Source organism: Callithrix jacchus, chromosome 5, assembly GCF_049354715.1.
Source record: "Callithrix jacchus isolate 240 chromosome 5, calJac240_pri, whole genome shotgun sequence".
Taxonomy (NCBI): Eukaryota; Metazoa; Chordata; class Mammalia; order Primates; family Cebidae; genus Callithrix; species Callithrix jacchus.
Window position 1 is genome coordinate 153,653,651 of NC_133506.1, and position 72,089 is coordinate 153,725,739.

Below are 72,089 nucleotides of genomic sequence, written 5' to 3' on the forward strand. Positions count from 1 at the left end.
CAGGTAGGAGAGGTGGTCACAGAATCACACTGGTTACCATTGATGGGATGATCAGACCCTGAAGCAATAGAGGCCACCATAGGCCAGAGCCACAATGACCATAATAACTAGAAGATCAGAGGGTCTGCCTAGGGAGCACCAATTGCAGGAAGTTGTGAAGATGCTTAAAGAAACATGGTATCCCTAGAGGCAAAGAAGATAGGAGGCCATTATGAAATTTGCTTTACATCTGCAATCAGAAGAGGAAATAATGAAGAGGTGGAAGACTGAGGATTGTCATCCTAATAGAAAATCAAGGTCATTTCCATAGGTTTTTGAAGCCAAACTATTTTCTAATTCTGGAACCCACTGATTTAGGAGAAGGCTGGGTCCCTATGGAGGACACTGCAATACTGCAGTGAGGATGTACTTCAATAATTCCTGCTGTTCTTTCCCAAACGCAGTGTAGGAGAGGTGGTCACAGAATCAGACTTGTCAGGGCTCCCTAGAGGGACAAAGCTAATAGGATAGACGTACATATAAGGAGAGTTTATTAAGGAGTATTGAGTCACACGATCACAAAGTGAGGTCCCACAATAGGCTGTCTGCAACCTGAGGAGCAAGGAAGTCAGCCTGAGTCCTCAAACCTCAAAAGTAGGAAAGCCAACAGTGCAGCCTCCAGTCTGCAGTTGAAGGTCCAAGAGTAGAACGTGGAGCTCGATGTTCGGCGGCAGGAAGCATCCAGCGTGAGAGAAAGACGTAGGCTGGAGACTAAGCCAGTCTAGTCCTTCCACATTCTTCTGGCTCTTTCTAGTCTGGCCATGCTGGCAGCTGATCAGATTGTGCCACCCGAACTGAGGGTGAGTCTGCCTTTCCCAGTCCACTGACCCAAATATGAATGTCCTTTGGTAACGCCCTCAAAGACACACCCAGGAACAATTCTTCACAACCTATGATCCGATCAAGTTGGCAGTCAATATTAACCATTGCAGGCATGTAACGAACATTTGTTTTGAGAATTGTGTATGTGGAAATTTTATATGTGGGAATTACCCGGATATTTTAAGGCTTACTGAACAAAGGGTAAAAATGGACATTGTTAACCTAGAGATGCAAAGTGTCATTATGTCTCCTTGTTAAAAAGAATGCATATGCTGGCAGGGTAAAAAGAGAAACTCTGGCTAAAGTCCACGTGCAATGGGACTATGAGGTCCATAAACCCACTGACAGTGATTTCCCCAATCCCCAAATATACAATTGGTATGATATACTTGGCAGAGAACAATGCCGATATTGGGTGTCTTGGTCCTGTGGGGTACGATCTATCATTCTGGTGAAAGTAAAATGGAAGCCTCTGAAACTGCTCCTTGCTCTAGTCAAAATAGCAAATAAAAATCACTATTGCATTCCATGGTGAATGGTGGAGATCGGTATTCCCGTTAAAATCTAAGAGATGCAAGGGTGGTGGTCTCTGTCATATCTCCATTTAAATCACCTTGTCTACCCTTCTACAGAAACGACATGGATCTGAGAATTGCAAGCTCGGTCAACTAGCAGTCCTGATTGCAGCTGCCATTCTAGATGATATTGTTGCTAGAGTAAAATAATAAAAATGGAATGTGATAAGGTGCCATTGACTTAGTGAATATATTCTTCAGCTCATGTGTTCACTAGGGAATGTACATAGGCTAAAAGGCCTTCTCCTTCAGAAACAAGTGCTTCCTCACATTGAGCCATGAGACTTTTGCCATCATGCTGATGACGCAGAAAAAGCAAGAGAAGACTTGAGACCGTGGAAGGACATATGAACTCAAGACGGTGGAAAATAAATTCTAAGGAGATTCATGAACATATTATTTTAGCAAAGCTGGTATGGGTCCAAAGTAAAAGTCAAAGTGCTACACCTTGTTTTCCCTACTATAAAAAAAGGACATCTGAAAGAACGGCTCAGGTTTTTGAGACAACACATTTCATACCAAGAAATATTGGTCAGGCCCAGATACCAGGTGACACCTTAGGCTGTCTCCTAAGGGACTTTGACTCTGGGACTCAGAGCAGCTTTGACTGGGACTCAGAGCAGGAAAAGACTATACAGCAGATCCAGACTTTGCAGACTGTGCGGCCAATTGTGCCTTGTGATCCAACAGACACTTTAGTATTGGAGGTGTCAGTGGTAGAAGAAGATAAATTGTGGAGTTTTTGGAAAGTTTCCATAGGAACATCACAGTCAGTGTGGGCCACTGGGGTTCTGAAAGCAATGCTATGCCATCTGAAGTCCACTGCAGGCATCATATGCTTTTCTAGAAATAGCTCCTGGTGTGTTACTGGGCTGTGGTGATGATGTTCTGCTTGAACATAGCACACTGAGTCACAATGCACCTAGAAATACCCATTTTTGAGCTGCGTTATGATTTACCAAATCATAAAGATCTATCAAGTTATAAAGTTGGATGTGCTGAGCAGCATTTCATTATAAGATGGAAAAGGTACTTATGGGTGAGCCTGAGAAGGACCAGGAGGTATGAGTAAGCTTCATGGACCGGTAACCCAAACCTTCCCCGGTCTCAAATTATGGTTGCTGTAAATGTATCTTCTTCAGCTTGTTCCAATGGCAGAATAAGGCATCCTTTACAATTAACAGTAGAGGAGAAAACCAACAACGTTTGGCTTATGGATGGATGCAAGCCAAAAATAGATGGTGGTTGCATTACAGCCGCTCTCTGTAATGGTTCTTAAAGCTAGAGGAAGGGGAGGCTTCTCTTGCAAATGGAAGAACAGTGAGCAGTGCATCTGGTCATAAACACTATGAAGGAAGTGGCCTGAAGTTATAAACATTATTTTATCTGTCATGTCTTCTGTGGCCATAAGATCTCATTCCTTGAGCAAATATTGAGAAGTGGAATTACTAGAACATAGGGAATATTAATGTGTTGTGTCAATAGATATTGCCAAAGTATTTTCCAAAGTACCCATGTATACACACTCCCAAAGCAATGTGTGAAAGTGTCTCTTGCTCTACATTCTTCTCAAAATACGGCATCACAAATCTTTTAAATGTTAGCCATTGTGGTGATGTACATTGGTATTTCATTGTGATTTTAATTGGATTTCCCTGATGGCTACTGAGGTTGAATGATATCATACCTCATTTAGTGTTTTTGAATAATATTTGTTCAAAATTGTATTTCTTTTGTCAGATTTGCTATTGAGGTTATGCTGCCTTATAAACTAGGCTGAAAAATATTTTCTCTTTTTCTATTATTTGGAAGATTTATGTTATATTGGTATCATTTCTTCTTTAACTGTTTAAAAACCAACTCCATGAAGCCTAGAGTTGAAATTTTTTTTTTCTGGATTGGTAGAGGTGAGGGTTTTAAATTAAATATCCAATTTATTTGATAAGTATGGGACTGTTCAAATGTCCTCTTGTTTTGTTGGTTCAGTTTTTATTTGATTTTTTTAAATTAATTTGCTTACTTCATTTTAAATTTCAGATATACTGGTGTAAAATTACATATAATATACTTTTATTGTTTTTTCAATGAATGTAATATCTCTAATACAATGTCCTCTTTTTCAGTCATATTATTGATAAATTATGCCTGCTTTTCTTAATCAGCCTTGCTAGAGGATTCCCTGTTTGATTAGTTTTTTCCAAGAATTTGCATTTGGTTATATTTATTTTTTTCTATTGTATTTTTTCACTGTTTTATTCATGTGTATCCTTATTCATTTATGCTTATTCTGATTCTTCTTCCTTATTTTAAAATGTATTTTGCCATTTTTTTCTAAATTTTTATGGTAGATACTTCGATCATAAATTTTCAACTTGTCTTCTTTTCTCTCAGATATATTTAAAGCTATTCAACTTTGGATGCATAACACAAATTTTGATACGTGATGTTGTTAGTATTATTTAGATTAAATATTTCTAAGCTCTTGTATGATTTTGTCTTTGGAGCTGAATGGTTTATTCAGAAGTGAATTGTTTAATTTTTAAAATTTGGCTAGTTTTTTTTTTATTTATCGCTTTTTAGATTGGCTTAATTCCTGTGGGTTTTGAGAGCATTCTTGGTATAATTGTAATTTATAGAATTTATTGAGACTTGCCTTATGGCCTAGCTAAGGGTTTATTTTGGTAAATATTCTACATGCATTTTAAAAGAGTATAGATTCTATAGGTGATAAATGCAAACTAAATTGAGATCAGATTTGAGAAATGTGTTCAAACCTTCTCTATCCTTAGTACATTTTTTTTGCTCTTTAAGTTGCTGAGGGCAATGTTAAGATTGTCCACTATAATTTAGAGTATGTCCTTTTTCCTCCAGATGCTGCCAATATTTATTTAATATTTTTTGTATTATGTTAGTAGTAGCATATACTTTTCAAATTATTGTAATTTTCTCTTTCATTAGTATTATCAAATTTGGCTTTATTTCAGGTACAACTTACTAACGGAAAGGTAAAGTTTCAGTTAATAGCACTCTTTAAGTTAATTTTTAACTATTGTAATTTTTTTTTTTTTTTTGAGACAGAGTTTCGCTCTTTTTACCCAGGCTGGAGTGCAATGGCGCGATCTCGGCTCACTGCAACCTTTGCCTCCTGGGTTCAAGCAATTCTCCTGCCTCAGCCACCCGAGTAGCTGGGACTACAGGCGCGCGCCACCATGCCCAGCTAATTTTTTGTATTTTTAGTAGAGACGGGGTTTCACCATGTTGACCAGGATGGTCTTGATCTCTTGACCTCGTGATCCACCTGCCTTGGCCTCCTAAAGTGCTGGAATTATAGGCGTGAGCCACCATGCCAGGCCAACTATTCTATTTTTAATTGACAAATAATTGTACATATTTATGGGATGTATTCTGATGTTTTGATATATATATAAATTACGTAGTAATCAATTCAAGGTATAGTATATCCATTATCTCAAACACTTATTGTTTTTGTGTGTGAGGGTATTTCAAATCAATTCCAGCTATTTTGAATTGTACATGAATTAGCTGTATTACTCTATTCTGCAATAGCCACTAGAACTTATTCCATCTATACATAACATAGCATTCTTTGACTCCTCCCTTCTTCCCTTCCCTGCTGCCTTCCCCAGCCTCTAGTAAACACTATTCGACACTCTATGTCTATGAGATCAAATTTTTTAACTCCCTCATATAAGTGAGATCAGCTTATTTCTGTGTCTAGCTTATTTCACTTAATTTCCTCCAGGTTCTTTTATATACAAAAAATGACAGGATTTCATTCTTTTCATGGCTGAATAGTATTTCATTGTGCATCTATGCTGCCCTTTTAAATCCATTCATCTGTTGATGGACATTTAAATTGATTCCATATCTTGGCTATTGTGAATAATGCTGCAATGAAGATAGGAGTCCAGATATCTCTACAACATGCTAATTTCACTTCCTTTGGATACATACCCAGTAGGGGGATTGCTGGATCAAATGATAGGTCAGTTGTTAATTTTTTGTGGAGCCTTCATACTGTTGGCAATAGCGGCTATGCTAATTTACATTCCAACCAACAGTGTATAAAAATTCTTTTTTTTTCCTCAACCTCCTTGCCACCATTTGCTGTTTTTTGTTTACGATAATTTCCATTGTAACTGGAGTGAGGTGCTATCTACACATTGTGGTTTTTATTTGCATTTCCCTGATGATTAGTAATGTTGAGCAGTTTTTCACATACCAGTTGGCCATTTGCATACTTTATTTTGAGAAATGGCTACTCAGGTCTTTCACTCATTTCTAAATCAGGTTGTTTGTTTGATTTTGTTGTTGTTGTTATTGAATTGTTTGAGTTCTTTTAATAGTTTCATAGTTTTGGGTCTTACATTTAAATCTTTATTTTGAGTTTTTTTTTTTAAGTGTTGAGAGACAAAGATTCAGTTTCATTCTTCTGTATCAGTTTTACTCAGCTCAGTTTTTTGAAGATACTGTCCTTTCCCCATTGTATATTTTTGGGGCCCCTATGAAAGATCAGCTGACTTTACATGTATGGATTTATTTCTGGATTCTTTATTCTATTACATTGATCTGCATGTCTGATTTTTGGCCAGTAGCATGCTGTTTAATTATCATAGCTTTGTAGTATATTTTCAATTTAGCGTGATGCCTCCAGATTTGTACATTTTGCTGAAGATTGCTTTGGTTATGTGGGCCTTTTCTAATTTCATATCAATTTTAGAATTTTTTTCCACTTCTATAAAGAATGTCATTGGTGTTTTGATAGAGAATGCATTGCATCTGTAGATTGCTTTGGGAGTATGAGAATTTTAACAACATGAATTCTTCCAATCAATGAACATGGGATATCTTTAAATTTATTTGTGTCCTCTTCAATTTCTTCTATCACTATTTTATAATTTTCACTGCAAAGATTTTTCACTTTCTTAATTAAATATATTTCTAGATATTTTGTTTCTGTAGCTATGATAAATGGATTTTTTAAAAATTTCTTTTTCACATAGTTTTCCATTAATGTATAGAAGTTCCACTAATTTTTGTATGTTCAGTTTGTATCCTGCGAATTTACTAAATTTGTTTTCATTCTTTTTGTGTGTGTGAAGTCTTTAGGGTTTTCCATATACAAGATCATGTTATCTTATCATGATCTTATATACAGAAAACAACAAAGAGACAGGGACAATTTGACTTCCTCCTTTCTAATTTGGATGTTCTTTATGTCTGTTTTTTGTTTTTTATTTTTTGCCTAATTGTTGTGGCTAGAATTTCTAGTAATATTTTGAATAGAAGTGGTAGAAAGTGGTGGAACTGGGCATCCTTGTCTTGTTCCAGATTTTAAAGGAAAAGCTTTCAATTTTCCCCATTCAATATGTTAGCTGTGGGTTTGTCATATATGGTCTTTATTATGTTAATGTATGCTGTTTCTATAACTATTTCGTTGAGAGTTTTTATTAAGAAGGGATGTTGAATTTTATCAAAAGCTTTTTCTCTGTATAGTGAAATGGTCATGTGGTTTTTGTTCTTGGTTCTGTTAATGTGATGTATTATGTTTATTGATTTGCCTATGCTGAACCATCCTTGCATCCTTGGGATAAAACCCACTTGATCATGGTAAATGATTTTTTTTAATGTACTGTTGAATTTGATTTAGGATTATTTTGTCGAAGATTTTTACATCTATGTTTGTCAGGGATATTGGACTGTGGTTTTCATTTTTGTGTGTCCTTGTTTAGTTTTGGTATCAGAGTCATGATGACCTCAAAGAATAAATTTGGTATAAATTCCTTCCCTTTCAATTAGTGGAGTGATTTGAGGAGAACTGGTGTTAGTTTCTTAAAGGTTTGACAGAATTCAGGAATGAAGCCATCAGGTTCTGGGCTTTTCATTGGTAAAGAGACTTTCTCATTAATTATTATTCACCAATTCAAGTTTTCTATTTCTTCATGATTCAATTTTTCCATGATTCAATTAAATCCAAAAATTTATTTATATCTTCTGGGTTTTTTAAATTATAAGCATATAATTATTCATAATAGTCTCTTATAATCTTTTATATTTCTGTGGTATTAACTGCAACATTTCTTTTTCATTTCTGATTGTTTGAGTTTTCTTTTTCTTTAGCTAGTCTAGCTAAAGGCTTGTAGATTTTATTATTTTTAAAACCAACTCTTTATTTCATTGATCTCTTATATTTTTTATCTCTATTTATTTCTGCTCTGATTTTATTGCTTCTTTTCTTTGAATAATTTGAGGATTAGTTTGTTCCTGTTTTCTGTTTGATGTATAATGTTAAGGTGTTTATTTGATATCTTTCTACCTTTTTTGATGGTGTTTATAGATACAGAGTTCTCTGTTAGGACTGTTTTTGCCATACACCATAGATTTTCATATGTTATGTCTTATGTTCCCATTTTCATTTTTCTTCAGAAATTTTTTAAATTGTTTTTGATGTTCTCATTAATTTATTGGTTGTTCAGGAGCTTGTTATTTAATTTTCATATGTTTGTGCAGTTTCCGAAGTTCTTCCTATTGTTGATTTCTAGTTTTATTTCATCGTGGGCTGAAAATAAATAATTTCAATTTTTAAAAATTTGTTAAATTTTTTTTTGTGGACTAACATATAATTTATCCTAGAGAATATTCCATGAGCTGTTGAGAAAAATGATTATTCTGTAGCAATTAGGAGAAATGTTCTGTAAGTTTCTGTTAGGTTCATTTTGTCTAGAGTACAATTTTAACTCTGTTGCTTCTTTGTTGATTTTCTGACTGAATGATTTGTCCATTACTGAGATGAAGTGCTGAAGTCCCCTGCTATTATTGTATTGTATTGTGCCATTCAGGTCTATGAATATTTGCTTTGTATCTTTAGGTTTTTCATTATTGGGTTCACATGTATTTATACTTATTATACACTCTTGCTCTATTATCATTATATAATGGCCTTCCTTTTGCCTTTTTACTAAAAGTGTTTTACTAAAAGTCTGTCTTATCTGATATAAAGACAGGTACTCCTGCTTATTTCTGGTTTCCATTTGCATGGAATATTTTTTCCCATCTCTTCACTTTTAGTTTATGCATGTTATTGTTTCTAAATTTATTATTATGTGATTTTTAATGTTTGTCTTTTAGTCTTCATACTTTATACTATATAAAAAATAGTTTGTGTGCTATGATTACCACTATTCTATTCTAGAGTATTCTGAATTCATCTATACTCTTATTTTTACCAGTAAGTTTTATACCTTCCGCTATTTTTGTGTTACACACTAGCATTCTTTTCTTTTAGTTTGAAGGACATCCTTTAGCATTTCTTGTAATACAGCTCTGGTGGTGATGAATTCTCTCAACTTTTGTGTCTGGGAGTTTTAAATTTTCCTTCATGTCTGAGGTTGATTGTTCTGGTTGTAATATTCTTGTTGGCCGTTTGTTTTTCTTCCTTGAACACATTGAAAAATATAATCCCTTTCTCTCCAGGACTGTAGTTCTTCTCTGCTGTGAAGTCTGCTGCCATGTGTATTGGAACTCCCTTATATGTTATTTGCTTTTTTCATCCCTTTCTTTCAGGACACTCTATTTGTCTTTGACATTTGAGGATTTGATTATAGTGTGTTTGGAGAAGTCTTATTTGAGCTCAATTGGTGGCCTTTGATCTTTCTGTAGCTGGGGTATTTATGACTTTCTCCAGGTTGGGAAAGTTTTATGCTATTATTTTCTTGAATAAGCTATCTACCCCTTTACCATTCTTTATTCCCATTTGAATGTTAATGACATACATTTGCTCTTTTGATGCCACTGCTTAGACCCCATATAATTTTTGTCATTCATTTTTGTTTTTTCCTCTTCTGACTGTGTATTTTCAAATATTTTCTCTCTAAGCTTACTAACTCTTACTTCTCATTGATCAGTTCTACTGTTAACTTTCCCTATTTCAGTTTTCATGTCATTGTGTTTTATTTTAATAATTATTTATTCTTTGTTAAATTTCTCTGATAAATTTCTAAATTGTTTCTCTATGTTCTATTGGTATTTACTGAATTTCTTAAAGTACACATTTTGAATTATTGGTCTAAGATCTCACACCTCCATTTCTTTACGGTCAATCACTGGCAATTTGTTTCGTCTATTTTGTGAGGTCATCGTTTTCTGATTACTCTTCATTTTTATGAACATATGTTGATGTCTCCACATTGAAGAAAGGAGTATTTATTTCGGTATTTACTGTCTGGATTTGTTTATATAGATCTTTTTATAGTGTCTCTGTATAGAACTCTGGTGTAGATTAATTATTGTGTCCCCTTAGTCTGAGATAACTCTCTCCTTTTCAGTACCAGGTGATGCCTCAAGCCTAGGTTCACTGCTAATCTTGTGAGAGCTTTAAGGTTGATGTGGCCCCCAACTCAGATGGGTCTGAGAAAACCTAAAGGAGTGCCTAGACTTTGTGGGAAAGCCAACTAGGGATTTATGATCAAAGCACTTGTGGCTCATACTGCCTGTAGAGCGGTGCTGCCGAATAGCCTCTCTGATTTGATGTCTCCTCTGGCTGACATGAATAACAGGCTTTGAGATCCAAGTGGTGCCCACTTCTAGCCCCATCTCTGCTCTTTGCCTCCAGTTGGTCCCAGGTATTCTAGCTCTGCGGGCCTTTGTAATGCTTTCTGTGGGCTAAGGCAGGAACAATCTTCCAGGAGGATAGAGAAGTTGGAGGTCCATCTTCAATTCACATTTTTTGGTGTAAAACTGGAATCCAAGGGAATTTTCTAATGGGTTAACTTGCAAGCTTGGAGGAGTATCTTTGTTAAGAAAAACAGTTTATCATACTGTCTGCTTGCTGTTTTTCCTCTGGTCTGCAGCCTAAGAGACTGTCACAATCTCAGTTTTGCATTACGGTATCTTCTGAATAATAATCTCCCATTGGATGGTTGTTAATTGGTTTTACATGGGGATGAGTGAAGCCAGTCAGCTCCTACTCTGCCATTTTTCTGATTGATTAGTTTTGCATAATATGTCTTTCTCCATTTTTTCAGTTTTATCCTTTATGTGTCCTTATATTTAAGGTGTGTTTCTTGCAAGCAACATATCAGTATTTTTTTTTAAAATTACTTTTACAATATTTTTCTAATAATTAGAGAAAATAGTTTAGATTTGATATAGTTACTAATATACTTAACTTTAAATTTGACACTATTCATTTTATTTTTGTTGCACATGCTTTTTTTTTCTTAATTAGGCATTCTTTATTTTTCAGTCTCTCTGCTCAATTAGTTTTTCAGTCATATTATTTGTTTTCATTTTTCTTTCATTATTTGATACTCAAATATTTGTACTTAATTTTTAAAGCTTTGTATAAATTTATACTTGTTCATTTTCTTGGACAATACAAAGCACTTAAAACACTTTAACTCCATTTATCTCATTCCATATTTAGCATTATTGCTGTGCCTTTTAATTTTGCTTATATTTAAAGCTTATAATATTCTATTATGTGGTATTATCAATGTTCGTTTAGGTTTATCTACATAATTACATTTTTAATGCTCTTCATTCCATCCTGCAGGCCTGTTCTTCCTTGTGAGGTCACTTAACCTAAATAACCTAAATAGTAAACTCCATTTAATATTTCCAATTGCACTACTTAGAACTGAGTAAATTTGGATCCGCTATTTAGCTTCTTTAAGACTACAAAATAGGGATCAACTGGTACCTCATTTATGAATATGGGTGGTCTGGATGAGATAATACACATACAGTGCTTAGGCAATCACCAGACACATAGTAACCATCCAATAAATGGTAACCAAACCCATAATTGCTTTCATTTTTATTGTTTTTATTATATTAGGTTAATTATATGCATTTGCTTATTTATTACCTACAATTCAAACTAAAAACATAGATAATATGCCCATTTAACATTGCGTTGCTCACTATTTTCATTCAAACTTTTATCCCAAACACTAAATCAATTCAAGTTATACTTTGAGACTATTTAATAAGAAAACAAATTAGCTTATGTCACATTTCTCCTTCCAACTAATTTTAGAAGAGAAAAATCACAAGGTTAAGTTGAAACACAGACATTCTTTGCATAATCAACAAGGTGGTTTCAAATTTGTTGGAAAAGATTTCACTTTGTGGTCCATAGATTTCTGTACTCAAAACAAGATAATACAATATAATAAATACATCCAAGGTAGAGAAAAATTTTTCTGATATTTCAGGTCACTAGTAGCAGTTTAGATTTCTGTATGGTTGATTAGAAAATGTGATTATCATTTAGAATGTCAAAACAACTGTAAATTTGATGTCAAATGTGGCTGTAACAATAATAATTATTATTATTTGCAATCTAAAGTTCAACACTTAGTTACTCCAGTTTAATTCAATTAACCTTTAAAGAGCTAAATGCTATAGGTGTGAGGATTAATTATTGTTTTGTTTTGACAGCTTGAATTTGACTACATATTTGGGTACCAATGCTAAATAATTGTTTGTATTAAGTTTTCAATGTAATAGACTGATACAGAGTTTTAGAAAAATAGTAATTATGCATTCAGTTGCCAAATGTGTCAGACACTTCATTAATTTCTTGGAGGCATAAGGATAAGATATGGCTCTTGTTCTCAAATATCTCAGTGTAGCAGGTGTGCTGGACATTTCATTTTACACATGGAGGTGTGAATTTTAGTGATTATTTATAATCCTCCTTCAAAAAGTATTCATATCTTAACTTATAAAAAATAATGGTGGATTATTTAGCTAAATATGAAACAATCAAAATTTAAATTGAGGATGGGCCTGATACTACTACTTCAGCATAAAAGTTTATGTAGTAATACCTTAAAGCCAAAACAAATGCATCAAACTACAGATTTCCCTTATAGGCATTCAGGAACTTTAGTATGTCCATGTGCAATGGATAGATCTACCATTATTGGAGCCAAAAGGACACAGACAGAGGCCATTGACATTGTTAATATTTTCATACTTAACAGCACTTTCGGCAAACCTTATAATTATCACATTGTGGTATAATTTTATATCCCTATCTCTATCTATCTATCTATCATCTATCAATCTATCTTTGCCCTTGGCTCCTGGTTCAAAGCTTAGAATCTCTTGGAATTCCCCAAGCCATAGAAATGTCTTTCATTATTCATAACAAACTCCTTTCAACTATACGCAAGTTTATGCTGATCAAAGGATCCCAGATAGCTTGAAAATGGGGACTGGTTGCCAAAGAAGCCAATCACATGATTACAAGGTTGGAATTTTCAGACCCCACCCCACTCTACCTGGGGAAGGGAGAGGGGCTAGAGACTGAGTTCAATCACATGGTCAGTGATTTATCAATAATGCCTAAGTCATGAAATCTTGATTAAAAACTCAGTGAGGCTTGAGGGCTTCCTGATTGGTGCACATTTAGATGTACCATACACTGGCTCTACTGGGACAGAAGCTCTTGAATTCTCCTCAAAATCTTGTCCTGTATCTCTTCTTCCTATATTGTATCCTTTAAAACTGCAATTGTAAGTTTATCACTTTCTTCAGTTCTGTGAATTATCCTAGCATATTATCAAATCTGGTGGAGAGGGCGGGGTTGTGGGAAGCCCCCAAATTGTAGTCAGCTGGGTAGGAAGTGCAGGTGGCTTGGCATCACCCAGGACTTGTGGCTGTCATTCTGAAATGGGGGTGATTCTGTGGGACAGAGCCCCATCACCTGCAGGGTCTGTGCTAAATTTGCACAGTTCGTGTCAGAATTAAATTGAATTGTAAAAGAACTGATGCTGGAGTATACACATTAAAAATTTATTTGGGGAGCCAGTGGTGGTGGCTCATGCCTGTAATGGCAGCACTTTGAGAAGCCAAAGTGAGAGCCCAGGAGTTTGAGACCAGCTTAAACAACCCAGTGAGACTGTCTCTGTACAAAGAAATTTAAAACTTAGCCAGCTTTAAGGGAGTCTGAGGTGGGAGGATCACTTGAGCCCAGGAGTTCAAGGCTACACTGAGCTATAATCATCACGCCATTGCCCTACAGCCTGGGGGACAAGGTGAGATGCTGTCTCAAAAATAAAAATAAAACCATGTTGAAGGTCAATTTATGTAAAAAGAGTAAGTTACTTGAATTACTTTAAAGAAAAAACATTAAGTCAACTGTAATGCAAGAACTCAGCAGAGGTCATGAGTGTTAGGACAGTGACTTATGGAGGAATTTCTATTGAGAAAGTTGAAGTAGAAATGACACCAAATCACTTGTAAGGCAGAGGCAGCCGGAACACCATGCTCTAGCCGAAACACCATGCGCTAGCCGGAAGCTGACATTTTACAATTCAGCTTCAGATTTCTTGAAAGTCTTGGTTTAATTTTAAAAGTTTATGCAGATACTTCTTTCACTAACTCTTTATGGGTAATGTGTGCTTTAATATAAAATACAATTTCTCCCAAATGTTCAAATAATATGGATCCTGGAGGTTGATATTTCTCGTTTATTCCATGGCATTTGTCCCCTTGTCCCTTATCACCATCTAAATCCGTGGATATCTTCTTCGCACCCCAACCCAGTCCCTAGGCTCACGGGAAGCATAGATGGAGGGGAGAATACCAGGCTACAGAAAATGGTTCTGAAATACCAATGTGGGCAAGACTTACCTATCCTAAGTGACACTTTTTAAAAATGCACATTTCTGGATGCCGTCCTCCAAATTCTTATAAAAATGTCTGCATTTTATAGTGATAGTGGACCCTGGAAATTTGTATTTGTATTTTATTAAGTTCACAAAACATGCCGGATATAAATAAACTGTGAACTGGACTTTGAGCAAAGCTGTTCTAGGTTTTGGTCTCAGCGTTCAAAAGTGCATGACGCAAGTCAAGCAACTGCCCTCCCTATTCCTCCCTTTCCTTATTGAGAATTGTTTAAGCATTTTTTAAATTAATTAATTAAAAAAACTTAATTATTTAAGTGTACTTGTTCATTTTTTCCAGTCCCCGTTGTAATATTCCTCGATCTGCCGTATTTGATGGGAAATAAATCATAAGAATAGAAAATAAAAAGTCACGTCCTCTGTTCTCTGATCACTAGACACAATCAAGGAAAGATAACCCTGCTTTATTCATAAATAATACTCCAACCTCCTAATAAAATCCTTTTTCTTTGTAAAAACTGTAATTGTTCATACCAGTGCATTATATTTTCTACTTTTGTAGTTATGAGTCATTTAAATTAAATCTAAGATACTGCAAGAGTGTAGCAGGATAATTGGTCTCATGTATTTCATTATTATGACTGTCAGGGCTGTATGCTGAAATTTTCATCAGCATACCAAGAAATGCCTTAAGGAAATATAATTTATTTATTCATTAGCTGAGAAACCTATGAAAATGTTTAATACTAATTACATTTTTATAATTCTCATTACGGCATTTATATTGTTCTGAAGGAGTTGTTTTATTCTTCTCCCCAACAAGCAAACCTATATGCCATTATATCTAGGATAATCACAAAGACACAGGTATTTTTGCATTAAAATCTAAAACTTTGGCCAGAGCAAGGGAAGCATATGAGGAACAGATAGGAGCTGGGGGCATAGCAGCCACATGATGTGTATGTGTGTGTGTCTTTCTAGATAAGTTCTGGCTAGAGGAGCAAGTCAATATGACATGCAGTGTTGGGATCAACTGAAAGCATTAAATACTAGAAGGGTGTGGGAATACAGGGGATAAAAACCAGAGAGAAGAAAGGGAGGAAGGAAGGCCATGAACTGTGTGACCTGATTTGTTCCTCTCTAAGCTTTGTCTAAAGGGGGTGTGCATATTAAGTAATTGACATTCAGGGATTGAGGTCAGTTGGGGCTTCTGGAATTACGAAGAATACTGAATTGCAGTTGTTCCGTATCCACCCTATTTATATCCTTATTCTAATCAACCGGGTTGATTGGCAAAGTCAGCCCTGTGTTTTAGCTTTACTGGGTCATCTAGGCTTTCAAGTAACATAGACAGGACCCAAGGACATCTGAGAATCTAGCTGGGGACATGTTTGAGAGCCACGACGTCACTGCAGTGAGACAGCTCTGCATCCAGGACACGATCCAGATGAGCAGCAACTTGGATTGCCCTCAGGACTTGGAGGGCTTCGTCCCATCCCTAGGAGAGGAGTTGCAGACAAAGTAACCTGCGATGCATCACAGGCACTGACCAAAGCAAGAGAGGAGACATGGCAGCTGGAATGCAGCTATGGAACCGCAAGGGACAAGGGACGTCACTCCAGAAGCCAAGGAACCCCAGGAGAGCACGTGTGAGGACCCTGGTTTTGCTTTTGTCGTGAGATCTTGTAAGTCTCACCATTCCTGACACATACCAAGATGACTTCCTGAAATGAGTCCAGGCGCTAAGCAGAAGATGGACAAATAAGCAATCAGATAAACCATGTCTGTTTTTTCCTTAAAAGACTGAGGCGAACATCTTTTTGAAATTGCAAATCAAATTACATTTTAACCCAAGTACGAATGTCAGTTGTGTATTGTTAGAGCTTGTTTGTTTGTTCCCAGGTAAACAGTAGCAGGAAACCAGATTCATTATAGCAAACGTAACAGGGCTACATACACTCTGTTCGTTCCAGCTAAACTGAAAGTGGAATTTGCCGTCCTTCTTTGTAATTACATCATACGAGAGCTAGGAAAGGATAGATGGTCAAATAGAAGTACTGGGCATTTGCACCTTGCCAAAATGAACTCCCTGAATGAAGGGATTTATTACAATAATAAGAATTGATGGCCAGGAGCGGTGGCTCATGCCTGTAATCCCAGCACTTTGGGAGACCGAGGTGGGTGGATCAATTGAGCTCAGGCGTTTGAGACCAGCCTGGGCAAAATGGTGAAACCCAGTCTCTACTAAAAAGACAAAAGTTAGCTGGGCATGGTGGCATGCACCTGTAATCCCAACTACTCAGGAGGCTGAGGCAGGAGAATCACTGGAACCTGGGAGGTAGAGGCTGCAGTGAGCTGAGATTATGCTACTGCACTGCAGCCTGGGTGACAGAGTGAGATTCTGTCGAAAGAAAAGAAAGAGAGACAAAGAGAGAGGGAGGGAGGGAAAAAAGAAAGAAAGAAGAAATGGCAAGGTTAGATGTTGAATCTGCTCTTGTATATTTATATATAGATATGTATATTTTAAGCAATACATCAAAATGGAGTGAATGTCACTAATTAGCTGATGCTAAGAAGCAAGACCAATAAATAGCTTTTTTTTTTACAGCATACAATCAAATCCAAATCCATGACTAAGTAATGAATAGTCTAGCACTTGACTCACTGGCTCCATTCAGGAAGTGACATTTGATAGCCTTTCTCAGTCATTGGTTATGGATAGGCTCCTGCATCAGATACTTGTTGCTACACTACTCGGAAACAGGATGCTTAAAAAAGCAAACATTTATCTCACATTCTCTGAGGGTGGGGAAACCAAGAGTGGCTTAGCTGGGAGATTCTGGCTGAGAGCCTCTCATGGCATTGCAGAGAAGCTGTAGCCAGTGGGCTGCAGTCATCAGAAGGCTGGGGCAGGCAGATCCGCTTCCAAGATGGCTCACTCGCATGGCTGTTGACAGGAGACCTCAGCTGCTCTTCACGTGAGCTTCTTCACAGAACACCAAAGGGTTTTCATGACATGGCATCTGGCCATGTCACTGAGTGACTGGAGAGAAGGAGAGAGAGAGTCACACTGTATTTGATGACTTCATTTCAAATGACCACTTCTGCAGTATTCCATTGGCCACACAGACCAACATTTATACCTTGTAGGAGGAAAGCGCTCAGGGCATGAATACCAGAAGGTGGAAATCACTGGGAAGCATCTTAACAGCCATCTTCCACAATTTCTTTTGAAGGAAAAATAAAGTCAACAGACCTTTAGTGTTGGTGTAAATTATTTGTACTATTTTATTTTGCAAAAAAAAAAAAAAAAACCCACAAAACTAAATACAAACCTTTTTGATATAAATAAGTTGCACAAAAAATACACTATAGCTTTTTCTTTGTTTGCTAGTTCAGAAGCATCAGGCCTCGTAAAATCCAAAACTTTGTCAATTCTTGGATGCAAATTTTAATCTGATTTCCCTTGATAACTCTACAACTGTCTTGTGTGTTCACATGAAGATAAGTTTCACGTTGCGGGGTTATTGAAACCTGAATTAAGTAGGTATCTGATCCACTTACTGCTAGAATCAACAGAAAATTCTGCACTGCTTTTTTACTGCTGCACTTTTTGCTGATGAATGGTTGCAAGTTTGTCTGTGCAAAAAATGGAATCTGCATAATACATCTGTTCCCAGCGAAAATATGGTACTGGCTGCCACAGCACAAATTCTTTGGATTTCAGCATGCCTATATTCTGTAGGCCCCAAAATGATTCATTTCTCCTACCCCCTTTCCAATTTGAACCTCTGTGTCATTTTCCTTTTCAAATGCTGTGATATCATTTGCCTTTACTTGGCACAAGAGATCATAAAAGAAAATTCAAAGCAGTTACATAAATCACGCAACAACGCTCAATTGTAAGGCCAATCTCTAAGTGACACACAACATGCTTATATTAATTATTGTCACAGAAATTGAAAAATGATCACAACTTCTGATGTACTGAGATAAATGTTATTCCAACATGTAACTCTGTCCTGAGGCCACACTTTAAGCTGACACCCTCAATCAGCTGCAAAAGAATCCATATTCATCTACAGGCACATCAGCATGTTACCCAAAGAGAGAAGGGGGTAAGGAGATCACTGGAGGGCACAGCTCTTGCCTACACTGCTAACACCTGTCTCCATGTGTGCTGCAAGTGTAGGCATCATGCCTAGATCTGAGCCTTCCTCTTCTGATTCTCTCTCATACTTTTCCTGTCTTCTAGATCATGAGACTCTCATTTCTAGCCAGATATCACCACTTCAAAGGCATAACAAAAAGTCCAGAACTGCAGTGGGCATCAGGCAGCAGTTGCTACCATGGAGTTGGCATGGGGTTAGAAAACAACATCCACATGCTGGAGGGGATTTCTGAACCCCTTTGCACTTCACTTTCCTCTCCCTTCCAGAAGATACTCTCTGGGCCTGAGTGCTTCTTAACAACAAATTCTCTGGCTTTGACATTGAGCATGGCTTTCAAAGATGATGGGGAGCCTCTGACCCTAGAAATCTAGACTGTCAGCCAGCAGCTGTTACGTTTCTAAGGGTGTATCCAAAGTTTTTGCCCATATGAACAGATAAAAGAATCCTCACAAAGTAGCTTCTTCCCCCACAGTGCAGAAGGCCCCTTGGTACCAGCTCACAGAAATCCTGCAGGAGGAGGTTGTAGCTTCGGCTTCTCTAGCTCTGTCTGTTGGGCTTAGTGCCGCTGGCTCCGATGCCCATACTGGAGAGGCACCACGTGTGGGGTCTTCTTGATTATCCTCCCTCTTGCCTGCTGCTAGGAGATGAGAGTCCACGTCCTCAATGAAAGAGACAGGCAAGTTAAATCTCTCTCTCAGCTGAGCATGCGCCCACTTTAGGCCTCTGTCAAAGAGTAACTGCAGCTGCCTTTTCTCCATGGAGAAAGCCGCCTGCCTGCGCTGCTCTCTTACTTATCAGGAAGTTGCCTGGGGGTGCTTTTCACCAGGACTGGAGAGAAAGCACTGGGAAGCTGGGAAGCGAGGTGTGCATGTGTGCCTGTGCTGATGCCAACTTCACTCCAGAGCCTTTGCTTTTTAAAAACAAGTAAACTTAATAAATATTTATAGAGCTCTCCATTTCAAATACACAAAATATACATTCTTGTCAATACCACATCACACCTATTCATAGGTTTAAATGAAACATCGATTGGCCATTATTAATACCCATTTTTTTCAGAATAAAGCAATATTTCCATTCACCTTCCCTCTTTCTCTTCCTCTTTCTTCCTCTCCTTTACTCACTTTTTTTCTTTCCCTCTCTCAAAAAAAAGAAAAAAAAAAAAAAGAAATCAATTTATAAACCTCTAGATCCAGGTCGGCAATGTCTCTCTCATTGCTTGATTTCCTTCCTTCACTTCCCTCCCTCCCTCCCTCCCTCCCCCCCCACTTCCTCCCTTCCTTCCTTCCTTCATCCCTTCCTTCCTCCTTCCCTCCCTTCCTGCCTTCCTCCCTTCCTCCCCCCCGCCAAAAAAAAAAAAACCCATGCTTTCAAAACCCTAAAGATAATAATCTTAAAAGGGTGTGGCGGTGGTGGGGAAAGATTGAAGACAGAGAAAATGCTTTGTTAAGAAACCCGTTGGGATAAGATTCTCTGATATTCTCAGGGTCCAGCTCAGGGAGGGGAAGTTCTCAGGAATCCATTTGACTGAGGGTCACGTTCATTCTTTGTTGCTGAAGTGCCGCAGGGGATCCTAAATACAGCATAAGGAGGATGAGAAAAGCCTCCCAGCAGCTGAGCCAGATCTGCCAGCAGTAGGCTTGGGTCCCCTGGGCAAAAATTCCATGCAGCTTAGCAGCAGTCAGACTCACCTTCCATTGCTAATGCAAATATACCCTAAAGATGCCACGAAGGGGATCATTAAAAGTGAGCTGTAAGCTCTCACTTCAGCTGCTGTCATCCAGGCCGGGAGGAGCCCACAGTATCGAGAATCGCATTAGATCCGCAGCCAGGAAGCAGTTTACAGCATGAGGTTGTCAAGGTAACTGGCCAGGCTACCGCTCTGGACTCCTGTGGTCCATAATGACAGGATCTTTAAATGAAAACTGAGCCACAGGAAGGGACATGCAGAGGAGTGGCCTGCAGCCTGAGGTACGACTGCTGGCAGCCTCCACACTCAGGCAAGTGGTGCCCACGCTGGGATTGTGTTGCTGGACTGGATCACACAGCGATCAACAGCAGTGCAACAACCCTCACTGACCACTGTGAGATGGGAACGACTCTCTCTGGTATCATCAACCACCAAGAGTTCCAGAAGAATGCTCCCTTCCCTGTCCTCACCCTGACTCTGAAAGAGGCTGTGAAACTCAGAATCCCTTTTACTCTCTGAGAGCAGCAGGCGCCAGCGAGCTTGTCCATCCTACAACGGAACCCTATTAATTTCCTAGGGCTGTGTCACAAAGCACCACAAACTGGGCCAGGCATGGGGGCTCATGCCTGTAATCCCAGCACTTTGGGAGACTGACACAAGCCATCACTTGAGGTCAGGAGTTGGAGACCTGCCTGGCCAACATGACAAAACCCATCTCTACTAAAAAATACAAAAAAAATTAGCCGGGCATGTAGTCCCAGCTAGTCTAGAGACTGAGGCAGGAGAATCACTTGAACTCCGAAGTCAGAGGTTGTAAGACTCCAGCTCAAAATGAACAAACAACAAACAAACCCCAAAGCACCACAAACGGAGTGTCTTTAAACGACAGAAATTTCGTCTTTCACTGTTGTGGAAGCTAGAAGTCCAAGATGAAGGTATTGGCTAGGCCATGCTCCCTCCAAGCCTCTAGGGGAGGATTCTCCTAGCACCAACAATTCCTTGGTTTGCAGCGGCCTCCAGCTTCATATATCTGTGGCCCCACATGGCATTCTTCTCTGTGTGTGTCCCTGTGGAAATTTCCTTCTTCTTATAAGACCACTACTCATATTAGATCTGCGAAGATTTGATTTCATCTGCAAAGACCCTCTTTCCAAATAAGGTCCCATTTACAGGTTCTGGGGGTTAGGACTTCAAGGCATTTCTTTGGGAGGACAAAATTCGACCCGCAACAGGCCCGGTCTTCATTCTGCACAAAGAAAAGTGCATATAGGACTTGTCCAGGCCTGCAGCAAGACAGGCCCTGAGTGAGCTGAGGACAAGAAGAAAAACAAGTGGAAGCCGTGCTGTGGGAGTAGAAACGCTGGTGAAATGCAGAGCAACCCATGGCCTTGGAAATCAAGTCCACTTGGTGACTCCGAGCCTGCCAACAGCTACCATCACTGCTCCTGTCTCCTTTTCTGTGACTAAAAGAAAGTCTTTGGAACAAGGGGCTCATCAATAAAGCCAACTGGGTGGGGCTGCACTTTCTGTCAAAGGGAGTAGAATGTACCACCCCAACCGGTGCCATAAGAATTATTTTGAGCTAAAGGCAATTGAAAAGAAACAGACACAAGAAAAATTCTCAGCCTTCCTTTTTTTCTACCAGAAAGGGCAGGATGATTCTTAATCACCAGAGACAATGCTGGATCCTTTTCTAGACTGTACGGAGGAATCTGCATAACAAACCTTACATACTCAACCCTTGTCTACCAATAGTTTCTCCTGTATATTTACATTCCCATAATTTGCATCCCCTGGAAGCTCAAAGTCCTTTTCCTTAGTGGCACTGCTTCTCTTAAAAAAAAAAAAAATTATTTTCCTTTTGCAAAGGTGCTATATAAGCTCAAATTCAAACCACCCTTAGAGTTGCTCATCTGTGTGCTAATATGAATGCACAATGCACATGCCCGTAAACTTATGTTTGCTTTTTTCTTCTTGAGCTGTCTTTCATCAGTCTTATTTACAGGGTCCTCACTGAAGAACCGGAAATGCGTAGAAGAAGATTTTTTTTTCTCCTTTACATCATAGTCCTCAGGAAAATATACAGAATAATATCCTGGTTTTCTGTTCAGCATTCCTCTCCAAGACCTCTAGGCTTGGCAAAGATTTCTGAGTTCTGTGAATCCTTCAGCCAGAGCAGCTCTGGAGGAAACGCTCCTGTGGGATGTGCCTGCTTTGCTCTCTCTGAATCGATGCTGTCCCTGGGAGTTTAGCACAGAACTTCCGCATCATCTTAATATCGGGAGCCTGCCAGAATTCTTTGGAAAAGTATTCTTCTTGTTCATTACTCAAAGGAACAAGGTGGAGAATTCCACTCCCAGAAGCATAAAAGACCTAAAGGCTGTGTCTCTCCTCTCGTGCCATTTTTCTCAGGAGTGCAGACGGGAGGCTCCAAAGATTTCTGCCGGAGGCTAATACTGTGCTCTTTGAAACATCACCCTTAGCAATGGGATGAGGACCACTGACTGAAATAGCGATTTTCTTTCTGGAAATAAGGATACGCTTAACTTCAGGTAAGAAGGTATTAATGAACAATGAAATAGGAGAACGTGATTTCCACAGCCAAAGGAAGTAAGTAGATAAAAGTGGAGATTTGATGTCCATCCCAAAGATTTTTTCCATGTTCAGGGATTATTTTTTCCACATCCTGAAGCCAACTTGATCTTAGGAAAATTGTGACTTTCATGCAGTCACTTGCTGGATGCTTTACATAAAGATCTCACTTAGTCTTCACAGACCCCTAAGGAGGTCAGGCAGCATAGCATCAGATAGCCAAGGCTCTGGGTCTGATGGTTCCACTTAAGTCCATTCTCCCACGTTATACCCGTGGATGTGACTCCAGGCAAGTTCTTGGTGCTGTGAAATGGGAGACCCAAATTCCAATTTCATTGCATGGTTGTGAAGATTACAAGAGAGAACCTGGCGGGGCGCGGCGGCTCAAGCCTGTAATCCCAGCTCTTTGGGAGGCCGAGGCGGGTGGATCACGAGGTCAAGAGATCGAGACCATCCTGGTCAACATGGTGAAACTCCGTCTCTACTAAAACTACAAAAAATTAGCTGGGCACGGTGGCGCGTGCCTGTAATCCCAGCTACTCAGGAGGCTGAGGCAGGAGAATTGCCTGAACCCAAAAGGTGGAGGTTGCGGTGAGCCGAGATCGCGCCATCGCACTCCAGCCTGGGTAACAAGAGCGAAACTCCGTCTCAATAAAAAATTTTTTAAAATAAAATAAATAAATAAAAAATAAGAGAAAGGACCTGTTGAAGTGCTCAATAAGCAATGGCTCCTATGATTGCGTACTGTGAGTATGGTATTCGTATTTTCTACAAAGGTTTCTGAGATTCAGAAAGGCTAACTAACATTCTCTGGTCATAAACGTAATTCAACCTGAGATCGTCCGACTGCAAGCTCTGTCTCCCTCAGTGTTGACTATTACGCATGGCTGCCTCCTTGACGATCTGGGCCAATGCTACCTTTGGGGCTTCCTGACCTCCATTTCAGTTCAGGCTCCTGCCTTTCAGTTTCCTCCTGGCAATCCAGTACTCTCACAGGCTGTCCTCAGCCCAAAGCCGAGGGCTCCCCTTTGGAACCCATCCTCCCCAGAGGGCACCTCTGACCAAACCTCTTCTCTCATCAAGATGCTTTCCTCAAGATCCCTTCTGTCAGCGCTGCCCGTGGCTTTCTGATGTGAGAGTGGCCACACAGGTTTGAGAAAATATCAACAGCTGATGGTGGTTTAATTCCTTCCCCTTCAATAATTCAACAACAGCACGAAGGAAAGTATTGCAAACCACCTGGCCAGGCAGCGAGAGGCACTGCTGATGCAACCCAGGCTTCTAAAACATGGTCCTGCTTCTCAGAGAATTCACAGTCTAGAAAGGAAGGAAGATAGGAAAAATGAGCTCTCATGCTCTAAGGAAAGTGGTTTTGAACTGGACTGATGTCTGTGAATGATGTGTGGTGGGAGCACCAAGGTGGAGACATATTGGCTGGGTCTGGATGACTGGGTCAGGTCATCCAGAGACATATGGCAAAGCCTTACAGATAAGAGCAAATGATGATAGAATAAATGTGAACCTGAGTGACCTGAAGGTATGGGCTGCCAGAAGGAGAATGATAGGACATGGCTTTAGACCCATAAGGAGGCCTGATGAGCAGGTCTTTGTGGCCTGCTGAGAAAGCCCTTTGTATTTTCTCCTGTAGGCCAATGTTCCTGAAACTTTAGCCTACTTGAATCAACTGCCGGCTTGAGAAAGCACAGTTTTCTGGGCCTCACCCCCAGAGTTTTTGATTCAGTAAGCTAGGGTGGGACCTGAGCATTTACATTTCTAACATTCCCAGGTGACTCTGAGGCCACTCCTCCTAGGACCACTGTACGAATCTGTTCTCACACTGCCCTGAAGGAATACCCAAGACTGGGTAATTTATAAAGAATGTAGGTTTAACTGACTCTCAGTTCCTCGTGGCTGGGGAGGCCTCAGGAAACTTGCAATCATGGCGGAAGGCACCTCTTCACAGAACCGCGGGAGAGAATGAGTGCCATGCAAAGGGAGAAACCCCTTATAAAACCATCAGAGCTCGTGAGCACTCACTCACTATCACAAAAACAGCATGGGGGAAACCCTCCCCATAATTCAGTCATCTCCACCTGGCCCCACCCTTAGCACACAGGGACTCTTACGACTGACTCAACACCTGCCTCACCCAGATGTTAAAGTTAGCAGGAGGAGGATGAACGGAGATTGACATTATAGAAGGGTTGTAAAACAATAACTGTAATACGAATGCAAGTTATTATTTAAAAAGATCTTCCAATTGCCCCAAAAGAATATAACACATACATTCAAAGAAATTGTTACTAGGACCAGTAATTTTTTTTTCAAGAATACTCTAATAGGCAGTTTTCTTTGTTCCACTGTGTGTTCATAAATAACTCTTCGTATGTGTTAGAGGAATAGGAAGAAATGTGAAAGCTGTTAACAGCGAGGAAAATAAATAGAAATAAATCAAGTGTAAGATTATTCAGTCGAGTGTGTTTAGTTAATGTATAAACGATGATGAGTGACATTAAGTTACACGGCTATTCTGGGAAAGTTCACTTAATATCATCTGAGTAAAGTAATTGGAAAAAGCAAATATTCATCTGTTTTATTAATACATAAATTTGAAAGTCTCCAGGCCTCCTCAAACTGTGGGTTCCACTGAGATCACACTGACATGCATTCATAGATTTGGCTGGCAGACATGGTAACAGGCCCTCTGTATAACTACAGGCAATCTGCAAAGACTTCGCCAATGAGTCTAAGAATCCCTGGGGTATTTTACATCTGTTCATGATTATTTCCAGTTTTTGTTGATGTCCACCACCCACAAGCCTCACAAAAATGTGCCTTCTTAGAGAATATGTCTTTAGCATCTCGAAAACCATTTTTTGCAGGGTTGCAAAATTACATAACCTCTGAAAAGCCTGTAGCTCCCACCTAAATGAAAATCCTACAGTGTCAGATTCTGGAATGGGGGGCTGGCCCCTTTCCTTGGTTCTTGCAGCTGGATCCTGGGGATGGGCTGGCGAATGACCAACAAAAAGCCAACAGCCTTTTCTCTTGCTTCATGTTATTTAGATTAAGGCAACTTTCATAAAATGGCCATTACCAGAAAACATACCTTCATGCCACCATAGAACAATCCTTACTGTTTTACAAACATTATCTCTTGATCTCAGATATCTTGAAAGCTTTATTGGCCTTCTAGTGGTGACTCTGGTAAACGGACTTTTTAAAGAAGACAGGCAAGGTATCAAAAAACAGAAAAGAGGTAAGATAGAGTCTCCAGCTCCATTGAGACTAACCACAACTACACTTGGCTAGTCTAGTGATCTGCACACCCAGCCATTTCCAGAGCAGTCCTGGCCTCCCCCGTAGCCCGCTCTGTGCTCATAGAAAGTTCATCCCTGCTGTGCTAATTTCCTGGTTGCTTTTCTCTGGAAAGGGGACATTTGTGCAATTCTTCATTCAAGCTGTAAAGAATGACTCTCAATCTTTTTGCTTTTGATGGGAAATAACAGATCAGGTCGCCCTGCCTTCCAGAGCAACACAATGGAGGAACATCACAGGTAACAGCCTTTGTGGCTGTGCTCCCAAGAGGAGCTGCTGCCACCACCCCGCTGCTCTGCTGCACACGTTGTGATGCCCTCACCGCATGCTCAAGCACAGGGAGTCTTGGGGGGTTGTGTATACATGGCTGTGGGGTGGTCCACATTCTAATAAATGGGTAGTCTCCTCTCAATTAACTCATTGCAGGTAGCCACAAATGCAAATGCTGTAGAACCTCTCCCCTAAACAGTGACAAGCTTTTCCTCTTTTTGTTAGTTTTCACACACACACAAATGATAAATTTACCTGTAAGTTATGATCCGTGAAATGCGCAAACACTGACCATGTGTTATCAACCCTGCCTGGAAGAGGGTGTGAAATCCAGCCACAAACTGCAGAGCCATATGAGTTGATAGAGTTGAAACAGTTGTTTTGAGCTAATGGGAGGTTTTTCCTTCTACTCTCAAGGAGACACAATGCCACTGGTGTTACTTAACTCCAGATCTAAATTCGAAATCTTGATGTTGTTGCTCGTAAACAATTCTACAATCTTCCATCTTCTAACTTATTTTTTAAAAGATAAAACACGCAAAGGAAATTGCTGAACATTAAATCAATGTCATTATCTTTGATTTCTGTTTCATTTGGTATTTAGAAGCAAACTGACTGGGATTATGGGAGACAGTAGATTTGGGATTAAAACTAACTACAAACAAAACAAAAATTGTGGATAATTTGGAAAGTTTTGCTAAAGTGTGAGGTTGACACGTTTCCTTCTAATTCTTTAAATTCCATGGAAAGAAAGGTTTAATCCATTAATTTCTTTTATATCTTGAACATTTCCTTTTAATATAAATTAAATACAAGGTGATAAATAGTTACTGTGTTCTCTAAATCCATTTGTTTAAAAAACAGGGGTGCCAATAAAAGTTAATTTTTAATGTAATTTCTTTGCTTATAGTTATACAAACGTTCACTAAGACTAATGACTAAGTCCACAAAAACCTTGGGAGGACATTGATGGAATAATGGTGAAACAGTTTGAAAACTGTCAGAAATAAACATCAGCCTCTCAATTTCTGAAAAATGTGAGTTGCTAAGGATTATCCTTGTATTAGTCAAAGTTGTCCAGAGAAAAAGAACTGATATGACATATATATATAGATAGAGAGAGATGTCAGTTGCAGGAACTGTCAGGTCTAAAGTCTAGTGGGCAGGCCCTTAGGCTGGAACTTAGGCAGAGGTAGGCTAGAGACAAAACTCCTTCTTCTTCCCAAAACCTCAGTGTTTGCCCTTAAGGCCTCCAGTTGACTGGATGAAGTCTGCTCATATTGTGAAGGGCAATCTATTTAAAGACTGTAAATATTGATCACATCTGAAAAATATCTTTACAGCAGTATCCAGAATGGCATTTCACCAAACAACCAGACACCGCAACATAGTCAAATTGGCATGTAGAATTAACCATCATGCTCCTTAAAGTAGAAGGTGTGCTGGCTGTGTGCAGTGGCTCACGCCTGTAATCCCAGCACTTTGGGAGGCGGGGGCAGGTGGATCACCTGAGGTCAGGAGTTCAAGACCAGCCTGGCCAACATGGTAAAACCCTGTCTCTACTAAAAATACAAAAATTAGCCAGGCGTGTTGCCGGGCACCTGTAATTCCAGCTACTCGGGAGGCTAAGGCAGGAGAATCGCGTGAACCTGGGTGGTGGAGAATGCAGTGAGCTGAGATCGTGCCATTGCACTCCAGCCTGGGTGACAAGAGTGAAACTCTGTTTCAAAAATAAAAAAGAATGCTAAGAGTAAAGTTGAGAGTTGGAATTCCCTCAACTCTTATTTTCCCACAAGAAACACTACTTATTCTTTAGTCCTCTTAGAAACAGATTTCTGTCTTCAAGAATGTACGTGTATTTTCATAACAGAGTTAACGAAATTAAGCTATAATTAATAATGACTTTAACTTATAATTTCCATTAAATTATAAAAGTTGGTTATAAATTTTAAAGGAAATATCTTATTCACATGCACTTATTAGCCCAGGGAACTTGACATATAAATAAAATAAATTATTTTTTACAAATTAAATGGTGATCTGATAATGGTGGATTATCTCATACTGAATCAACCTCTGCACAGTAATTAATATAAATTCTGTTCAAAACGCAAATCTATTTCAAGGCATCAAGAGCAGCTAAAAACAGACAAGCACTGGGGCTGGGAGGAGGTGGCACATGAAGGAAGGAACTGTAGTGGCTGAGAGCCACATTTGTACCACTTCTCTCTTAGGACCTTTCTTTGTCTGTAGCACAGAATGCTTAGAGCTCACAGAAAGCAACATTCTTATGGCTTATGGTGTTAGAGAAGGCTGTCTGAGGCTTTCAAAGAACCTGGAAATTAAGGGAGAAAAATCCTGTGAAGGATGTCACTGCAGGCATATCGGTGGGGAGCTTCCAAATTACAAATAATGACCTTTAAATCCTTGTCTGAACCCTGAACTGTGTACACCCAAAGAAAATGACACAATCCAGCAGCAGGCAACAGCTGGAAGGCTAAAAACAATCTGAGCACAGGTTCCCATTGCTGCCTGGCACAGAAGAAAGAATTTGGAGTTTGAGTCCTGCCAGCGACCTAGTTTAATAGAAAGAGAAACCCGAGATATTTAAAGTTTACAATCTGGTATAGCCAGTATGACTTTGTTGTAGCTTTTGTTCTTGTCCCAAGAAAACTGATGAGCAATAATGTTGGCAAATGTGGCCTGCATAACGCATATACATTGCATAAGTGTAGGATTGGTGCATCACAATGATGAATGATGGTGAATGATGAGGAAAAATAATGATCTCAGCCATGATTCCTCTGTGTCAAGTGATAAAGCATTTTCATCAAAATGTTCTCTGGTGAATAGGGAGCAGCTCTTTTCACTCACAGAATCATCAAAATGGGGGAAAAGAGAATGGGTGGAACTCTAATCATCAAGATCTAGATTCAAATGGCCTTAAAATTTAATAGAGTGTAATTTAAAGGACAAACCCTTAGGAAAAAGGACCAGAAAGCATAAAGAAATACAACAAAGCAAGGGATAGACTAGTTCAGTGGTTCTTGAACTTTTGGTATCAGGAGGACCCCTTCATTCTCTTAAAAAGTATGGTGGTTATACAACACTGTAATTTGTATGAATTATGTCTATCGGTATTTAATAGATTATAAACTAAAATTGAAACTTTTTGAAATGTATTTTTAATTCATTTAAATATAGCAATATGAATTCTATTTTATATTAACATAAGTAATATATTTTTATGAAAAATAAAATAGTGGCTGACAAGCCTGGCATTATTTTACATTTCTGCAAATCTCCTTAATGTCTGACTCACTAGAAGGCAGCTGGAGTCTCATATCTGATTCTACATTCAGTATGTTAATATATCACATATCATGTGCCTTCTGGAAAACTCTACACTTGAGAAAGCATGTGAGTGAAAACTACAAATAACATCCTGATATTATTACAAAAATAGTTTTTACCTTGTGGACCATCTGAAATGGTCTCAAGAACCTCCAGGAATTCCCTTGGAGAAAATGTACATAGAATATAAATATTCCCATGCTCTGGGTCACTTTTTAGACTTCCATTCACATACTCCTTTTCTGCTTCTTTTCCACTGACGCTAGTCCTTGAATCTTCTTTTTTACAGCTTTCAGGCTACACCTGTGCTTGTGTCTCCTTCTGGGCAAAGTGGGCGACCCAGATGTATCACCTGACTTTCTGACTACTGGGAGAATTTCCCTTCATCGCTGCACTTCAGGGATATCGCTCAGGTAAGGTATAAACCTGCAACCTCCCACTTCAGACTGGTTCTAGCTCATTGTACGTCAGGCTGGACTATTTTTCTCTGTCCCCGTGAGGACATAGTTGGAGGGCGAGGGAGTTGTACACATGGCAGCAAAAGTGGCTGCATTAAGAGTGTGTGCCAAATGACCATGCAATATTCTGGTGCTTTCAGTACCTGCTGAAATCTAATTTTCTAATTCACAATGATCAGCTTCTCAAATTTATGGCTCAGTGGGTCACAGGATACCATTTATGATGAAAGCTCGATTTGCATCGACATTGATATCCCTAGGACTTAATAACACGCCATGGGCTATTTCTGAAGAAAACAATAAGGGCCAGGCGCGGTGGCTCACGCCTGCAATCCCAGCATTTTGGGAGGCCGAGGCGGGTGGATCACGAGGTCAAGAGATCGAGACCATCCTGGTCAACAGGGGGAAACCCCGTCTCTACTAAAAATACAAAAAAATTAGCTGGGCATGGTTGCGCGTGCCTGTAATCCCAGCTACTCAGGAGGCTGAGGTAGTAGAATTGCCTGAACCCAGGAGGCGGAGGTTGCGGTGAGCCGAGATCACGCCATTGCACTCCAGCCTGGGTAAGAAGAGCGAAACTCCGTCTCAAAAAATAAATAAATAAGTATTTTTGGAAGAAAGTACAACTCTTCTCCAAAACCCAAAAGGCCTGCACCATGATTATCTTAATTTATCTTAATGGGACTTTCCACAATATCCCTAGAGTATCTTGATTTACCCTAGAGAATTTGAAAACTGTGGGTCAGCTGTGACATAAAGTCCAACAAGTAAATAGAGGTGCTTAAAATGGAGCCTGGTTTAGCTGCTCCCAAATGTGATAAACTGTTTCCTTGAAAAGCCTCAGAGTTCCTGTTTTATGTGGTAAGAGTTGTGCAAAATTTAGAAACTTGTCTTTCCCTTTAGATGTAATATTCTGACATGCCCTGAACTGTAGGAGTGACAGAAATTTCTCAGGGATAACAGGCACATACATTTTTGTTGTGTTTGTATTCCATCTTTGACAGGCATGTACCTCAACGGGTGTTTGGGTTGTCTATTGGTCTATAACAAATCACCAAATTGTGGTGGCTTAAGAGTACAACAATCATTGTATTACCTCTCCTTATTTTCTGTACGTCAAATGAGAAGGTCTTGGCTGGGTACTTGTGACTCAGGGCCTCTGCTGTAGCTGTGGTCAGAGAAAGATGAGGAGCTGAGGCATCTGGAGGAAGGCCGGGCATTTCTCTCTTCATAGAATCTCAGGACACTCTGTATAATCCTTCCACTTCCCTCCAGCGGGACTATCTTTCTGTTTATATGACAGGTGGAAGTATCAAGCACAAAGATTCTACTGAATAAAATGAAAGCCATTTGCTCTTGCATAACTAATATGGTTTGACTGTGTCCCCACCCAAATCTTATCTTGAGCTGTGACTCCTGTAATTGCAACATTTCATGGGAGGGACCCAGTGGGAGATAATTGGATCATGGGGATGGGTCTTTCCCATGTTGTTCTTGTGATGGTGAATAAGTCTCAAGATCTGATGGATCTGATGGTTTGGTAAAGAGGAATTCTCCTACACAAGCTCTCTCTTGCCTGCCACCATGTAAGATGTGACTTTGCTCCTCTTTTGCCTTCGCCATGATTGTGAGGCCTCCCCAGCCATGTAGAACTGTGAGTCAATTAAACCTCTTTCCTTTACAAATTACCCAGTCTTGGGTATTTCTTTATTAGCAGCGTGAGAACAGACTAATGTAATAACCTGACCTTGTAGGACTCAGAACCCCTTCTGATGTGCTCTTCTCGTTGAAGCAGTTATAAAAGGCGACCCAATAGCTGAGCCATTTGGGGAAAATACAATCTTCCAAACCAGGTATCAAGGGTATCTACTAACGTCTGCTGAAGAGGTGCTGTAGCATGAAATTAATATAGAGGGCCAGAGTGATGTGGAATGATGGAACAATCATGGTTTAGATTATGACATTCTGTAGGATAGTTGGCCTTGCCCTGAGGTGATATTGCAAAAGAATACTGCTATGCCTTTCAGGTGAAAGTAGATTGTTTCTAGTACCCTATTTATTAGCATAATTATATATATTTTTCTGGAAAAATAACTGGTACATAGCAAGGAGCAAGCAGAGTCTTTTACTTTAGAAAAGAGATTGCACCTGGAACAAAAGACATTATTTAAATCACCACCTGATTGGTTCACAATAGTTTCCTATTATTCTCCCAGACGGGAAGAAAATCTATATTTCCGATGCATTTATATTTTTGGATGTTGGCTAAAATTAACCTTGGGTTCAGTATTGCTTAAATTCAACTTTTCTAGTTAGAAGTGTAATTCCAAACTTGTATGTTTGACTCTTCCTACCATAAGAGTCTTCACTTCTTTTGTCAGAAGAGTTATTGTAGGAAATCTGCAGCAGCCAAGTTTGCCTGTTACAGCCAGGCTTTCAGAGACCAGGCATAATCATTTCCATTGTGTCTGTATTCCACCTTTGACAGGTAAGTATCTCGCCAGGGGTTTGGATTATCTTGTTGTGGGACAAATCACTCTATATTTTAGTGGCTTAAAAGAACAATAATCATTTTATTATCTCTCATAGTTTCAGCAAGTTAAATGGGAAGGGCTTGGCTGGGCATTTCTGGGTATATTTGAAGACACTGGGACCCAGTGTCAGACAGACTTGGGCCCCAACTCCACTTAACCTTTGATCTTTAAAAGCCCCCACTGTTATGTTTTATGTCCTCAGAGATTTACATAGTTCAATAGCAGTGGTCAATAACTCCTACAACTATTCGGTATTTTTTCCCCAATTGTTCTAATCAATGGCTGCAGATGTCTTTGAGAAAGCAAAGAAGAAAACTTGTACAACGTGTATGTACTTGTTTCAATGTCTCAGTGTTGTTCTGCAAGGATTTATGAACTGGTTCACATCTTGGAATTGAAAGCGTGACAATGACTTTCAGTCAAGTGACTCGACCCATAGCTTCATTCCTAGATCTAGATGTGCTTGCTTGTTTGGGGCTGTATAGTTTAAGCAAGAGTTTACAAGCATCCATTTGCTAGAGTCCAGGGGAATCTCATGCTCAATTAAGCACTAACAAAGATTCCTATGGGTCAGACTTGTGTTTATAACTCTACCCTATTATTTTTTTCAGCAAAAGATTGCTTTTTTTCTGGCGATTAATTACTGACACTGGAGATTTCATCATACCCTAAACTGGGGAGCTTGTTCCAAAACCAGAATTTTTCAAGGTCTTCATCATAGGCCTACTAAAGATAACATTTCTTCTCAAGCACTTTTCAAAAAAATGCGTACTTACATAGCCAATATATTTCCAGCCTTTGGTTAAGGGAGTGTCCTTGGGCCCTATTCTGGTTACATGGTAAAGGTGAATACAAAAGAGTCTCCCAGCAAAAATCAATTAAAAAGTCTTATCTTCGGCCAGGTGCGGTGTCTCCTGCCTGTAATCCCAGCATTTGGGAGGCCGAGGTGGGTGGATCACGAGGTCAGGAGTTTGAGATCAGCCTGGCCAACATGGTGAAACCCTGTCTCTACTAAGAATACAAAAATTAGCTAGGTGTGGTGATGGGCATCTGTAATCCCAGCTACTTGGGAAGCTGAGGTAGGAGTATCATTTGAACCCGGGAGGCAGAGGTTGCAGTGAGCCAAGATCATGCCACTGCACTCCAGCTGGGCAATAGAGCAAGACTCTGTCAAAAAAGAAAGTCTTACCTCCTTATGTCTCTGTATTCCTCCTCTACATAATGTAAGGAATTTCTAATATTCTAACACCATTTAGTGTCGACATCATTGAAACCAGCAGAAAACATAAAAAGATGGAGTTTGGATCTGTGTCTGTCGCAGAGCCCACTGAGTGGGCTCCGTGTCAACAGACCTATTTCATCATTACAGTTTCATCTCAAGCATATTTTATTGTGCTGCAAACCCTAATAAACTGAACATTTAATCTTCCAAATTTCCTTGAGGCTAAGGTTTTGTTGGTTAATTAAACATATTTGTGCTGACTCGAAGTACCTATTATAAGATTTGAAGGAAAGGAGAATAAACGCAGACCATCAGCTACATCCATTGCAATAGCCACTAAAACCAAGCAACAAAATAAAAGGAGCCGAGACCAGAGCTTTGAAATAATTTATTACAAAATATAAAATAGAAATTTTCAAAATTTTTGAATCACATAGAAAAAAATGTATAAGCTTTTCTACAGTGTTGATAGGAAAAGTGAAATATCCTTTGTAATTGATCTTCCTCTGCTTAGTAACATACATCTTAGTGTCCTACAAATCATTTGTAAAATAAATACAAAGAGAAAGGACATTTGTTTTAAAATATTTGTTGATGAAATGCGTCATCAAAGTCAAATTTGAACACTGCTGATCTAGGAGACATATAGGTCAAAATAATTATGTGAGGGGTATTAAAGTTTAAAAAGCAATAGAAATTCAGATATATATGTCTATATAGGTTATGTAGAAAACACACATGTACATGTATGTACATATATGCACACATGAACTAAACTATTCAATGCCAATGGCCCAATGTTGAAACCTTTATCAGATACGAACATATTTCTAAAGTCATTTATTTCCAGTCACCAGGTCAATGATTTTTGGCTACCACTGCTATGACAAAGATATTAAGTTATAAAAACATTTATCAATGTCCTCCTTCAAAAGAAATTTGAATGATGCAGGTAGTAGACATGATGAATTGTCAGCCAAAAGGGCCAGGCGAAACTCATCAGAAACAGTTCAAATTCTGCATTAAGTTTTCAGCCAGATTTCCAAATACATAAGACCTTCTCATTGACCAAGCAGCTTAATCTCAAAGGCTAATGCTTTTTACTCTGAGCTATATCATACGGTCTTGTGATAGCTGTCACAACAGCAGTCCTGAAGATGATTTCTGCAAAAATAACTCTGGAAAGGACTTTAAAATTCAGGACTTTTATATTAAATTAATTTCATCAATGAATATTAGACAAGACCAGATAGCTTTTCTGAGAAATATAAATTGCCTAATAGTCATGCATTGAGATAGTGCATATTATGCAAAAATGTAAAACTATGTATGGTACTTTCCAATAACCTTAGTTTTTTAAAAACGAAATTGGAATTGCTGAACAGAAAGAACAGGTCTATTTTTGCCTGAACCATATTTTTAACAGTCAAAATTTCATAGAGATACTTTATCCTAAATCCTCTATTACTCAAACACATTTTACATTCTTTCCCAGCCATTTTCATCACCTTCTGAGAGCAGAGATGATGAACCTTAGAACACGATATTATTAGCCAAAATGACCTCCCGCAGAGATGCTCAAATCATAATAGAAAAGGTATATTGAGGGATTAGACATTATGAATATTTAAAAATTTTTCACAGATACCTCACTATTTTCCTCGACATTCTTTAAAATGCAATAAGAAACAAAAATAAAAGGAAAAGCTGCCTCTGTTATCTAAACTATGTCATTTACAGATGAAATTTAGGCCAGTGAAAGACTGCGTAAGTGGTAAAGGTGTCTCCTTAGAGACACTTCACCATATGGATACCTAAGGAAATAAGATGCTCAAGACATTCACTGCTCAGAAGCCAATAACCACTTCTGTGCATCTGAACATTGCTTACTCTGAGAAATACTACTTTGAGCTGATGTGAAAACTTGCAAACTGTGTATTTCAGTCAAGTCAGTCAGCCTCTAGAATAGTGGTGTTTTTATTACCCCAATAAAAATTGTTGCTTTTACTCTACAATATGAATTATATTAGTAGCATATATATGAGTATCAAGGAGCTTTACTAGGACAAAAGGGCCTAGATAGTACCTTAATTTTAGTACTCTAATTCATAACAAATATTGAATTGCACTTCTTGTCAGTCATATGTTTCTAATCATAGAATGTGAGGGACTCTATTTCTCCTGTATTTTCCTCTGTCCGTGAATGATAATGATATCAGAGCAACAATAAACAGACACTCTTCATTCAGTTCTTACTACATGGTGCCAGATATTTTAAGTTGTTTTGTGCATTATCTCATTAATTTTCAGAACAACCCTAAGAGGTTGGTATTGTTTCAGAGCTCTACTACAGATAAGGAAATGAAGGCTAAGGAAAGGTTAAGCAAATAGCCCAAAGTTAAATGGCTGTGTCGGATCTGCACTTTGAGCTATGTGATCCCAAAGCCCATGCTCTTAACCACTATGTTATTATATTCCTCTTCCATGAAATCAAATGTTATGTCTGATACCAAGGCTAGAAAAGCTTTTTATAGAGCCTGTTCTTCACTATGACTCATTTTCTCTGCATCCAATTTTAAGAAGGACATGAAAGGCCCTAGGGTGAATGCTTTCCAGACCTGTCAGGCAGTTCTTGATGGGCACTTGCAGAGATCATGACTCATTCTTCCTCTGTCATCCTGCAAGTGGACTGTGTGTGACACAGCAACCCAGAATCCAGACGTTTTCTCCAGGGCTCATGCAAGTCTAAGACTGAAGAAATATCAGGATGGTTTGGACAGCAGGATTGAGAAAAATAAATAAAATCTATAGAGCACTTTTTCTTTCAGGTAGAAGTAGACAGAATCATGGTCTATAATATAAATTTACATAAGAAAATATTTATTATGCAAATCCAATCAGAAAATTCTGTATCAGCAAAAATAAGGTTAAATTTACAAAGAAATTTTTCTTAAAATACTCTTTGAAAATCTACCTATAAATGTTATTTATTAAACAAATATTCCTAGCATTGTTTGTGTGATGACATATTATTTGTTTACCAATTTCAGAAAGACATTATTTCATGAATAAGAATCCTCTACATTTACTAAATCACACCCCAAAAGATTTTTATTCCCAGTTTACAATGTGTATACATTTAACCATGAAGAAGTGATGAGAGAGAATGGTTTAAGATGCATTTTCCTCAGTGATTGACAAGGAATTCAGGTAGCAGTGCCTGTGAAAAGTATGGGTTCATTTTCTTAGTTTTCAGTACAATGTAGACAAACAAAAGCAATCAGTACACTAAGCTTGCAACTAAACAAAAGCAGTTAAGTTGAAAAGAAATTTAATTTTTTAAATCAGGGTAATGCCACTTCTCTGGCAAATTATACCGATTAAAGATAAACACTCTGTTTATAGTTTGGTTGAATTTATCAATGACATGTGCAATAATTTTTCACAAAAAATTTTTTTTGCATTTTTCTCTTTTTCAAACTCCTTGTAAGTAGCAAGTTAGTATGTTTGATGTTATAATATAATTGTAACACTGATCTTTTCAGAATCCTGAATAGGATGAGTTTGGACTTTTCCTCGAAGGCAGTCATCAGAGTAATATAGAAAAATCTCATACATATGAGCTTATTCTTCCTTTTCACTATGGCATAATCCTAGAAAATACTTTAAGACAGCAATTCTGGCTAACATCTCAGCATTGTACAGGTATATGATGGCAGTATGCCATAAAAGGAAAGGTTCAGTTAAACCTTCACAGCTCTGAATATATATGTCTTCAGGAAAATTCATAGTAGGCCTTAGCAAATTCAGTTTCATTGAAAGTTATTGTATAGTAAAGATTTAGATTTATGAAAAATTGTACATAATGGGCAAAGAATATAGTAAAAATTTAGATTTATGAAAAATTGTACATAATGGGAAAAATGCAAATAGTCCGATGGGCAAGTTCTGGGCTACTGGAATGCAAGGTAGGCTGGAGCCACAAAAATAAACTTGTTTGATACCCCTCTCACGCAGCTCATCTTATCATGTGCATTTTCACTGCATCAGTTCATGTTTGTATTGATACCATTTTTATTATTTTTCCTCTTCACTGGTCTGGTCATCACTAAGAAAGAAGGCAATCAATAGTAAGGATGTAGGTGTTGTTTTTAGCATAAGAAAATTTGGAATATAAAATTTTAAAAATTAAAAGTATGAAAGTACTTTTAATCTATACAAAATTCAAATGGAAAACCAATTTATGATTCAATAACTTCCAAGGTGTAATAAAATATTTCAAATTCATGTCATAAGCTAATATAGTACCAATAATTGGTGTCCGACTAATGATGATTGTCAATGTGTTAATAATGTGAGCGTATTTCTTGGAAGCATTTTTCAAAATGAGTACTGACCCAACATTTCTTCCACTACAGTCTTCTATCTCTTCAATTTCTTTAAAGTTACAAATGCAACTTATCTACATTATCAATAATGTCACTAAAAATAAGAACTTTTTAAAGTCTCTTTTAAGTTTCCTTTTTTTTTTTTGTCCATCACTGCCAAAGTGATTGTCTCATTTTGGCTACCCTGTCAGAGAAATCTGAGCAGATTATTTCTTATTTTCTGCAAAAAGTGCTACAGCTCATCACCCAATTGGAGTTCTCCCAATTAGTCTACTGGCAGTAGTACACTTTTTTATATAATGCAAAACATATAGGACAGACTTTTGGGGTATGAAAAATAAAATCTTTTCTACATTAACAATAGTGCATGATATATACCAGAATTGCGGCAAAAAGACACATATGACTCTCTTGGTATCTCTTATAGTTCTCAACATTTTGTTGAAGTACTGTGTTGTACAGGTCCTTGAATGTGGACTCTGTGAATTAGATTTAAGTTTCTAAATACTTTTGGGTCTTGGTTTCTATACCTAGATGAGAGCTAAGTTAAATCAAATATGATAAATAATCCACAAGGTTAATAATATATGTGTAAAAATGTTAACAAATGATAAAATCATTACAGTAATGCTGAAAGTACTATTATTAATGATTATGATTATGTGACTACACACTGCCGCAAAAACAAACTTGTATCTAATCCTATCTGCAGACTGCTAAGGGGCTATGTGGTATGTGTTTTGAAGAACACAAATTCAATTACAGACTTAAGTTGAAACAAGGGAAATCATGTCCTGGTAATTACAAAAAGACAATATCACATAGTTTTTCATGTAGTTTTATACTTTTGTGAGTATACAGACACCCTACTAACTTGAAATTCAATACAATGAGTGTTTTTTAAATTTGTTTGTCTCTTTTTTACCACCCTGTCTGTGACAGGCACTATGCAGATGAATCAGACACTCAGGCCGATTTTTCCTACTACCTATGTTCTGACACAGTGCTTATAATTTTCTACCTTTTCCTTCAGATAAAGTGTCAGAAAAATGATGAAAGACAAGAGAACACTAAAAACAAAACAAAAAAAATAACTAGAAAAAAACTGGAGGTATGAAAGAAACTTTAATAAAAAAAACCAAAGCCTGTATGTTGGTAAGATCTAAGTAAGTAATGAAGTTTCTCTCCACAGAGAAATAAAAGATGAGCAGAACCTGAGGGAGTTCTATTGTATGCAAACCTGCTGAAACTAAGCCCTTCCAAGCCAATCTGTGTATGGCTTGGAAGGGCTTTTGACTATTAAAAACTCCTTCCATGGTGTTTCCTAAGGCTGCCATAACAAATCAAATTAAGTGGCTTAAAAAAATGTATTGTTTCTGGGTTCTGGAAGCTCAAAGTCATGCCAAGCCACGCTTCCACGGAGGGCTCTATGGAGGAATTCTTTCTTGCTTCTTTTGGGTAGTTCCTAGAAACTGCTGACATTGCTTGGCTTTTAAATGCATCACTCCAATCTCTGACTTAGTCTTCACACGGCCTTCTTTCTTTGTCTCCCCGTGTCTTTGTATGCAAATAACCCCCTTCTTTCTCCTAGAGAAACACCAGCTTTTAAACTTAGGAGCCACACTAATCCAGTATGACCCTAACTTGATTATATCTGCAAAGACGCTATTTCCAAACCAGGTCACATTCATTGGTGCCAGGCGCAAGGACTTGTAGATATCTTTTCGGGGCACGTAACTCTCAACCCACTATTCACAGCAAAAGAATTATTCTCTTCAAGCCTAAATTACACAAAAAGGGGGCAAAGATTGATAAAACAATATGAATTTAAAAGGAGTAATTAGAGTATTAAATTAGATCTATATGTGTTTCCTGAAAACTAACTACATGTATACAATCTGTAAATAGGAGGGGGAAAAACTGTTTTCATATATTATTCTCTCAACACAGAACACTTCTTTTTTTATTTCAATAGTTTTGGGGGTACATGGGTAAGTTCTTTACTGCTGATTTCTGAGATTTTAGTGAACCCATCAGCCAAGCAGCATACACTGCACCCAATAAGTAGTCTTTTATCCTTCACTCCCTCCTAACCATCCACCCCACCCTGAGTCCCCGAAGTCCATTATGTCATTCTTATGCCTTTGCACCCTCATAGCATAGCCCCCAACGCAGCACTTGTGAGAACATATACGATATTTGATGTTTGGTTTTCCATTCCTGAGTTACTTCACTTAGAGTAATGACCTCCAGCTCCATTCAAGTTGCTGCAAAAGACATTATTTCGTGCCTTTTAGTGGCGGAATAGTATTCCACGGAAAACACAGACCACTGCTGTGACCACATGTGTGGGTTTTCTTTTTTCCCCCCACACTAACCAATTCTCCAATACCAGCAGAGCATCCTGCAATTCAATTCAATCCTGACACTAACTAGAATGAGTGCAAGCTCCACATAATAAGGACTCGGTCCCACAAGACTGCTCCCTACTTCAGATGTCAGTTGCAGATCTGAGGATGTCCTACCTATGCTTCTGACCCACCAGCTATAAATCAGAGGTTCCCTCAACCCTCTTCTTGGGTTCAATTATTTGCTAAAATGTCTCACATAACTCAGAGAAACACTTTACTTACATTTACCTGTTTATTATAAAAGGACACTAGTGAACAGCCACATGGAAGAGATGCACAGGGCAAGATATGTGGAAAGTTCCATAGCTTTCATGCCCTCTTAGGGTGCACCGCCTTCCCATATCCTCCACATGTTCACCAACCTGGAAACTCTCTGAACCCTATAGTTACAGCGATCTTTAGGAAGGCTTCATCATATAGGCCTGAGCAATTATTAACTAAATTCTCAGTCCCTCTTCCCTTCCTGAAGGAGCAGGAGAAGGGACTAAAGGTTCTAAGCTTCTCATCATGGCTTCTTTCTGGTAATCAGTCCCCATCCAGGAGCCCACCAAGAGTTGCCACATTCATAAAAAGACATTCCTATCACCCAGGAAATTCAAAAGGATTAGGATCTGTGTCAGGAACCATCTTCAAACACCAAATATAAGGGAGAGAAAAACACTTAGTATCCTTATCGCTCAGAAAATTGCAAATGTTTTAGAGGCTCTGTGCCAGAAACCAGGGCAGAGACCAAATATACATTTCTTTTTATATCACAATATCTAACAGTCTTTTAGAAAAATGCTACATATTGTTCGTTTTTATAACCATGTAAGATAAAGATTAAGAGAAAACATTAAATGTGAACCAAATAATAGCTGACATAAAGAATATGATAGATGGGTTAAGTAGTCATATAAATCCTGTGAAAATAAGAATTTATTATTTGGAAAGACCACACAATCTCAGAAATCACCAGAAAAGAATAAGCTGATACAAAATATAAAAGAAAGGCTAACATATATGGAAGATAGAAACAGAAAGCCAACATCCAGAAGATAGAAGTCTTTATGGGAAAGGGAAATAAAAACAAAGAGGAGGAAATATTTGAAGAAATAATGAAAATAGATTTCTAGAATTTAAAGAAGATGAAACACCTCAGGTTGAAAGGGCTTCTACAGTTCCAATATGAAGAAACAACATCCAAACACATTATGATGAAGTTTAAGAATATCAAAGACAAAAAGAAAATTCAAAAACCTTCCAGAGAGAAAGAAAGAATTGATAAGGATGATAGACATAAGACCTCTGCTTCTAAATTAGATTTTCTCTGTTTTAAATACTATTTAAAATTATTTAGCCTAAGCAGTTTTACACATTCCTTTTCCTCCATTTAAATAACTTTTTGGCAAATATTTTATAAGATAAAACTTGATTCTGTTGAATGTTTCATCAGACAGAAATTCTGAAAAATTATAGACATTCTAATTTAATTCCATTGTGGTCAGTGATAGAAATTCATTCTATTAACAATAATGATACCGACAAAAATTCTTCCCAGAAGTCAATAAACTCAAATAGCCATTGTTGGTTTTGAAAATTAAATCTGTAACCTTTCATTCCCTCAATGTTTAATTTGTGCAACTCTTTCCCTGCTCCTATAGTAATAAATTTTAGTGTCCTGTCAGTTGTGATCTATTTTTAACAACTGTAATTGACTAAAAGCTTTGAAAGACAAAGTTTTGTATTAGTTGATACAGTGAATAACTTGATTAAAGATTTCCAAGTAATTTTAAACAAAAGACAACCAAAATTTAGTGAACTTATTTACCAAAAAAAAAACAAGTTTACTTTTTCGTGGGACACTAAGATTGTAAGAATTTTACAAAGTAGCTCTTCAAGCCCAGCATTTCTAAAATCGAACTGATGATGGGCCATAAAGAAAACATATACTATCTTGATGAAGTATTTCTCTTTTAAAAATCAACATTAGCTTCTTCACAAATATGAGATAATTCATTTACTCAGCTTATGTAAGAAATATTTGTAAACCTAACAACTCTTGATTTCTACTTCAATCACTAGAGAATCAAAGATGTTCAGACTGGTATCTATGAGTTTTGTGTGCATTACAACCAGTTTCAAATATGATTCAGCTTGATAGAACTTGAGGCAGAACTTTTTTACCATGATACTATACTCCACCAAAATTTATGTTAAAATACTTTTATCTTAATATTGAACTTTTAAAGTAAAATTTAAAATAATAATAAAAATAAAAACAGGAGTGGTAGCCTCACTCCTATGATCCCAGCACTTTGGAAGTCCAAAGCAGAAGGATCACTTGAGCCCAGGTGTTTGAGACCAGCCTGGGCCACACAGACCTTATCTCTACAAAAACATTTAAGAAGTGGCGGGGTGTGTCAGCGTGCACCTGTAGTCCCAGCTATTTGGAAAGCTAAGGCAGGAGAGTGACTTTTGACCAAGAGTTCTAGGCCGCAGTGAGTTATAATTATACCACTGTCCTCCAGCTTGGGTGACAGAGAGAGGCCGTTTCAAATAAATAAAAAATAAACATCAACTAAAGTAGTTTACAATAAAATTTACAGCAACGGCAGTTACATTGTCTCTAAAGAAGCACTCAAAGCTTTATTTTGATTTCATAAATTGGTTGAAAATATTAAGCTATTATTGCAAGTAACTTGACTGATTTTCTGTTAGAATCACCCCAATAACACTGGTTTTAAAAACCGGCATTCTTCAGTTGTTCGCCAAGTTGTTCTTTCAATGATAGGACCAACTTACTAACAGCTCTCTTTCACTTTTCAATCATTTGCAGGAGACCACAGAATCTAAAATGCGTAGAATAAATTTAGAGGCACAATCATTTGATCTAAATGAAAAGTCATGTAATGAAAATTTAACACACTTTCTGCTTCCGCTCCTATTGAATTGCATCCATGGGCATTTTTTAATAGTTGGCAATTTTTGAAGTATATATTATTGCTTATTTAGCAACTTTGTATCTTCTAGTTTTTATGTGATTAGTGACAACATGGCAGCACCCATAATGGATGGTAAAGATTTCATAACTAAGCTGCGCAAGTCACACATTGATTATCAACTTTTTTGGGAAATAGAAAATCAGTCCTTAATTTTAACTAAATGTGTACTTTCAATATTTTTAGCTCTTTGTTGTCGAAGGGGCTTACTAGTGAAAAATCATTACCAAACAATAAGAAGCGATAATAGGATTCTACCTTAAAATTATTGACAAAACCACTAAGCAAGTGTTTCCGGTTGGTTGCTGATAACCCTTGACGATGGAACTTCTCAGCCTCTATTTCCCAGGCATATGTCATGGACATCTTAATTATAATTTTTCTTATTTTCAGCCTATTTTAACTAACTCTACCAACTCATAATCTTCTGGCTTCAGTGTTTTTCACAGGGCATTGCACAGGCCACAGTACAACGTGCTGCTTCTACCACCCTGCAAGCATTTTGTTGATAAGAGCCCTGCTTGCTGTCTATAAAATGGAGGAATTAGCCAAGTGCATCTGGCAAGTGTGAGAAGCAACAGGGCATCATGGATCCTGTTTCCCATTTGGTCACAGGTTAAAGTGAAAATTCTGTTTACTGTACATACAGTTTACACACTGAAAGATGATACCAGTTGGAAAGACAAAGTGAGGGTCTATCTAATCCACCCAGTTTTATTTTAATATAACTATAAATTATAATACTTTATTTAAAAATAATAAATTCATAATGGGTGCTCAACAGGATGCCAGGGATATAGTTTAAGACAGTGATTATAGGACATCTGTTAACTCTAAATTTAAAGCTTAGTATAATAAACATAATAATAAAGATACTGAAGAGGCTTAAAGTTTCAACATGTTATTAAACAAGAAAAATATTTATATAGTCAATCCTTCCTGTTGCTGTCAGAAGATGAGATTATGACCAGGTCCCAGCCGTCCCCTAGTTAGATCTTATTTCAGGAAAAGTATCTAAAATAAACACAATCAGTCACTTAAAAACTACAAACTCAAAAACTGCAAATCTCACAGTTCCAAAGACTAATTTAAAAATAACTTCTGAAATGAAAGAACCTCTGTTTTAGGATAGCAGGTTGAGCACAGAAGTATCAACCATTTAGCAATTTTAGGTCATCCAAAATTAGACATGTCCCACATTGGCTGCATGTTTTGTTACAAATGGGACTGGAAATTTTTTGTGTAACTAGGAATTCATGCTGGGAAATCTGCAGTGCAAAGGTCGCTTCTGCCAGTTCTTCTCAAGGAAGTTAGAATCGTGGTTACCTGGCAGCTTCTGTGATCTAAAACTTCATAATCCTACACTTTAGGATTATGAAATAGACCTGTGCCATTATTACAATTATAAAATCTGTTTATTAACTGGTGGTACAAGAGAGTAAAGGTGAGCTTACTGACACAAGCATTTAATCAATTTTGAACGCAGACCATTCTGAGGTCATCATATTTGTTCTTGTATGGCTTTTTTTCCATGGACTTCAGAGAATGATACATATCCATAAGTTCCTGAAGTGCTTTGAAATTAAAGGTGGCCTTTTTTGGGAAAAGTCTGAAGAGAAGACAGTCATGCCACATAAAGCACAGACCATAATAGTTATTTTCCAGATCCATAAAAATTCTATTTCTTTCTAGGCAATCCTTGATAACTGCTTGGTTTTGCCAGCACATATACTAAAATTGGAACAATACAGAGGAGATTAGCATGGCCCCTACGTGAGGACGACACGCGAATTTGTGAAGCATTCCATATTTTTATGTACTAGTCCTTGATTTATGTAAACTGTCATGAACACATAGGGAAAAAAAGTGTTCCCTTTGAGTTAAGATGATATAGTTCCCAAGAGCTATGTCCTACCATCAGAAAAGAGGTAAACTTGGGTCAAACATGATGAGCTCTCCTCACGAAGTTCAGGGTCACTCAGAAGATTGTTTTCTTACTCAGAAGCCACACTCTTTTTAAAACTATCAGGTGTTTTGTTTATATGTTTTAAATATAGATCATATGTAGTGGTGTGTTACTCCAACAGTTTCATCCTGTGACTGATAGCTTCATTCTGTGAGCTCACAGTCAGATCTATGGAAAGAATGGGGGGATTCAATGTGTGGCCTCAGCCTTTGGTTTCCATACTTTGACACCAGCCAAATGCATGCATATGCTGTCAGAAATGAAGTTTGCATTTGCGGCCTGGATGCCTATTTCCTCTTCTTCCCTCTCCTCTTTCAGATATCTTATTGCTTTCTCCATAAAAATCTCTGAAGTCTCCTGCATTGAGGGTTTGTTTCTGCGCAGAGTGGAGACATACCACATTCTTCTGCTGACACACATGCAGGCCACACATTTGTGAGAAACTCCTCTATTCTTTATTCATGCTCGAGCACATCCTAAGAGACTCTGGATGCAAGAGGTTATTTCTCACTCCAGAAGAGATGGTGACCACCTTCAAGTTTGTTTCCAGTTCCCTTCCACAGCTTATAAGAGGAAGAACAGGCATTGGCTGCTCCTTTGCTATGTGTAATGAATTTTTCTATGGCTTTGGTAGGCAAAGGAAGGGCCTTACACAGAGTATTAGGCCCTTTGCGGCACAGCCAGACCCCTTGCACAAAGAACCAGAGAAGCAGTATCCCTCAAACATATAAGAAGGAAGGGATGTGACAAAATAAGAAGAAAAACAAACAGGTACTGAAAAAAATAAGTCTAATACAATTCACTTGGCTGGTGGAACAAAATTTTACCCTTTCTCTAAGCATCTAGACATGTGGTGGGCAATTGCATGGGGCTCTCAATATTTCTTCCCTCTGTCCAGAATAAATGTATCAGAGACGACGTTCCCTAGAAGAATGGAAGGGAGCATTCAGGATTTTGTGCAGTTCCTATTCTGCTGAGCCAGAAAAAAATAAAATTAAACTCACCAGAAAAAAAGACACACTTGCCTACCTCACATTTTTTCTTTTGTTGTACAGTATGAGGTGCTTTTAAATGAAAGTAAATTACAAACAAAGAGCATGACTTCTCCCCAACGTTCTCTTTGTGCACCCGACACATGAATGGACACTTATCCCATCTGACTTTTTCAAAATTCTGTATAATATCATAGAACATCAAGATCAGCTATAAATATCTCCATAGGCCTGGAATAAAATCATCCAGAGCTCCAAATGCCACTGGCTTCAAAAAAGCAAACTACCCAGCAATTTTCTCTGGAAGCCTGATATTAGTGCTCCCCCAGTTAATCCTGCAGAGAAAGTTGTGCGTTGCCAAAGTCGTGGGTGTCAAGCTTGAACAAGGTGGCCCTGGAGCATGGGAAGAAAAGACTGATTGTCCAGACCTGTGAGGGAGATTGACATGGGAAAGATCAGTCTTAAAGCAATAAGGTAGGATTCACAAAGGAACTGAACATGTAAATCACAGCCTTGAGTGTCAATTATCAAGATGACATTTTTGGACAGGGGTCATCATTCTGTGAGGCACTCTGCTAGCCTGGGAGACTTCTGAAGTCAAAAAAAGAAAGAAACTTCTGGCTGGGTGTAGTGGCTCATACCTGTACTCTCAGTATTTTGGGAAGCTGGGGCTAATCACTTGAGGTCAGAAGTTCAAAACCAGACAGGCCAACATGACAAAACCCCATTTCTACAAAAATGAACTGAGCACAGTGGCACATGCCTATAGTCCCAGCTACTTGGAAGGCTGAGGTGGGAAAATAGCTTAAATCCAGGAGGCAGAGGTTGTAGTGAGCCAAGATCACACCACTGCACCACTCCAGCCTGGGTGACAGAGCCAATCCCGACCTTGTCTCAAAAAAAAAAAAAAAAAAGAAGAAGAAAGAAAGAAAAAGAAACAAAGCAACTTCTATGAAGAACGAGGCATTTGACAAGCCTTCAACTTTCCCTTTTCCTTCAATTTTCATGACAATTTTATGAGGTTCCTAAGGAGGATTCTTAACAGATCTTCACATGAATAGACTTACTAAAATAACTGATGTTCTTCACTCTCTTTGTATGTGTTTGGATGTTCACTGCCAGCAGGGAGGCTGTTTTCCTGAATGTTCACCAGTTTTTGCTCTCTCCATTTGAGGTCTTTGCTTACCAAACACTAGTTGCATTTGCTCACAAACCAGTTGCAATTACAATTAGATAACTTAATAGAATAGTAATGAATGCATCAATGAAATAGAGTAAAAAATAAAGAAAGATGTTTCTATAAAAACTAAATTGAATAATCTGAAAGGACTCAGTTTAAAGGCATGTCATTAAAATTAAAAAACAAACTGTAGTCAAATTACTCATGATCCAGACAAGTATAAGAGAAGAGGTGTGGGATAATGGAAGTGGGAAAAAGGTCTAGGAGGATTCTGTGCTTAAACTTACTTCAGTCCGTTTAAAAACAAGAAGGAAAATAAGAAATCTTTGGCAATTCATCATGGATATTGGTTTGGAAACATAAAAAAGGAAGGATTCTAACCAGTGGACTGTATTTCAAGAAAAGTCCTAGTCTTCTATGAAAATATTGAGTAATAAATACATTTTATGTGCTCAAGAAAGGATTTCAAGTATAATATATACTATTACTTGTTCCCAATAGACCTGGTTTTTTGATTGACTAACCAACTGGTGGCCCTGATTGTGTCAGACATGACGGTTTCCACTGAATTCTAAGCTCCATTTTATATATGAGGAAAACGAGAATCAAAAAGGGTATGTGATTTCTCCAAAAGCTATAGCTAGGTAATGGCAGAGCTAAAAATTGACTTTTTGCTCTATCTAAAGTGGATTTCCTTATAAGTCTATGTTTACACTTATTAAGTTCCTTATATTCTTTACTTTTCATCTCATTCTTCACTTCAGTCCTCCTCTGAACCAGCTCAGAGCTGCACAGGCTTCGTAGACAGTGGGCGAGGTCAGAGAGGCTTCTGTTGAGTGCCTTGGGAAATATCAGCACTCAGCACTTCAGCTGATGCTCTGCCTGTGTTCTGTCCTAGAGTCTACCCTTCTGCCCAGCCTATCCAGGCTAACTTCTTTGGATGGTTTACTTAGCTCTTATTGGACTTCCATCAACTCCTGCTCTGTGGCTGAAACACTTAATTATGCCTCCCTCCCTTCCAATCTGGCCTGGCATTCAGGAACCTCTTCCTGAATCTGGTGTACCTGTCATTTTGTCTCCTCTAGATGGTTTCTTGCAAACATACACTCTGGTTTCATGAGGGTCATGTTTTCCTGTGGCTTGATGAGAAACCAAAGTAGACACGTTCTCATTTTCTTTTAATCTCAACATTATGCTTTTAATGTGGTTTTCAAGATAATGTTTCCAACGCTAAATATTCTATTAGCCTCCGTATTAATTTTGTATGTGACTAGACCCTTGGGAGAGCTTTCCAAACCCCATGTATTGACAACGTGATCAGCTGCTTCTAAAACCTTGTCTTCACTCTCTTCTTGACCTCTTTGGCATTTTTCAATTTCCATTTGAGTTCCGGCAAAATTCTTCCTTTGGGATCATAGACCAGTGATCACAACACTGGACCAATTCTTACGCTTGCTGTAGCTCACATAGATTAAGTAGATGTATGTCTATTCCCATGCCAAGTTTCCTAGCTATGGAAAAGGAAAACCTATGTTCTCAGGAATATTTCCTTACTTTCATTGAGTGTATGCTAACATTTATTGAACCCATACCATGCCTAGTCCTCTACAAAATCCTTTCCATGTATTATCTTATTTATTCTTAAATTAACCTTAAGAAAGATTTACTGCCATTATTATTTTGATATACATTCCATTGATAACTAGTTTATTGAGAGTTTTTAGCATAAAGGGCTGTTGAATTTTGGCAAAGGACTTCTCTGCATCTATTGAGATAAACATGTGGATTTGTCTTTGGTTCTGTTTATGTGGTGGATTACGTGTATAGACTTGTGTATGTTAAACCAGTTTCACATCCCAAAGGTGAAGTCTACTTGATCGTGATGGATAAGCTTTTTAATGTGCTGTTGCATTCAGTTTGCAAGTACTTTATTGAAGATTTTTGCATCGATGTTTGTCATGGATATTGGCCTGAAATTTTCTTTCTTAGTAGTGGCTCTGCCAGGTTTTGGTATTAGGATGATGTTGGTCTCATAAAATGAGTTATGGAGTGTTCCCTCTTTTTATATTGTTTGGATAATTTCAGAAAAATGGTGCCAACTCCTCTTTGTATATCTGGCAGAATTCAGCCGTGAACCCATCTGGACCTGGACTTTTTTTGGTTGGTAGGCTTTTAATTGCTGCCTCAACTTCAGCCCTTGTTATCGGTCTATTCAGGGATTCAGCTTCTCCCTGGTTTAGTCTTAGGAAGATGTAAGTGTCCAGGAATTTATCCATCTCTTCTAGATTTACTGCTTTATGTGCATAGAGTTACTTGTAGTAATCTCTGATGGTAGTTTGTATTTCTGTGGAACAGGTGGTGATATCCCCTTTATCATTTTTTATTGCATCTATTCGATACTTATCTCTTTTCTTTTTTATTACTCTGGCTAGTGGTCTATTTTGTTGATCTTTTCAAAAGACTAGCTCCTCAATTCATTGCTTTTTTTGAAGGGATTTTGTGTCTCTGTCTCCTTCAGTTCTGCTCTGATCTTAGTTATTTCTTGTCTTCTGCTAGCTTTTGAGTTTTTTTGATCTTGCTCCTCTAGTTTTGTTAACTGTGATGATAAGGTGTCAGTTTCAGATCTTTCCTCGATTCTCATGTGGGCATTTATTGCTATAAATTTCCTGCTAGACACTGCTTTAAATGTGTCCCAGAGATTCTGGTACATTGTGTTTTCATTCTCGTTGGTTTCGAAGAACATCTTTATTTCTGCCTTCATTTCACTGTTTATCCAGTTGACATTCAGGAGCCTGTTGTTCAGTTTCCATGAAGTTGTGCGGTTCTGAGTTAGTTTTTTAATCCTGAGTTCTAATTTGATTGCCTGTGGGCTAAGAGACTGTTTGTTATGATTTCTGTTTTTTTCTATTTGCTGAAGAGAGGTTTACTTCCAATTATGTGGTCGATTTTAGAGTAGCTGCAATGTGGTGCTAAGAAGAATGTATATACTGTGGATTTGGGGTGTAGAGTTCTGTAAATGTGTATTACATACACTTAGTCCAGATCTGAGTTCAAGTCCTGGATATCGTGTTAATTTTCTGTCTTGTTGATCTGTCTAATATTGACATGGGAGCGTTAAAGTCTCCCACTATTACTGTGTGGGAGTCTAAGTCTCTCTGTAGGTTGTTAAGAACTTGCTTTATGTATCTGGGTGCTCCTGTATTGGGTGTGTATATATTTAGGATTGGTAGCTATTCTTGTTGCATTGATCCTTTTACCGTTATGTAATGCCCTTCTTTGTCTCTTTTGATCTTTATTGGTTTAAAGTCCATTTTATCAGGGACTAGGATTGCAACTTCTGCTTTTTTTTTGCTCTCCATTTTCTTGGTAAATCTTCCTCCATCCCTTTATTTTGAGCCTATGTGTGTCCTTGCACGTGAGATGGTTTTCCTGAATACTGCACACCGATGAGTCTTGACTTTTTATCCAATTTGCCAGTCTGTCTTTTGATTGGGGCATTTAGCCCATTTACATTTAAGGCTAATATTGTTATGTGTGAATTTGATTCTGCTATTTTGATGCTAGCTGAATGTTTTGCCCATTAGTTGATGCAGTTTCTTCATTGTGTTGATGCTCTTTACCATTTGGTACATTTTTGGAGTAGCTGGTACTGGTTGTTCCTTGCTATATTTAGTGCTTCTTTCAGGAGCTCTTGTAAGGCAGGCCTGATGATGATGAAATCTCTCAGCAATTACTTGTCCATAAAGGATTCATTTCTCTTTCACTTATGAAGCTTAGTTTGGTTGGATATGAAATTCTAGGTTGAAAGTTCTTTTCTTTAAGAATGTTGAATATTGGCCCCACTCTATTCTGGCTTGTAGGGTTTCTGCCTAGAGATCTGCTGAGTCTGGTGAGCTTCCCTTTGTGGGTAACTTGACCTTTCTCTCTGGCTGCCCTTAGCATTTTTTTTTTCTTCATTTCAACCCCGGTGAATTTGATGATTACATGCCTTGGGGTTGTTCTTCTTGAGGAATATCTTTGTGGTGTTCTCTGTATTTCCTGGCCTTCAATATTGGCCTGCCTTGCTAGGTTGGGGAAGTTCTACCAGATAGCATTTTCCAGCGTGGATTCATTCTCTCTGTCACATTCAGGTATACCTATCAAATGTAGATTAGATCTTTTCACATAATCCTGTATTTCTTGGAGTTCATTTCTTTTCACTATTTTTTCTCTAATCTTGCCTTCTTATTTTATTTCATTGAGTTTATCTTCAATCTCTGATATCCTTTCTTCTGCTTGGTGAATTCAGCTATTGAAACTTGTGAATGCTTCACAAAGTTCTCGTGCTGTGTTTTTCAGCTCCATCAAGTCATTTATATTGTTCTCTAAGCTGTTTATTCTCGTTAGCATTTCGTCAAACCTTTTTTTCATGGTTCTTCGTTTCTTTGCATTGGGTTAGAACATGTTCTTTAAGCTTAGGTAAGTTCGTTGTTACCCACTTTCTGAAGTCTGTTTCTATCAATTCAACAGACTCATTCTCCCTCCAGCTTTGTTCCCTTGCTGGTGAGGAGTTGTGATCCCTTGGAGAAGGAGAGGCATTCTGGTTTTTGTTGTTTTCACCCTTTTTGCACTGGTTTCTTCCCATCTTTGTGGATTTATCTACCTGTGGTCTTTCTAGTTGGTGATTTTTGGATGGACTCTCTGAGCGGACATCCTTTTTGTTGGTGTAGAAGCTATTTCTTTCTCTTCTTTAATTTTCCTTCTAACAGTCAGGCCCCTCTGCTGCAGGACTGCTGGAGGTCCACTCCAGACCCTGCTTGCCTGGGGATCACCTGCAGGGGCTGCAGAACTGTAAGGGTTGCTGCCAGTTTTTTCTTTGGTTATCTTCATCCCAGAAGGGTACCTGCCAGATGTTAGCCTGAGCTCTCCTTTATGAGGTGTCTCTTTGGATATATGAGGGTTGGGGAGCTGCTTGAGGAGACAGTCTGTCACTTATAGGAGCTCAAGTGCTGTGATAGGAGCTCTGTTGTTCCATTCAGAGCTGCTGGGCAGTTATATTTAAGTCTGCTGCAGTGGAACTCTTCACCGCCTCTTTTCTCAGGTGCTCTGTCCTGGGAATGTGGGGCTTTATTTATAAGTTCCTGATGTGCTGCAGCCTTTTATCAGAGATGCCCTGCCCAACGAGGAGGGGTCTAGTGACAGTCTGCCAGCAGGCAGGTCCAGGGCAGCTACCACATGGCTGCTACAGGCTGTACATCTTCCCCCAGATATGGTGACCCTTTTAACAGCAGGAGTTATGTGGCCTATCTAAGGGAAAGGAAAGATCAAGACCTTTGTGCAACAAACTCCACTCCCTATTCAACATCACCCTCAAGATTTCCCCTCAAAGGCACTCAGAATGTTCATGGTCTAGATGCTGCCCAGATTTTTCAGTGGGTCAGGACAATATTCTTTCTTCTCTCATTCTTCCTAAAATGGGCCTTTTGGTTTCAAGCAATACTTCCCATTTACAGCCTACTAAAGGCTACAGTGGTGGCATTTTCAGGTTCTATCTCAAGACAATGTGAGTGATCTGGGCAGATCTTCTCTACCAGTCACCTATTTCTGAAGGTGTAAATCCACCCCTTCTGAAAATGCTATTTAATAATATTATTAGTGGCTTCTTATGACTTCACATCTCCAATCTAGTTTGAAACAATGATAATAATTAACCAATAAACTTTTATTGAGTGCTTGGTATATTCTGGGCATAATGTGAAGGCTTGTAGCACTTTGGGAGGCTAAGGTGGGTGGATCATGAGGACAAGAGATTGAGACCATCCTGTTCAACATGATGAAACCCTGCCTCTACTAAAAATACAAAAATTATCTGGGTGTGATGGTGTATGCCTATACTCCCAGCTACTTGGGAGGCTGAGGCAGGAGAATTGCTTGAACATGGGAGGTGGAGGTTGAAGTGAGCTGAGATCATGCCACTGAAATCCAGCTTGGTAATAGAACAAGACTCCATATCAAAAAAAAAAAAAAAAAAAGTACTATTTTAATTAATCCTCAAAATATCAGTGAGATAGACAGGATTATTTCATTTACCCAGGAGGAAACTGAGTTTCAGAGATTTGCTCAAGATCAGGTGGGCCAGTCAGTTCTAGGTGATGAGAGAAGATGGAGGGGATAGTTACCCAGCAGCCAAAAGAAAAAAAAAAGCCCTTCTAATTCCAATGTCACATGTCCCATGTTATATGCAGCATAACTTCCCCATTCTGCCTCTAGAACCAGGATGATCTCAGTCAAAACCTAAACGTAGGCCACAGAAGGACTACTCAGTGACCTGTATTTCAGGCTTTTTATTAATTCAAACTCACAGCTGACTATTCCCTATGACTCCAGGTGTATCACAGTTGCACTCAGTTCAACCAACTCACCACTCTTAGGAGGAAAAATCATAATGGAGCAGCATTTTCAGTCTCTCTAAAGAATAATTTTGAGTATGTTCTCAAACAATGGAATGTCAGGGGGTTATTTGTTCATTTCATTAATAAGCAGCTAAAGCAGGAATTTATAATGGATGGCCCAGCTGAACCCTAATATTTCACTACCCCCACATCATCATGATGCAGCTGTACAGAACAGTGTGAAATCATGAGAAATAATGAGTTGTCTGTGAAAATGCTGTAGGCTGAAATCCTAATGAGCTCTTTAGACTGAAAGCTTAAGTATGTCTATTTCTATAGTAGGAGCTTATACAAATAAACCTTCGTATGTAAGTGTGACATAAAATCAGAAAATGGTAACAGGGATATTAGGTGAATCTTTCTCTTCCATGCATAGTCCTGAGTTCTCATACCCAGGCCCAAACCCTCATTCCATATCCCACAATGAAGAAATAATTTTGGCCCATTTCTAAGAGTACTTGCTTCTATTGATTGCATTTCAAGTGACCACTACGTTTTCATTAAAATATTCTGGAACACAGGAGATAGTTTCATGTGGCATACATTTGAGTTTGTAAGAAAAATAGGTCCAGATGAGGTGGCTCACACCTGTAATCCCAGCACTTTGGGAGGCCAAGGTGAGTGGATCACTTGAGATCAGGAGTTTGAGACCAGCTGGCCAACATGGTGAAATCCTGTCTCTACTAAAAATACAAAACAAAAAAAATTAGCCCACATGGTGGCATATGCCCATAATTCGAGCTACTCAGTAGGCCGAGGCAGGAGAATTGCTTGAACCTTGGAGGTGGAGGTTGCAGTGAGCCAGAATCGTGCCAATGCTGAAATCGTACCTGAGTAACAGACTGAAACTCTGTCTCAAAAAAATAAAAATAAAGCTTGTCTTCTGTTGAGCTGTTATATTTTGAGCCTGTTTGTCATGGCAGGTTAGCCTACCCTAACTAACACATAGGGGAATAGCATGTTTTGGGAGCAGGGGAGGTAGGATGGTGCACTGGATCAGTCACAATAGCCCAGGAAGCCACTGGATTCTGCCATATAGCATGTCCGGCTCCTCCAGATACCTTCACACCTTGCCTCTTCCCAGGCCCAGCTGCACTTGGAAAATGGACTCAAGGAACCATCTGTTACTCCAGCCCTGGCAGAACTGCTAGAGGGGAAGGACCCTACAGCCATTCTGGAGACTTTCCCAAATATTTGAAGCCAAATAACCTGAACTGGTTTGGACTTGCCTGCGATTTTTCCAGTGCCTCAATTGTATCGTAAGAGCCAGCAGTTTCACAACTCATCTACTCACTCACCCGTGGGGTTTCTAGTGATTCCTTCTAGTGACAGAGCCACCAGATCCTTAGAGAGGGGATGTTTAAATATAAAGGTTTCACCAGGAACTTCTGATTAATGTGTGCAGCAAGCACTTCGTTTCATGAGAAAATGTTTGACTTTTCCTACTGGTGGATATACAGAGGGGGACAGAGGAATTCCTATGTGATATATAGGTGTGTGATGAACACCTACAGTGGAGATGAGAATATCTACATCCTGGAAACAAACCTAGGGTTAGCAAAGGGAAGACAAAAGATATGGACAAGGATCCAAAAATTTCACATACACGCTGGGTGTCAGATAGAATGATGAAACTATTATGGTAAATCAAATCCATTAAACACACTTAAATACCACAAACATCAGTGGACTCCTACCTTATAATCAACACTTATTTTGATCAGCCTTTCCAAAAACTTTTAAAGTACCTGCTAGAGCACGTCAAAGTTCAAACTGTCTGAAATAAGCTAACAGCCTCTAAAAACTGTCTGGAAAACCTTGGGAGATAATTGGAGAATTGAAAGATATTAAGTTTTTACAAATGTTTGGAATTCTCAAATATCTTACTGATGATAGAAGTATGGATGATGCTTTCTCTTTTTTATACCTTAGAATATAAATGATGTTTTTTTTTTCTTTTTGAGACAGAGTCTCACTCTCTCACCCAGGCTGGAGTGTAGTGGCACAATGTCAGCTCGCTGCGACCTCCGTCTCCTGGGTTCAAGCAATTCTCCTGCCTCAGCCGCCTGAGTAGTTAGGACTATAGGCGGGTGCCACCAAGCTCGGCTATTTTTTTTATTTTTTGTATTTTTAGTAGAGATGGGTTTCACCATGTTAGCCAGGATGGTCTCGATCTCCTGACCTCCTGATCCACCTGCCTCTGCCTCCCAAAGTGCTGGGATTACAGGCTTGAGCCACCACACCCGGACTAGAATGTGCTCTTAATGACAAAAGGGAAAGGTGACCACATTTAATACCAACTATCTAGGGTCCTCTGATTATGCATACAAAGGAAAATGGCTCAAAGACCTAAATGTTAAAGCAAAAACTATAAAACTGTTAGGAGAAAAATAGGGGGAAATCTTCATGACATAGCTTTGGCAATTACTTCTCAGATGTAATTTCCTCCACAAGTGGAGGAAATTCAAAATTTTTCTATTCAAAATTATAGAGACAAAGTAGAATGGGAGTGTGGGGGCTGAAGGACGAGAAAGTGGGGAGTTAGTGTTTAATAGATACAGAGTTTCAATTCTGGAAGATGAAGGAAGTCCTGGAATGAATAGGGGTGACAGTGGCACAACAGTGTGAATGTACTTAATGCTACTGAACTGTGTACTTAAAAGTGGTTAAAATGGTACATTTTATGTTTGTTTTAAATAGATAAATTATTACAGTGAATGTTTGTTGATTGTATCAAAAGACATTATCAACAGACTGGAAAGGTGATCCACAGGATGGAAGAAAATATTTGTAAGCAATATATCTGTTAAAAGGTTAATATAAATAATATATAAAGGACTCCTAAAACTCAACAGCAAAAAATAAGCAACCAAGTTATAAAAACATGGACAAAGGACTTGAATAGAAATTTATCTATACAAGACATACAAATGTCCAATAAGCACATGAAGAAATGTTCAATATCTCTAATAATTAGTGATATGGTTTGGTTCTGCATCCCCACCCAAATCCCATTTCAAATTGTAATTCCCATGTGTCAAGGGAGGAATCCGGTGGGAGGTGATGGGATCGTGTGGGAGGTTCCCCCATGCTGTTCTCATGATAGTGAGTGAGTTCCCATGAGACTTGATGGTTTAAAAATGTGGCACTTCCTCCACTCTCTCCTGGCACTATGTTGGACGTGCCTTGCTTCCCCTCTGCCTGCCACCATGATTGTAAGTTTCCTGAGGCCTTTCCAGCCATGCAGAATGATGAGTCAACTAAACCTCTTGTCTTTATTAATTTTACTCAGTCTCAGGTATTCTTTATAGCAGTGTGAAAATGGACTAATACAATTATGGAAATGCATATAAAAACCACAATGATATGCCACTTTATACCTGATTAGGTGGTTACTATCACATGCACACACAGAGAAAATAAACATTGGCGAGGATGTAGAGATATCAGAATCCTTGTGCACTGCAAGTGAGAATGTAAAATGGTGCAGCCACTTTGAAATACAGTATGGCAGTTCCTCAAAAAATTCAATAGTGAATTATTATATGATCCAGCATTCCACTTCTGAGTATATAACCAAAAGAATAAAAAGCAGGAGCTCAAACAAGTACTTTTTATACCAACATTCGTGGCAGCATTATTAACAACAGCCAAAAGATGAACGTAACCCATGTGTATCCACAGAAGAATGTATAGGCAAAATGTGGCATATACAAACAAGCAGAATATTATTCAGCCATAGAAACAAAGTACGTTCTGACACACACTACAATTGAGATGAACCCTGAGGACACGGTGTTAACAGAAGTAAGTTAGTCACAAAAGGACAAATGTTGTGGCTCTTCCACTTACGTGAGGTACCTGGAGTAGTCACATATACAGAGACAATGTAGAATGGTGGTTTCCAGGTCTGGGGGATAGGAAAGTAGGGAGTTAGTGTTTAGTGAAAACGGAGTTTCAGTTCTGGAAGATGAAAAGAAATCCTGGGAACGAATTGTGGTGACAGTGGCACAACAATGAGAATGTACTTAATGCCACCAAACTGTATACTTAAAAGTGGTTAAAATGGTAAATTTTATGTTATGTATATTTTTAAAATAATATAGACTTTTAATACTTTTTTTTTTTTTAAGAAAAAAGGTAATTGCATATATAATGAATTCTGAAAAACCCACTTTGACTGGGGGTAGTGGCTCACGCTTGTAATCCCAGCACTTTGGGAGGCCAAGACAGGCAAATCACTTGAGGTCAAGAGTTCAAGGCCAGGCTGGCCAACATGGTGAAACCCCATCTCTACTAAAAATACAAAAATTAGCTGGACATGGTGGCATGCGCCTGTAATTTCAGCTACTAGGGAGACTGAGGTGGGAGAACCATTTGAACCCAGGAGGCAGAGGTTGCAGTGAGCTGAGATTGCACCACTGCACTCCAGCCTGGGCAATGGTGTGAGACTCTGCCCTAAGGAAAAAAAAAAACACTTTAACCTTAGTTACATATGTATATTAGAATTAAAGCCTTCAAGGACTTGAATTATCCAGAAAATTTACATTCATCGAACCAGTCTTTTGTGGAGATGAATAATCTGCTGGGAAATTTTATTCCCATCAAGTAAAAGAATTTGAACGAGCTTATTGTGATCATGTTTTGGAGTGTTTTACTCTGATCCATGCTCTGTGACTGTCTTCTTCATCCACAGTTGTTCTTTGTGTCTTGGCCTAATACTAACACCATAGATACCAGGGGTAATGTGATTCTGGGTTTTCCTACAGCTGATTGGAACAGCAACAGGCACCTGACTCCAGATGGGTCAGTCAGTCAGAGACCTTTGCCAATAAATCTGGAATTGGGAAGAAAACAAAATGATGGCAGGAGAGAACAAAGACAGGGAAGATGTGACAGACGGCTTCTGAAAGGGCTCCCAGCATCTCTATCAACTGGAGCAGATGCCTTTCCCGTCAGTTCAGTGTGCACTGAACTAGTGTCTCATTTCTAACAAATAGAAAAGGTAAAAGTAAGGGAATGTCATTTCCATGATTAGGAAATGACAGAGACGTCCATCTTGTTTTCCTTCTCTGATCTCTCACGCTCACTTGCTCAACCTGATGGGAACCAGCAGTCATGTTGTGAGCTGCCCTAGAGAGAGGCTCATGTTGCAAGGAATTAAGAGAGCTTAACAGTCAATGAATCCAACAAACTTCAAGGAATTGAATACTGCCAACAGCCAGGTGAGTGAGTTTGGCCACACATCCTCCATCAGTGAAGCCTTCAGATGAGACTTCAGCCCTGGCCAACACCTTAATTGCAGCCACAGCCTCAAGTGAGACCTTGAGAAAGAGGCACCAGCTAAGACACGCCTAGATTCTTGCTTCCAAAGAGACTGTGAAGATGATACAAGTTTGTTGTTCTAAGCCACCAAGTTTTGGTGTGATTTGTTACACAGCAGTAGGCAACTAACACAGACAAACAGAGGCTGTGACCCTTTTGGAAATGATGTTTAAAATACATAAACACAGCAGTTGAGGACGGCCACACTATGGCATGTAGACGAGGGTGAAGAGAACTGGGTCTTAAAAGAAAAAAAAAAGCCTTTAGGAACAGACATGTGAAAAGCAGATACAGAGCATGAGTGAGAACACAGAGTGGTTCCCAGTGGCTTGCCAGTTCCCCGTTCCAGTTCTTCCCAAGGCCTGGCTGCACTCCTGTCTTTGTGTTCTGTGAAATATCTGGTTCTTTATAATAAATTGTCTTTATTTTCTTTATCTCAGTTGGTTTCTATAACTTGCAATCAGAATCCTAAAAACCTAGGATGTACCAAGTTGCACAGCTGTGATTTTTGAAGGCAGCCAGACTCTTAACAATGAATTTGGCAGTTTAAAGAGGCTCTTGGCTTCAGAAGCACCCAGATGTTCTGAGCCACTTAACTTCAGGTCAGAAGAAAGCGAGCCAATTTCAAGAGTATCTAGTTCTCAACCTGCTGCTCTAATCAGTGATCAACCATGGCAAAATCTATTCCATATTAGGTGGTTTGGATAATATTTGTTCAGAACTTAGAGATCCCAGCTGAAAGCTGTTTGAAACACACAATATTGCTGTTGACACAGAACAAATTGTTACCCTTTCTTCTAAAAAACACAGTGATATTTTTGGAACTCCCTTATTATGTTACATGATGGAAATACATATCCAGAGGGAGCATATTTTAATTCTTAGAAACAGCCTAACTACATAAAATGTTCTATCCTCTCTTAATCCAGTTAGATCTCTTTGCTGCTTTCTGTTTTAAAGTCGTGTCACTGCCTAATCACTCACCATCTAACAAAATCCAAAGCAGTTTACATCTTACAGGCTTGGCAATAAAACAGAGACTTAAAAGCAATAAACATCTTTGAAACAATTCATCAAGCCCTAAAAAGGTGCCAGAATGAGTTTTGGAATGATAAGTCTGAACTTAAAAATCAAAATTTGCTCTCAGACTGGGTCTTAAAATGTCACAAATGCATTTTTATAGCTAAGTTATAAACTCTGAAAAATAGCCTGGACGTTCAAGCAAAGACAGATGCTCTGCAACGGTTCTTCAGCGCTGTCAGGACACCCCCTTGGGGTCTCTTCATGTGTATATCCACATGCATGTGTGTTATCTGGATTTTTTTTGCCTTATTTCCACGTGTTTAACATTCATTTTAAGTTGAAGGAACATGTGTGGCATGATGCAAAACTGTTTATCATTGGTGTTCCCCTACTTCCGCCTGTCCCCAGGCTTCTCAGCCATGGTGAGCACCCCATTTCCCCTTCCTGAGGGCTATGTCACAGGCAATAGGAAATAAGCAAAGTGTCACGCATTAAAGCGAGAGAACGTGTTAAGAGAGGTTGAGTAAGCTTGTTGTGGTCACGTTCTGGAGTGTTCTTCTCAGGTGCATGTGACACTAACAGCCTTCTTCCTCTATAAGGGTACCCCCTTCTTGCCTACTGCTGACTCCGCCATGCTGTTATGCCATGAGTCTGCAGCTCCACTGTACTGGCTGCAACAGCATTAAACATCTGACATAGAAGGCATTCCGACCCATTTTATTTCTTTTTCAGTAGTTTCTAAATCGTTATTATTCAATTCATCCTCAAAACAAGTTCTCAGGGCTGGAGTTGTCAATCACTGGTTAGACTTTTCTTCCATCCCAATTTAGCCTTAAACTGTAACTGGTTAGTGTTCTGTACCCCAAGGCCCCATCTGCCCGCTATGCTTAGTTGATTGTCATATCCATCCACGGGTAGGTCCTCTCTACCTGCCCAGTTGGTCAAATTTGCATAGTCATAGTCACTATTAGCAGGCCCTGGGAGCCAGGATCTTGGTCTACCATGGACAACTGAATAATAGCATAAAGAGGTATCTCTTGAATAATAGCATGAAGAGTTGTTGTCAGTTTTGACATTTATGATGACAATAAAATTAAGAATATCTGTATAAGAATATTAAATGAACTATATGCAGTTTGCTAATTTTGTTTATTTTGAAGAATATGTGCCTGTGCATATCCTCAACTCATGAATGAGTATCACCGTCCCTCCTCCACAATACCAAATAGGCATTTTCTTCTCCCTCAGCTTGGAGGCCTCTCCCCCGAGATATTCAGATCACTCCCTCCTCTTCTTCAGGTCTCTGCTCAGACACTGCCTCATTGTAGAGGCTTTCCTTCACTGTCCTCTATCAAATAGCAATCCTTACCGCTCTGCCACATACTCTGTCTTTCTTATCCTGCCTTATCTTTCTCTATGCTTCTAAAACACATTATTATTCATTTTCCTTCACTAGGACCTAAGAATTATGAGGGCACAAACTGCTGTGTGGCCAGAGCCTGGAACACAACCTAGCATTCAGGAGGGTCTCAGTAAACATCAGTGGTAGGAATACATATAATCATTATATATATATTTGTATGTATATATATATATAAATGATTGTATGTATTCCTACATATTAATACATACATACAATCTTTATTTCTCTCTTTCTTGTTTTTGACAGTGTCTCACTCTGTCACCCAGGCTGGAGTGCAGTGGTACAATGTCGGCTCACTACAACCTCCCAGGCTTAAGCCATCCTCCCACCTCAGCCTCCCAAGTAGCAGGGACCATAGATGTGTGCCATCATGCCCAGTTAAGTTTCTGTCTTTTTGGTAAAGACAGGGTTTTACTATGTTTCTCAGGCTGGTCTCCAGCTCCTGAGCACAAGCTATCCATCTGCCTCTGCCTTCTGAAGTACTGGGATTACAGGCATAAGCCACAGTGCCTGGCCTATTTTGTCCTTTTCCAAAAGTTGTAAGATAGCTCTGAGCCAGGAAAACCAGAGGAAGTTCATTTTCTTTGTTCCCTTTTCTTCCTTTTACCCAAATAACCTTCAGAGATGGGATTCAAGTACATTTCGGCTTAGATAAGCATTGAGGAATCAGCATGGGGACTTAATCGCTATGTGGGGTATTGTTTCTGTGGGAAATATGTTCCAACTTCCAAATGACTGACTCACAGATGCTGCTCTCCAAAGGTTTCCTGCCCAAGTACAAGAAACTCCAAAAGTTTTCTGCCCTAGGAATTATAGGAATTTGCAACTAACTATTCAGAATTCAAATTTGGAAGGTTTATGCCCTGCCAGGACCAAATTTGGCATATATATATATAAAACTTTTGGTATATATAAATATATAATTTTGATATATAAATATACACACACACATACATACACACCAAAATTACATATATGTGTGTGTGTATATATATATAATTTGTTTAACAAACTGCCTATAGTTCATTACTGAAAAAACAAAATTTCAGTAAATCGTGGTTCTAAGGCTTGATGAAGCTTAGTTGGCACAAAAACTGTCTTACTTTGGCTATTTGGGATGTTTCTCTACCACATCAGCTCATCTTTTTGCTGTATTATTGTGCCTGTCCCACTGATCTATATCAAGTTTCTCCCTTGTATTATATCTGACTTACCGATTCGCAGGAAATTCTCACTCTCTCTGTCGGCAACTACTCAAAGCGTTCATTACACATCGAGTTTTGATCAACTCTACACCTCTAATTATCTCCATCACGGTTAGCTTCTGTGCAGCTCTCTGCAGAATTAGAATAAAAAATGCTCTCCTTTCTCAAGTGTACTCTGCACAAGTGGTGGAAGAAAAGCCTAAAGTGGCTTCCTTCTAGGTTCTGCTATGTAGAACGTGGGTTTAGGCATCACCCAGACCCACGTACTTGCCTTGGTGTTGCTTAAAGCCATGGAGCTTGGTTGCTGCTACCACTGCTGTTACAAATCCAGGGCTCTAATTTCTTCCCTTTTGTTCTTGGGTGCTTCCTCTTCCACCCAGGCCATGCAAATACCCTAGTGCTTCCCTTCTCTGCTCAGTGCGTACATGAGAAGTGTGTAACTGAGAAGTGGAGGGTACTAAAACACCACACAGACAAATTTTAATCAATAGGAGATGGAAGAAGCCAGTGAAATAATTCTTCTTCCTTTTTCCCTCTGGAGAGATGATTGAAAGACACAGCAGCATCATGCATCCTCTCCAAAGCTTCCCAGGACACCAGGCAGTCCTTTCATTATGATGCGCAGCCGTTTGGAGACCCTTCTGTTTGCTCACCCTCCTTCCCTGCCTCCCTCCACCTCTTTCTCATTCCTCTTTCCTGGGATTCACTCCTCAATAACATGTTGGCACAAAAGCCTTATTTCAGGCTCCGTTTCTAGAGAATTCAGGCTTAGGTTTTATATATATATATATATCAAACAATATATATTGTTATATATATATATTATTTATATATATAAAAACAAAAATCATTATATATTTATTTTATATATAAAACAAAAATAATATATATAAATATATTAAAATATATATAATAATATGCAAAAAATATATAAACCATATATACATTATAACCATATATATATTATTTTATTTCTTCTACAAGCTCAGTGTGTATATATATATTTATATAAACAAAAATATTTATATAAATATTTTATAAAATATATATTTTTATTTATATAAATATTTTATATAAATATATATATTTATATACACACACACTGAGCTTTTAGAAGAAATAAAATAACTTTCAGACAAAAAACACAAAATATAAGATAAAATAAAAGCAAAGACAAAACAATAAAACCAAATAGTAATTAAAATTGTTCCTTTGCCTAAAAGTTGCTATTGCTTTTATTTCCTATGTTATACAAGAGGAAATTTTTCCTGAGCAGAGTGGCTTGATTTTGCTGGATAATTATTTTGATCCCACTAATATGTAGGTTTTAAATGTGCGTTAGCATATACAATGTGTATTCATACTTTGTTTCATCTCATCAATAATTAGGAGGACAGGCACTGCTTGACGTGTTAAAGAGTGAGTTCAGTCCTTACTCCCATACTAGCTAAGAATCCTTTGAAGATAAAGCCCTCCTCACCTCAGAATGAAATAATAATGATGGTAATTTCAGTCTGTGAGATAGAGAAGGCAGAGATTTGTGGTCCAGCAAAGTACTGTGCGCGTCTTAAAAGAGATCACATCGACAGTATTTTGGCTTATGCGTATTTCTAGCTCTAATAAAGTTGAATCACATTGTTGTGGGTTCTGTATAATTATATTATTCAGATTTGTTTTTATGAAATATAAATACCCATGATGTTAGTAAAATAAAGAGTTTTTTCTTAAAAGCCAACTTAGAAATTTGAGTATAAACAACATATATAGTGCCACCAAATCAAAAGAGGTAAAACGCTGTGCGTAACAAAGTAGACTCTAGGTATGATCCCGAGCATACCTGGGCTTCGTGCCTGGCAGGGCATAAACCTTCCAAATTTGAATTCTGAATAGTTAGTTGCGAATTCCTATAATTCCTAGGGCAGAAAACTTCTGGAGTTTCTTGTACTTGGGCAGGAAACCTTTGGAGAGCAGCATCTGTGAGTCAGTCATTTGGAAGTTGGAACATATTTCCCACAGAAACAATACCCCACATAGCGATTAAGTCCCCATGCCGATTCCTCAATGCTTATCTAAGCCGAAATGTACTTGAATCCCATCTCTGAAGGTTATTTGGGTAAAAGGAAGAAAAGGGAACAAAGAAAATGAACTTCCTCTGGTTTTCCTGGCTCAGAGCTATCTTACAACTTTTGGAAAAGGACAAAATAGGCCAGGCACTGTGGCTTATGCCTGTAATCCCAGTACTTCAGAAGGCAGAGGCAGTTGGATAGCTTGTGCTCAGGAGCTGGAGACCAGCCTGAGAAACATAGGAAAATCTTGTCTTTACCAAAAAGACAGAAACTTAACTGGGCATGATGGCACACATCTATGGTCCCTGCTACTTGGGAGGCTGAGGTGGGAGGATGGCTTAAGCCTGGGAGGTTGTAGTGAGCCGACATTGTACCATTGCACTCCAGCCTGGGTGACAGAGTGAGACACTGTCAAAAACAAGAAAGAGAAAGAGAGAAAAAGAAAGAAAGAAAAGGAAGGAAGGAAGGGAGGGAAGGAGGGAGGGAGGGAAGGAGAGAGGGAGAGAAAAAGAAAGAAAGAAAAGGAAGGAAGGAAGGGAGGGAAGGAGGGAGGGAGGGAGGGAAGGAGAGAGGGAGAGAAAAAGAAAGAAAGGAAAAAAAGAAAGAATAAAGAAAGAGAAAGAAAGAAGAAGGAAAGAAGAAATGAAGACAATTTGGCTTTAGCCTCATCTCACCTTCCTCCCTTCAGCTCTTTCCTACTTTCAGATTTCCTCTTGAAGACCTACCTCTCAAAGCAGGGAACCCACACTTACTCCACACCCACCACCCACTGCTCCATCAGGGCCTGCCCTGAGATCCTTCTGTGATCACAGGACCTTCCTCTGCTCAAAGCTGCCCCTCACAGATGCTCAGGATGGGCACCGTCTGCCCAACTGCTTCACATGAGTGTGGGACCCCCCATCACACACCATCACCCTGCCAGGAGCTTAGACCGTTGAAACAGGTTGGTTTTGCACAGAACGTTGTTAACATAAGAGAATTTGTTAACATATTACATAACCTGAGAAAGTATCCCAGGGCCTGACACTTGGGGTGACCACCCCTATAGACCGGACCGTATTGTAGCTATATTGTACTTCAGTGACATAGAGATTTCCAAACACCAAGAGACAGAGATGAATGAGAGTCTTTTTTTCAGCTCCTAATTCCCTATCAAATGGCAGCCTGTCTAGGACAGATTTGTTTTCCGGGACTCTGTCTTCTGTATCAGCTTCCCTGAGATAACGCTACTCTCCATGATTTCTTTACTTCTGAAATTACACATCTTTTTTAAAAGAAACAAATGTTGGGTGTGTTTACCCTGCCTCCTATGGTTGTTCCAGGGCCTCTGCTGGAAGGAAGAGACGACAGACAGAGCAGGCCTGGACAGCAGTTGTCACCTGGACACATGGATGACTGTTCATTGGGGACCGATTATTGAATATATAAAATAAAAATCTGTATGACTTCTGTTTTAGACAAAAATATGAACTTCTTTATTTATCAAAATGTTTAAGTCATGAAAAACGCCAGACCTTTTGCATGAAATGCAAAGAGGACTGTTCAGTCCTTCTCTAAGTCAGCACAATGAACAACGACCTTTGCTTCTGGAATGTAGGTGCCTCCCAGTCCTGTTTACCACCATCCTCCTGCTTCTCCATCCCTAGGACCTAGAGCAGTGCCCTGAGGACAAAAGGTGTTCAAAAGGTGGTCCTATTAAAAGTCAGTTTACCAAAACTCCTACTTTCTCCTCTAAAAGCTACTAAATATATCCAAAGGTGGAAAGAAACTGCAGGTAACCAATGACAAGGCCTTCCCCCACTGTCCCCGCACTGTCCTTTAGCTTGGTCATGGAAAGGAAGAGAACAGAACCAAGCACCGTGCCCCTAGCCCACTAGCTGTTCAACCTGGCAGTTCTTGGACCCAAACCAATTGTGAATCAAAACTCAGCACGTTTGTAACTCCCACCACGGATCAGGTAGAGAATGTCAGCTGGGAGCAGGTGGGAAAGGTCAAATCCCGGCATTGTCATCAGATCCTGTTACTCCAACAAGCCTGTTAGATGCTGCAACCCAGAATCTTAGAAGGCTGCAGATCCCTACATAAATGGGAGGGACAAAAAGAATACAAGAGATCATATGGGGCAAGGAGCTCGCCCCCACCCCTGGAACAGCAGTTCAGGATGGGCCTGAGAGCACTCTGGGTGCCTGCAGAGTAGGCTGTGCCTGGCAGTCAGGGAGCACCCTAAAGGAGGACTGAGCTGCTGAGGCACAAGACAGACCCAGTAGGCAGCAGGCAAGGCCCTAGAGAGGAAGCCACCAAGTTACCAGGAGCCCTCAGTGTTGAATCAGCAACTGCATTTCCTTAGAAATTCCAGAAGTGTCCCTCTCTAGAACATTCCAGAGTGTCCTTCTCTCTAAGATGAAAGATACCACCCACCCACCTCCACACTCTCCCCAAGTCTTAAGGCTCTCTCTGTTATTGTGTGGATGATAAACTTAGCATAAAATGAAAGTACTGTTATTAGATGTGTATTGGGCACTCATGTTCCTGCCTTGTCCTTCTCATATTTATGAAAGATGAGAAAAGCTCCAACCTGTCTCTCTGAGAGAAGAAGGTAAGATAAGAGGTGGGAGATCTCAAACAAGAGCCTGGTCTGCCAGAGCAATGCAGCGGCAAGATGCTCCAAGAGGAAAGTGGAACTCAGGACTCTAGACTACATCAGCATCACCGCTCATCTGCGGCTCTCCTATCAGACATGTGATTGTTAATATTGTCAACTTGGTTGGATCAAAGGATGCAAAGTATAATTTTGCAGTGTTTCTGTGAGGGTGTTGCCAAAGGAGGTTAACATTTGAGTCAGTGGACTGGGAAAGGCAGACCCACCTTCAGTCTGGATGGGCACCATCTAATCAGCTGCCAGCATGGCCAGAACAAAGCAGGCAGAAGATGGAAGAGCAGACACACTGAGTCTTCTGGCATTCCTCTTTCTTTCTGTGCTGGATTCTGCCTGCTCTTGAACATCAGACTCCAAAGTCTTGAGCTTTGGACTCTTGGACTTACACTAGTGGTTTGCCAGAAGCTCTTGGGGCTTCAGCCACAGGCTGAAGGCTGCACTGCTTCCCTACTTTTGAGTTCCAACTTTTGGAACTTGGCCTGGCTTCCTTGCTCCTCAGCTTGCAGACAGCCTATTGTGGGACCTTACCTTGCGACCGTGTGAGTCAATACTCCTTAATAAGCTCCCCTTCATATAAACATCTATCCTATTATTCTGTCCTTCTACAAAATGCTGACTAATATGAGTCCCAACCCCGGAATTTGTTTTACAAAGGAGATATCTTTCCTTACAGTCTTCTCCTGCCTGGTTATTGGTCTAGTGTGGATATCTGCCTTCTGGTGTTTCTGATACACGATCAAATGATTGGGATAAATAGTGCTTATATATTTTTATTGATGGGGAACCTCACACAGAAGAAAATAAACCTGATAAAGTCAGCCAGGAAAAGCACAGAATTTGGCATTTGCTCCTAAAGAAGAGCCTCATGAAGTAGCTTTAAACAAAACTTTGCTTCATTCAAGAACCCACCTTCTCTAGAGAATACCCATTGGAGAGATTAAGTATCACTTGTCCCATGAATTTCATCATGATTCATTCAGCAAACATTACTGAGTGCCTGTTATGTGCAGGGCTCTGTACCAGCCATGGGTAGACAGTGAGTAAAACTAGACACGGTCTTTGCCTCCCAATTCTAGGAAGTTGCCTCCTGACTGGTAAGAATCTGGGGATCTCTCTTCCCTTGGACCCTGGAAGGGAATATGATATTCCTGATAAAGGCATTGTGTTTCCTATGAGATGCTTCATAATTTGCTCAGGAGAGGAGCTCAAATTTACACTAGAAGAGAAACTGCTAGGTTTCCAGTGAGTTTGGGGTAACTGTGAAATGAGTAATTGCCAGTTGGTCTGTGGGAAGATCAATTCCCATACCAAGCACCAAACAGAAATTCTAGAGTCAACTGACATCTGCACCTTATTCCTCCCAGTAACGTCACCATGCACGTGGCTGTTACACTTTGTATGCTCCATTTGCTTTTGGCGATTTTACTGAAGGCGAATGAGCTTGAGGAGCCATCTGAAGGAAGAAGGAAACCTGTGCTTCTGAGCTAGTCTTTTAAATGGCTGCACTGAGCAGTGCAGATTGACGTGGTCAAAGCTGGGTTGGGCTCAGCTGCAGCTGCGGGTTCTGCTGTTGCCTGGTCTATGCACTCACCCCATCTAGGCTTTCATTTCCAGAGCCTGTGGCAACACGTTTTTCAACAAAATGCAGAGGACTTCACTCTCCTTTGCCTTAAGCTGTATATAACCTAATAACGTGCACTGAGTAATACTACTGCACTCCAGTAAAAAGCAGTCTGCAAACATCCCGAATATCACGTCACTTTGACTTGGATCGTAGTCAGCTATTAACCCTCTTACTAAAATCTCAGTTTTGTGAAAACTTGTATTCTAGAACCCTGTTCAAAGCTACAGAGTTTACCTGAATACCCTCCACAATGCTTTCTATATTTTATATTTGGCTTTCAATAGCTGAAAATGCCATAGTTCACTTCAGGTTGGTTTCAGAGTTGTTTAACTGCTCTCCTTTCCTCTAACGCCTAACTCATTATCTTAACAACCTTAGAAGAGTTAAATCATAAAGGCTGATTATTCAGGGCACCTTAAATGGTCAGAGTACAGGGCTTGCAGCAAAACCTTGGGGATTTTTCCAATAGCAGTCAATCATAGCTGTACAAACACATCGTAATGAAACTTGACTGTGTCACACTTTCAAACAAGTATATGAAGGCATAGCACTGTGAAACTTGAGATTCTCTGTCCCTGGGGCTCTTGGAAAAAGGCTCTCTTCTTTTCTGCCTATACATTATCAGGAAACTGGAGTCAAAAGCACAAAATGACATAGTTTGTCTCAGGGCATGCCTAGCCCAGGGCACTGTTGCCTTGTTACAAATTCCTATGACGTTTTCCATTCCCTTATGACAAGGGTCCCTTACCTTCATTGTAGGACATCCCTCTACTGACTTATAAAGTGTAATGTTAGAAACCATTTCTGCTGGGTGCAGTGGCTCATGCCTATAAATCCAGTGCTTTCGGAGGCCAAGGCAGGAGGATCTCTTGAACCTAAGAGTTAGACACCAGCCTGGGCAATATATGAGACCCCATCTCTACTAAATAAATAAAGAAATAAAAATTAGCTGGGTGGGGCAGCACATGCCTGTGGTCCCCACTTCTCGGGAGGCTGAGGTGGGAGGATTGCTTGAGCCTGGGCAGTCAAGGCTGCCGTGAGCCGTGATCACTCCACTGTACTCCAGCCTGAGTGACAGAGCAAGACCCTATCTCAAAAACAATGTCAAAACAAACCACTTTATGAAATAATACAGACATTTTATTTTTCTATGAGACACTTCTTTCTGCTGATTCTATAAGATCATTTGAAACAGGTTTGCCCTGCTCTGGAGTTTACCTCTTCACATCCATGTTTCTCGTACCGAACCAAAATTCTCTTTCCTTTGTCTGAGGAACAAGTTTCTTTGACACACAGTTTTCTTTCAAGCTCCTCATTTTTATTCAGTTACTACTTTCATTTGTTTATTCATTCTTTCAATAAGTGTTTGCTGAGGGTCTGCTAGAAGCCAGAAATCATTCTTGGGCCAAAGATACGGTAGTGAAAAAAGACAGACAAGATCCCTATTCTCAAACAGTTTACAGAGTAGGGGATAATAATAGCTCAAATCATCAAGTGCTAAAGACCTTACTCTCATTACTTCCTTTAATTCTCACATAGTCATATGAGAGAAGCATTAATATCCTTATTTTACGGGTGAGAAAAGTGAAGCTCTAAAGAGCATGCCCAAAGGAACCCAGCAAGCAGGATCAAATCTGCATCTGCATTTGGACCCACTCCCTGCTGCTAGTTATCAAGACCTGAGCGGGGGACCAGGTGCTGCCTGCCCCCACCACCCAAATCTGTTCACGCGTGGGTCTCTCCCCTTTCCTTTGGCTTTGCCATCACATGTCTCAATTGCCTTTCTTCATTGTCTCAGAGTCTCCCCAGTAATTCCCTTTCACGCAGAACAATGACTATATCTATATTCATGATTACTTTCAACACATGATTACCAAATGGGAAAACATCTGTAACATAACAGGTTTCCTTCCTCTCTTAATTGTGGGGCCAGCAATCAGAGGAACTTTAATATTTAATATCTAAGCAAAATACTTAATGATTACAAAGTGATGCTCCACTTTTGATGTAAAATCAGAGTTAAAGTGAACTCTAAGTAAACGCCTGACACCGAGGCAGGCCAGAGGCTAGAAGAAAGAACGCATTTAAACTCATTAGAACTGACCTATTTAACCAACTTGGGTCTCAGCTCTGGTTTTTGCTTTGCTTTTGGTTCATGAATTATACACGAAATTTAACTCAAGAAGATAAACGAGGCTTTTCATTTTCAGTATCCCTCCTCACCCCCATGACACAGATAAGCTGATAAACAGGCTGCTAATTTTATTAACATTTTGCAATGTATGATTCAGTGTTCTTCACTGTAAAAACCAAGCTTCCTTACTTTGAATATTTACCTTCTGGCCCCATTGTGTTTCGCCTCCAGTAAGGGTTGGAGTACGGCCAATATCGTTCTCCCTGTGATAGGTGACACATTTCGGGAATTATCAGAGTATATCACTAAGTGATCTTTTATATATTAAAATGAAATACCAGGACTGCCTAACAGATGATAGCTTGAAACTAAGGGGGAACAACTTCTATTTGTAATAAATTATCATAAGAATCCCTGCCTATGAATATTTATAGAGGGTCACTAAGAGTAGCTTGACTTTACCAAACCTGTTTTAAAACGAGCCACCTCCCAAACTTTGATAGCATTTGTTTTTTGCTGGTGCCATCACTGTTTATGGAAGGAAGATTTTGAGATGTCTCGTTAGTCCCTGGAGGA

The 72,089-nt window shown here is 39.0% G+C and overlaps 1 long non-coding RNA gene and 1 other non-coding gene across 3 annotated transcripts; one reads left to right on the top strand and one right to left on the bottom strand.

Moving 5' to 3' along the window:
• Positions 1-11,428: 11,428 nt before the first annotated feature.
• LOC118153468 (uncharacterized) lies at positions 11,429-20,076 on the bottom strand. Of its 2 annotated transcripts, XR_004742689.3 has the most exons (4): positions 19,962-20,076; positions 18,763-18,929; positions 17,242-17,325; positions 11,429-17,141 (listed from the first exon to the last, which is right to left on the bottom strand). It is a non-coding gene; the product is annotated as an uncharacterized LOC118153468 (long non-coding RNA). The 2 variants fall into 2 exon arrangements; XR_004742690.3 differs by lacking the exon at positions 18,763-18,929.
• Positions 20,077-45,194: 25,118 nt separating this feature from the next.
• Positions 45,195-45,302, top strand: LOC118154227 (U6 spliceosomal RNA). The gene has a single exon (XR_004744119.1). It is a non-coding gene; the product is annotated as a U6 spliceosomal RNA (small nuclear RNA).
• Positions 45,303-72,089: the final 26,787 nt, after the last annotated feature.